General features: G+C 40.0%; 2 long non-coding RNA genes across 2 annotated transcripts; one reads left to right on the top strand and one right to left on the bottom strand.

The window, feature by feature from the left end:
• Positions 1–20232: 20232 nt before the first annotated feature.
• Positions 20233–38740, top strand: LOC148145113 (uncharacterized). Its single transcript, XR_015750932.1, has 4 exons — positions 20233–20355; positions 25357–25556; positions 25826–25897; positions 38510–38740. It is a non-coding gene; the product is annotated as an uncharacterized LOC148145113 (long non-coding RNA).
• On the bottom strand, positions 38351–54001 carry LOC148145114 (uncharacterized). The gene is made up of 2 exons (XR_015750933.1): positions 53864–54001; positions 38351–38622 (listed from the first exon to the last, which is right to left on the bottom strand). It is a non-coding gene; the product is annotated as an uncharacterized LOC148145114 (long non-coding RNA).
• Positions 54002–72089: the final 18088 nt, after the last annotated feature.

Consider the following 72089-nt stretch of genomic DNA (forward strand, 5'->3'; position numbering starts at 1 on the left):
ATCAGGCAATGCATCTGCTGATTTGCCCCTGCCAGAGCCATTTTTGAGAATGCCTTCTCTCATACCTTCTCTTGATAACAAACAACCAAACATGGAATCAACAGCAGGGTGGACTGCCCATCCCCACGAGTTCCCCACTTTACATTGTATGGACTGACCCCCAATAAACCTTCCTGATATTTACTGCCTAAAATTCCCAGAATTGAGTATGCATCCCTGTGGCATTCACCAACATGTGCATACCCCTGACTATTTAGTGCAAACAACCATGACGAGCTGCTTGGCTTTCTTTCCATGTTGAAAATCAAGTCAAACCTGAGAAGCTGTGAGTCTGCAAGTATTTATTGAAGCAATAACGTGCTAAAAGGTAAGACAAGGCAGAGGTGCTGAGAGCATTCAAGTAGGTGCAAAGCAAGTAAGCACTAAGAAAGCAAGCTAAAAGCCATAAAATGCGCCCTCTGCTGATGTATGAAATGGGTTTGTGTCCCTGTGTGTAGAACAACCTGACAGGAGCACTGCAACGTAAGGAATTTATGAGCTCCAAAGCACAATCATGGATTGCTGAAGTATGTTATCAATTAATCGAAGATTTGCCATGCATGTGCTGACTCCCATCAATTAAGGCTGGAGAAAGGGCTGATGCAGTTGCACTGTAGTTAGCACTGCTGTATCACAGTGCCAGGGACCCAGGTTCAATTCCTGCCTTGGATGACTATTTGCATGGGCTTCCTCCACCCCCATAACCCAAAAAAGTGCAAGTTAAGTTATGGCCATGTTAAATTGTGCATAGTGTGCAGGCCAGGTGGATTAACTACTGTATGTGCAAGGTTACTAGAATAGGGTGAGGGGCTAGGGATGGACCTGGATGGGATGCTCTTCAAAAGGTGAATACAGACAAATGGCCTCTTTCAGAACTGTAGGGATTCTATTCTGTGGTTGCAGCCCATGGAGAGTGCAATGAGACAATAGTGAGAGGACCTTAAAGTGAAGGCCTAGATAAGCAGCCAATGAGCTGCAAATTTGGTTTGCTTTATTTTATCCTGTATGTGCATTCCTCCAATCAGTCTGCAACAAAAATATCCAGCTCTTGTTATTATGTTAAGCACATAGTTTTCACCTTTAAGTCAAGAACTGGGTGCTTGTATTTAACAGCAAATGTATACAGATAACATCAGATTTCTTGATAAGAAAATGCACGTTATGGAAATAAGGTAATGACCACTATTGACAAGATTCTGATCTAACTGTTTAAATAATTGGATTTGAGATTGAGTTTTTCATTCTTGCCTTGCTTTCGCACATTTCTCCTCATTAGCCACACCACTGAAGGGCTAGGAAAGTTCTGCCATGCTTTGAGGAATATCAGGCCTTTGCGATCTGTACCTAAGCATTCAGAAATAAAAATCCGTTCAATGCATGTTCTGGATTCTGGTACCAATTACATGTAGAATTCTATTATCACATCCAGTGCTGCATGACAACACACTGCTGATGATACAATCATGTATATTCCAATGTGCTTCCAAAAGGGTGTAACATTAGTTAATTAATAGCTGTATTTTGCTGAGTTATACAAGCTAAACTGTGAACTAGTTTACAGATAAATGCAGAGTAAACATTTACAGAATTCCATTCATTGGCTATCTTTTTAACATTCTGGTAGTGTGGTGGATAGTATTGTGGAGATATCACTGCTTTCATGACAGTAGCAACAATGCAATCATTTTATCAAGTGGCCATTCTGACAGTCACATTTTTCCAGCTGCTGTTAAAACATGGCTTACACCTGACCAATGTTATGTTCCCTGTTCATGTAATTTAAGGGAAGACCAAGCTACCAACCAAGAACTGACTTGGTTCTTAGGTCAAAGTGCAACTCGATTCTCAGTTATACAGAAAAATTTGTAAAGAATTTAATAGCAAACTACCTTTGCTATTAAACAAAAAGTCATCCATTGACTAGGAAGTGATAGTATAGTGGCAGGCTACGTAAGGCTGTTGTACGTATTCAATCCTTAAAAAACTCCATTGATCTCTACACAAAACTGGACAGAAGCAGCTATTTATAAACGCCGAATGGAGACAGTCAGTATCTGTGAGTCACCTTGGTGTTCACTTTTTTCTGCAATCAATAACAAATGCAAATTGTGAATTTAGGTAATATTTTAAAGAGATTTCCACATGAATCTAGCTGTTTTCTTGATGATATAATGAAAACAAATGTGAACTACATATGTGTATAGTTGTTTTCAGTTTGGATCATAAACAAGGTTTGAAGAAGTAAAGAAAAAGAAAAGGCCATTTAACTCATGTAGCTTATTTTGTAATAATCCAGCCTTTTGATCAATATCTTTGACATTTTTTTTCTTTTTAGTGCTTTACTTCATTCAAGCTGAACCAGTATTCCAATTACCGTGTAATTCCATTTGAAAGTAAATCTTAAATTTGATTTACTTTATTTTATCTTATATGTGCATTCCTTTAATCCATTGTGCAACAAAAATGTCCAGCTCTTGTTAATGTGATAAGTACAAAATCATTTAACTATATCCTTAACAGATCATTCTTTTTACAAACCTCGTCAGGAGAATTTTCTCAGCTCAATTCTTTATCCTAGATCTTGAAACACTGCTTCTTATATTACATTTTACATTTGTTAGAAATAAGCTATTAAGCATCAATTTTATCAATTGCCACCCATTATTTGAAATACCTCCCTAATTTTATACCTCTTTCTTTTTTCAAATAAAAATATTCATTGTTACTCAACTTCTTCATATGTATTTAGTTGGTGAATTATTACATTGTTTCTGAAGAATCCATTAGGTAACATAGATTCAGATTCTTGTGACATAATAGTAGTATCGCCATTTCTGAGACAGAAGGATGCCAGATCAAAACCCATCTGCTCCAGAGGTGTGTCATCACAAGCCTGAATGGGTTGACTTAGAAACATTTATGATATTATAAGGAATTGATTCCTGTTTATTGTCTTGTTGAAATAATTCTAAAAGTCATTAGCTTTTTAATGCCGGTCCAATATTTAAGTGCGGGAATTGTTAGGGATAGTCATGGTTTTGTGAAGGGTGGGTCATCCCTCACAAACCTTATCGAGTTCTTTGAGAAGGTGACCAAGCAGGTGGATGAGGGTAAAGCAGTTGATGTGGTGTATATGTATTTCAGTAAGGCATTTATTAAGGTTCCCCGTGGTAGGCTATTGCAGAAAATACGGAGACATAGATTGACTGTGATTTAGCGGTTTGGATCGGAAATTGGCTAGCTGAAAGAAGACAGAGGGTGGTGGCTGATGGAAAATATTCATCCTGGAGTCAGTTACTGATGGTGTACCACGAGGATCTGTTTTGGGGTACTGCTGTTTGTCATTTTTATAAATGATCTGGTTGAGGGTGTAGAAGGATGCATTAGTACTCTTGTGTATGACAGTAAGATTGGTGGAATTGTGGATAATGCCAAAGGATGTTGCAGGTTACAGTGGGACATAGATAAACTGCAGAACTGGTCTGAGAGGTGGCAATTGGAGTTTAATGCGGAAAAGTGTGAGGTGATTCACTTTGGAAGGAGCAACAGCAATAAAGAGTACTGGGCTAATGGTAAGATTCTTGGTAGTGTAGATAAGCAGAGAAATCTCAGCATCCATATACATAGATCCCTGAAAGTTGCCACCCAGGTTGATAGGGTTGTTAAGAAGGCATACAGTGTGTTAGCTTTTATAGGTAGAGAGATTGAATTTTGGAGCCACAAGGTCATGCCGCAAATGTACAAAACTCTGGTGCAGCTGCACTTAGAGTATTGCATACAGTTCTGGTCACTGCATGATAGGAAGAATGTGGAAGCTTTGGAAAGGGATCAGAGGAGATTTACTAGGACGTTGCCTGGTATGGAGGGAAGGTCTTATGAGGAAAGGCTGAGGGACTTGAGGCTGTTTTTATTAGAGAGAAGAAGGTTGAGAGGTTTCTTAATTGAGACATAGAAGAATATCAGAGGGTTAAATAGGGTGGACAGGGAGAGCCTTTTTCCTTGGATGGTAATGGTTAGTACGAGAGTACATAGTTTTAAATTGAGGGGTGATAGATATAAGACAGATGTCAGAGGTAGTTTCTTTACTCAGAGAGTATTAGGGGCGTGGAAAGTCTTGCCTGCAACAGTAGTAGACTCACCAACATTAAGGGCATTTAAATGGCCATAGGATAAACATATGGATGAAAATGGAATAAGATAGGTTAGATGGGCTTCAGACTGGTTCCACAGGTCGGCACAACATCGAGGACCAAAGAACCTGTACTGCGCTGTACTGTTCTATGTTCTATTGATGTAAATATCAGGTGCCAACTTGGTTCAGTGAATGAATGAAATTTATTTATTGTCATTTGCATTTTACTGTGAATAAGACAGTGAAAAGTTTCAACATTCACCATCATCTGGCACAATTTTGAATAGTTTAAGAATAAAAAGGATAAAAGATATAATTGAAAGAGAGTTCTGAGACCTTGGCTGGCTAACCAATGACATCTACGCTGCCACTTCTCTCCACTACCTCATTGCCACCTTCGCTGGACCCACCAACGTAGGAGTCCCTCTCTTCACTGCTGAGTCCACCTTGCTGCAAATGCTGATGCCAGATCCTGTACTGAACCCACATTCGCCCAGCAATCTGAAGTCTTTGGCTCCATTGTCGCCTCGATGATGCCAAGAGTCCTAGCTCTGACATATATCACATTGCTGCTGCTGCTGTCACCACCTTGCCAACACCAGGAGTCCCTGGCTGCATCATCTCACCAAGGGTCACTACCTGCAGTTGTCATGAGGAGCCATACTTGCCGCCGCCACTGCCGTGGACTGCCGGGAGAAGCTGCCATTCTGTGCATGGCCTACACCAACTGCCATGCCAATGTCGCCGACTAACCCACTGCAAAAAACTCCAAATAAAAGAAAAACAAAAAAAGAGAAAAGGAGCAGAAGTAAAAGCAAGGAAACAAAGAAAGAAAGCATGTGGGAGCAGATGAGCCCTGGAATTGACAATGCACTTGAACCTACAGGACTACAGCCCAGGAACTTGAAATATGGGACAAGGTTGAATAGTTTGCTATGAAAGTGAGACTTTATGAGATGGTCATGTTTTAAACTGCCTCTTTCAATTTAATGTAAAACATAATCTTTTGGAATGGAAGATGGTGAAATTGTACACTGCTCAGAGCAAGGCCAATGTGATTTGATTGCCTTGGGGGTAGGAAATTCAGGCCAAGACCTACAGAAAATAAAAGGTTTGTTTTTACACCTTAGTATAAAAAGGACAAGCTGTTCTCTCAAATCACTGACTGTCAAACTGAGTCAGAGAGCAAGAAACCATATTAGTGAAGAAGCCAAGACACCTATAGCTGTGAGCTGCAGAGACAAATAAGAGGATATGTTAGCCCCGTGCAGAATGCTGATGGGTAATGGTCTCCTGACCAAAAAGACCACGATGAACAGATTGAACCTTGAACTATGGAATCATCAGAGTGAGCCTTGATGCTGGAAGTTGGTTTAAGGATACTCATAATGTGCTATGATGGAAGTTTTGAAAGAAAGAAAACAAAATAAAATGCAAAGGAAATAAAAATTGGTGGAAGTTTCAAAAAGACACTGAAAGATTGTCCCTGGTACAATGAGGAAAATTGGATCTGCTGGAAGACCAGGAGAAATGAAAGACTTAAGCAAAATGCTACAAGAGGAGCACGGTATAACAAATAAATGACTTGAGAGATGTATTGATGATGTCAATTAGTTTATGGGAAGAACAATTTCTGTACCTTACATTAGTTGCTTGTTAAAGTAATTAAGTCTCTGCTGATATGTGTCGATTACAGTAAAAGCATAAACTCTGAAATCTTTTTGTGCCATGTTTTCCATCAGTCACTGGAAAGTTCATGCTCCTTTTTAAAAATCTTTGGTCTGTACAGAGCTTGTAGCACCCTTTTTGACACTCATTCAATGGTCTGTTCTTTGCCACAATTTTCTTCCTTTTCTGATTTTCAGAACTCAACAGATGGTACGAAGGGATGGGATTTACATAATGGTGATGAATGTCAGCATATTTAAAAACAGGTGTTGTTTTTGTTTTATTAAAATAAGCAATGAACTCTTTAAATTTCAGACTTTAGCAGTAACTAAGTCCCTTTACCCATTACGAACATACTTATATGCAAAGTCAACATATCTCAATATGCCAAATAAAAATCTGAATGATAGAAAATATAATATGTTGAGGTATCATGTTGCCAAAGTTATTGAATTATGTTGATATCCAGTAATAGTGTCTTAATTGGGAAGGATAATAAAAAAAACTAATTGAGCAGAGACTACAAAATAAAATGACAATGATAAAGTTTGCTTAAACGTTTGTTCTTACCTAGCATTTCGACTGCTGTGGTGGCCATTATGATTTCACACAATATTAATGCCTTTGGCTCCACACTATAAATCATCTGTGAGAACTTGATGAGGACACAGATTCCAAAATAAAAAGGATGACTTCACCCTGCTCCAACACTGACAATCCTCTCCTTGATAAATTAAAACTAAAATAATCCAATTGTGATTGATTATTACTGAGTGCATTTGTAATGAGATCCGGGTAGATGTGACATTAGTCAGCATGTGACATTCAAACTAAGACTGTAGTGACATGTGAAGCTGTGGAATTAATGGGAGTAAGTGTTCTGAAAAGCACACCATCCTGATTCTGGGTTTTCCTTCATGGATATTTTCTGTGTTGCTATGGGAGCATTGGGTTGAAGTCTTCTGTACTGCTTTCTGAGTTCTCTGCTTCGGTGCCTCAGAGCACTGCTTAAGAACTTTGACAGCTCATTTAAAATAGTCTTGCAGTAGCACAACCGCATATGACATCAAAGTCGTGCTGATGATAATCGTAGCCAGCATGTTATCCAACGGGTCTAAAGATCTCAGCCATGGCAGTACAGAGACATTACTTCCCTGGGTTCACACTAACATGCCTTCCAATAAACCTTATTAGAGTTATTAGCTACTAAATTACCCTGCCAAAGTAGTTTCAATCAATGATCAAATATCATCATTTGAAAAGCAACCTTTGCGAGAGTCATTTGTCCTATTTTTTTAAACTATATGTGACACTGTCAGATCTCGTCTCTCTTAAGCTTTGACCCTATTATTTGAGACCATTTAGTTGCCCACACTCCCCCACCACACGACATATTTTCAAAAACTGTCAGATAGATGTTTCAGGCTGTGGTCTTTTTTGGTGCATAATTCATGTTTATGCATTTACTGGGTATTGAGATGTTTAAAAGTGACAAGTAGAACTTTGAACTAAAGGTATAAAAGAAAATGGAAAGAGGAGGGAGGGTAATTTGAATTTAGGTATAAAGGACTAAAAATGTGACGAAGCTCATGATTAGCAATTTGCTTTAACTGCCCATTTCTGGGAGTGTGTTGTGTTGTTCAATTCAGATTACACTGCTGGCTAACTGCATGCTCAACAGAGACTCCAGCTGCATGTACTGCCTAGCATAAATTGAAGATAACCTATATTGCTTGCTAAGAGAAGTGGGATGCACTCAGGTTGTAATGGAAGTGTTTCAAAGATGAAACTATACTAATGGAACAACAGGCCAGAGAGAGGATGTCCAGGTTCATGTTATGGCACTGGAGACCTTAGTCAACGGCATGGATAGGAGAGAGAGGAGACCAGGCGATGATCCACATACATACTGCCAAAGAAATGGAAACTCAGAGACCATTTCAAGGATTCTGGCTTCAAGAGTAAGTTTGCAATGTTGCAAAAAGTTCAAAGACCTTATATGACTGGTCAAAACTCAATGAATGCATCTTTGAATGCCACCTGCTACCTATTGCACAACCAACATAACACATTGATGAAAGTACATATCCCCATCATTCAATCAGCATTCAAGCCTAATGTTGAAATTCTCCACCTCATTCTCACATAATTAGCTCTCAGTCTAATACCCAATCTTTCAGGTTCCAACAATTCCATCCACTCAAATATAGTAGCACATTACTAAACATTTTGCACTATGTTCATCAATTCTCTTCCTCTGTCTTTACAGGACAGTGAGGGGCAGACAGATCTGTATTTCTGAGCAATGTGATAGAGAATTGCAAGTTTGGCTGTAACTGAGGAAGATACAACTGACATTGCCAAGAACGCCCAGGATGATTTTGTCTTTTGCACATTCTTACATCCTGTTTTACCATCACACCTCACATGAAGTGCAAACTACTGACGGAGTGATCATGGACCTAGAATCATAGAATCCCTACAATTTGGAAACAGGCCTTTCGGCTCAACAAGTCCACACTGACCCTCCGAAAAGTAACCCACCCAGACCCATTCCCCGACCTTATTTCCTATACTTATGCCTGACTAATGCACTTAACCTAAACATCCATGAACACTATGGGCAATTTCCTATGGCCAATTCACCTAACCTGCACATGTTTGGATTGTGGGAGGAAATCGGAGCACTCAGAGAAAACCCGCGGAGACACAGGGAGAACATGCAAACTCCATACAGCCAGTCGCTCGAGGCTGGAATGGAACCCAGGTTCTGGCGCTGTGAGGCAGCATTGCTAACCACTAAGTCACTGTCCCACCCGCTTTCCACTCACTTCAAACCTAACCCACTCCAATCTCAGTTGCCACTTCCACCTGATAAAGCATTGTGGTCTCAACACAAAGTGTACAGTTTCACACTAAGCTTGAAGCCCATCCTTGCAGTGTGGCCGACTCCATGACAGCTGATGTGATGACTCTGCTGGCCAATTTCTCATGATTTGGAGATGCCGGTGTTGGACTGGGGTGTACAAAGTTAAAAATCACACAACACCAGGTTATAGTCCAACAGGTTTAATTGGAAGCACACTAGCTTTCGGAGTGACGCTCCTTTATCAGGTGATTGTCACAATCACCTGATGAAGGAGCGTCGCTCCGAAAGCTAGAGTGCTTCCAATTAAACCTGTTGGACTATAACCTGGTGTTGTGTGATTTTTAACTTTGGCCAATTTCTCAGCATCCATTGATACACACACAGAAGTGACAGCACTTTGCAGTGAAAGCTCAGCTGACGATTATGCTTAGAGCTATGGAAACCAAGATTGCTGACTTGCGGGCACAGTCAGATTGTTGTCTTCCGAGCTGTGGATACCATGGTGGGGGACGGAGATGGGGGGTGACGGGGGAGGGGGGGATGTTATACATGCAATGGCTCAGGAATCTGTGCTCTGGCAGATTATTAAGATTGCTGAAGTGCAGCCCAGGGAGCAGAAATGCCTCCATAATGCACCATCCTTTTGTCCTCTCTGAGGATGACAACCTTCAACCCCAACCACCCCCACTCCATTGGCACTGCACCCAGAGCTTTTGCTACTACCTTACTATTATTCCTGTTGTACAAGTAGATTTGTTGCAGCTCCAAGTCAGACCTGAAAGGACCCATAGCTGTTCAAGATTACTTCCAAGGCCATTTGGTGATTTCCCCACTGAAGATCAGCAGTTTCCATCAGTTTTACTATAAGCATTGTTGCATTACTGAATTAGAGAATGCAGCAAGGCAAAAATGCCACTACACTAGCCAAGGTCAATGCAGAAGACTGAGTAGCTCTGTTTTGTGTGTAACATTGGAAGTTTTGTCAGACAATGTTGTAATAGAATTTTTTTTTCTGAAGCTCTTTTACTTCAGGACTTTGACAAAGCAGGTTGCGATGCTTTTTATCAAAGAATTGGAGAGTTGTTGAGTAGTATGCTTCCCTTGAAACATCTAATGGAAAGTCTCAGTAAGCATCCATAGACAGTCGGTCTGAAACAATGGGGATCCAGAAGGCTTCTCCCTCCTCCTCCTCCCAGAGCCTTTTACAAAAGGCTGGTGGTAAGGACTATACAATCAGAATCAGATTGTGTAGCATCCAGCAGCCCATCGTGAATTTAGAATCTTGCTCCAGTGAGTATTGTCGGACACCACCCTCTGAGCTGTCTAGGCAGTGGAACATTTGTTTCAGAATGTTCCACACTAAACAAGAAAAGAATCTGCGAAATCAGAAACAAAAACAGAATTTGCTGAAAAAACACTGGCAGCATCTGTGGAGAGAAAGCAGAGTTAAAGTTTTGGTTCCTTGTTCAGAACTATTTTAACGAGGAAAAAGTTGGCAAAAATGCTGATGGTGGGGTGAGGGGGTGTAAGAGGTAAACGATAGGTGGAGATGGAGCCCACAGAGAGAAAAAAACAGTTGAGCAGACAAAGGAATGGATAATGGTTAGCTTAGGAGAATGAATAGCTCCTAATACAGACCATTAGTCGTTGATAATGGGTTTTTAGTGGTGGCAACACATGTGATGAAAAGGCCAGAAGTGTTCAGGTCGGGTAAGGATATGGAAGAAGGTGCTCAGGCCCTAAAATTATGAACTTCGTATTCAGTCCTGAAGACAGCAGAGTTCCCAAGTGGAAAATGAGGTGCTGTTCTTTCAGCTCACTTTCTTGTCTGGAATTGGAAAAGTTTATCAATTTTGCTTCCAATTTCTACTCTGCTCTCCATTCTCTCAGTTTTTGCAGCTCTAATTTAGATAAATTTGAGGTGCTGCATTTTGGAAAGGCAAATCAGTGCAGGACTTATACATCTAATAGTAAGGTCTTGGGGAGTGTTGCTGAACAAAGAGGCCTTAGAGTGCAGGTTTATAGTTCCTTGAAATTGGAGTCACAGGTAGATAGGATAGTGAAGAAGGTGTTTGATATGCTTTCCTTTATTGTTCAGAGCATTGAGTGCAGAAAAGATTTACAAAGCTGTTGCCAAGGTTGGAAGATTTGAACTATAGGGAGAGGCTGAATAGGCTGGTGTTGCTTTCTATGTAACATTGGAGGCTGAGGGGTGACGTTATAGAGGTTTATAAAATCATGAGGGGCATAGATAGGGTAAAGTAGACAAGATCTTTTCACTGGGGTATGGGAGTCCATAACTAGGTTTAGGGTGAAAGGGGAAAGATATAAAGGGACCTAAGTGGCAACTTTATCACACAAAATGTGGTGCGTTTATGGAATGAGCTGCCAGAGGAAGTGGTGGAGACTGTACCATTACAGCATTTAAAAGGCATCTGGATGGGTATATGCATAGGAGATGTTTAGAGTGATATGGGCCAAGTTCTGTCAAATGGGTTTCGATGAGGTTAGAATATCTGTCATCATGAACAAGTTGAACCAAAAGGGTCTGTTTCCACTCTGTACATCTCTATGCCTAGGACTCTATCTGTTCTAACAGTTCCAGCTTCGGCAAGGGGGCCTCCAAAATGTCCACCTTCTTCTTCAATGGTAGATTTCCCACCACCATGGTTGACAGAGCCCTGACACTTTATCTTCCCAGCGACAGGGACCCCCAGGTCCTCGTATACCACCCCACCATCCTCTGCATCAAAATACATTAGCCACTATTTCTACCACATCCAGCAAGATGCCACCATTAGACACATATTCCCCATCTTTCGCTTGTCAGTCTTCCATTAGGACTGTTCCCTGGGAAACCTTGGTCTAATACTCCTCCGCACCCAACACCTCCCCAAATCTCCACGGCACCTTCCCTTGAGGTCGTAGAAGGTGTAAGACCTGTGCATTTATTTGCTCATTCCTGATTGTCCAAGGCCCCAGACACACCTTCCAGGTGAAGCAGTGATTTACCTGCACTTCACTTAATCTGTTCTACAGTACTCGCTGCTCACAATGTGGTCTCCTCTACATTGGGGAAATGAAGTGCAGACTGGGTGATTGCATTGCAGAACCCCTAGGTTCTGTCTGCAAAAATGACCTGGAGCTCCCAATTGCCTGCCATTTCAACTAGCTACTGTGTTCCCTGGCCAACATCTCTACCTCAGGCTTGCTGCAGTGCTCCAGTGAAGCTCAGCATAAGCTGGAAGAACAACACTTAAGTGGTAACTTTCAGTAGCTACTTACAGTTATTGAGTATAAATACTCAAAATAAAGGCCTATATTTATATAGCACCTTTCTCATTTATGTTGTGCCAATGCGGCTCACAACCAATAAATTATTTTCAAACGCGTCTGTTTTATAAACAAACACAGTAGCCAGTTTACACACAGCTAGGCTGCATAATTACCTATTACATAATCTCTCAGTGGTACTGCCTGATGGAACAGTGTTAACTGAGATACCAGGCCAACTCAGTGATTGTCTTTGAAAATCTTTCACATCCTTCGGTACAGGCAGACACATTCCCAAATTTTATTGCTGTAGGTGTGTCAATAATGCCGATGAGGTCTCATTCAGTGCCCGTCCTTGCTCCCACTGTGATAATGGTGGCGTGCCTGCTTGAAGAGCTGCTGTTCTCATGATGCTGGGACTCCCATAGTGGGACCAGATAGCGGTTCCAGGATTCCAGCCTTGTCAACGATGAAGGAACAACATGATGAAGGATCATTGATGTGTGTCCAATTAAGGATATTGTGCAAAGGGGAAGGAAAAATAGTGGTGATTGCATTCCCACAATATTCATGTTTTTGTTCCTTGTGAAATGCTACGTTTCCTCTAATTTAGTTTTTCTTCTTCACAGATGCAGCAACAAATGGAAATCAATATGTCGGCCTGCCAATTGGCACATGTGGGGCCTTGGAATGGCTGTGCAGACATCTAGCTGAGAGGAAACCTAGATGGTAAAGTAAGGGAGGCTCTATCAAAGTAACCTTGGTGTGTTGTTGCAGAGCATTGTCTGGACTGTATGATTTCCAGGGATAGTGGTTGAAAGGTAAACATTGAGAACAATTGTAACAAGTAAGACAGGTGGAGTGCTCTGTCTTGAATGGTACTAAGTTTCTCATGTGTAATATGCCACTCCCAATCCGCTTTGTTGCTGATGGACATACATTGAGAGATTGAAGATAAAGTCATCACTTCTTGAGTGTCGAGCTCCTCACAGTAGAACAACTACCTAATGCAGCTTTGTGGTAATTCTTGATCAGATTAACAACCAGAGAAAAAGAATAAAACTCCTGTATCTATAAATTATTCATGAAAATACTCACTACACAGATTATCCAAATAATTTTTTTCCTCTCATTTATGAAGTGGCACAGCTTGATATAAATCCACAAGAAAATTGAAGATATTAGATTAGATTAGATTACTTACAGTGTGGAAACAGGCCCTTCGGCCCAACCAGTCCACACCGACCCGCCGAAGCGCACCCACCCATACCCATACCCCTACCCCTACCCCTACATTTACCCCTGCATCTAACACTACGGGCAATTTAGCATGGCCAATTCACCTAACCTATTCACCTATATTAATAAAAGGACTGAATATATAACCATTTAAGTATTGTTTTAGGATTCAGTAACAAAGAGCCAAAAACAAGATGTACAAAAGGTACATTTTTTTATGATTTATTTGACACAGACATAGCACTGGTAAAGTCATAGAGTCATTTAGCACAGAAACAGGCCTTTCGGCCCAACTTGTGCATGCCGACCGGGTTTCCTAAACTGAACTAGTGCCATTTGCCTGTGTTTGCCCCGTATCCCTCTAAACCTTGCCTATCCATGAGCCTATCCAAAAGTCTTTTAAAAGTTGTAGTTGCCACCACCTCAACACTTCCTCTGGCACTTGTCCCATACACACACCGTCCTCTGTGTGAAAACGTTGCCGCTTAGATCACTTTCAAATCTTTCCTCTTTCACCTTAAACCTATGCCCTCTCATTGTGGGCTCCCCGACCCTGGGGAAAGAGACCTTGGCAATTCACCCTATGTACCTCATAATTTTATAAAATTCTGAAAGTCATCCCTCAACCTCCAATGCTCAAGCAAAAAAGTCCCAGTCCACCGTGGGGCAGAATGGTGGCCCAGCCAGGGACCTGGGCTCAATTCCAGCTTCAAGCAACTGTCTGTGTGGAGTTTGCACATTCTGTCTGTATTTGCATGGGTTTCCTCCAGATGCTCCTGTTTCCTCCCACAGTCCAAAGATGTGTGGGTTAGGTAGATTGGCCATGCTAAATTCCCACAGTGTCCTGGGATGGGCAGGCTAAATGGATTAGCCATGGGAGATGCAGGGCTACAGGGATGGGCTAGGATGGCCTTTAGAAGTTCAGTGTGGACTTGATGAGGCAAATGACCTGCTTCCACGCTGTAGAGATTCTATGATGGGCAGAAGTTTAATTGATCGGTTCCAGATTGTAGCGAGATGCCTATAATACATAGTATTTAACAATTGATCTTGATAACAGGATTGAAACTAAAACACAGGTTTCTCATTCTTCCAGAGTGTGTTGCTGGAAAAGCACAGCAGGTCAGGCAGCATCTGAGGAGCAGGACAATTGACGTTTCAGGCATAAGCCCTTAAAACGACGATTCTCCTGCTCCTCAGATGCTGCCTGACCTGCTGTGCTTTTCCAGCACCACACTCTCGACTCTGATCACCAGCATCCGCAGTCTTCACTTTCTCCCAAGTTTCTCATTCCTATCAAGTTATGTATAAAAGTGATTCTTTTAAAGAAATGGAAAGATTTTTAAAAATATTAACTGGAGCAGAACAACATCAAACGATGATTGTCCATAATTTTGCATTCCCTGTCTCCACCTAAGGACAGTCAAACCAGTCTACCTCAAGTTCAATATTTTTTTCTAAATAAACCAGATTGGCATTCCTGAGGGGGGAACCTGAACCTTGAAGTTGGAAATGAAGGTGGAAATAATCTGGCGGGTGATGACTCTTGACATTGATCTTTTTGTCCTGCAGCCCAAAATTGGTAGCCTCAAGTTGTTTGTCCTCCTGGCCTTCAAGAAGAAAGCTTTTTCCAGTTGATCACAAGCTTGCAGCCAGGAATTGAGTGCAGCTGGCTTCAGCACTTAAAGGCCATTTCTTTTGCGCATTCCGTGAAATGCTCAAATTTGAAATAAGACACTCCTTATAAGGAGTTAAGACACCTTTAGCTCTTGCTTATTTTATTTGCAAAAGAAGTTGCTGCTGCAAATTCACATTTAATGTCCTCAAGAAATCTCATTGCAATATGGAAATGAGGGTGAGGGATACATTCCCTATTCCCATTATTTTGTGTCTAAGAAATGATTAATCCAGCAGCATAAACTAATGAGAATCTCCTGGTAGCAAACATCAGGGACAAAATGGCAAATGCAGTTAAAAATAATGAATATTGTGTTACTTATCTGCATTTCCAAAAATCTCATGACAATTGACTTACTATCAGTGTAACTTTTAGTTACAAGAGGAAATTATAAATGTATATGATGGAATGAACTAAGTTACACTTGTAAAAGATAGCATTGAATTTATGGGCTGAATGGCTCTATTCCATTATGTAATTAATCTATATGATTATGTCCCTCCATAATATATTAAGATTTTAATCTTGAATTATTTGTTCAATTTTACAACGTTTTTTGTATCACAGCTGTCACATAGAAAAATAATAATCCAAGTTACAAAATAAAAATGCTGGACATTAAGCAAAAAAGTTCAGATGGGGAACAAAATTTTCCAAAAAGGTGAGTTTTAAGAAGATCTGAAAAGAAAGTAGAAGAGGTCCAGAAGCAGTTGGACTTATCACAGAATCATGGAAATATTATCGAACAGTGGAAGGCCATTTGGTCCATCTTGTCTGAAAAACCTCTTGAATGAGCAATATGACTTGGCACTCTTTCCCTGAAACTTGCCGTACTATATAAATAAAGCTATCATTTGATGCTCTCTTGAATTCTCCAATTGAACCTTCCTCCACCACACGTCCCTCTGCCCCTTATTTTATATTGTCTTACCATGTTCTTTGTACCAAAGTACATTACCTCACATTTCTCTGCTTGGAACTTAATTTGCCAACTACCTGCCCACTCCACCAATTTGTGTAAACCCCGTTTGAGTTCTACATTATCCTTCTCACTTTTTACAACACTTCCATTGCTTTAGGATTTACCAAGATAGTTGCCTGGTATGGGGGATTTTACTTATGAAGAGAGATTGGATAGACTTTTTTTTTCTGCTGGAACGCAAGAGGTTGAGGGGCGACCTGATAGAATTTTATAAGATTGTGAATGGCATGGATAGAGGGGAAAATATGAGGCTTTTTCCCAGCATGGAGGGTCTATTACTAGAAGACACAGGTTCAATGTGCGAGGGAGGAATTGTAAAAGCGATGTGTGAGGCAGGTTTTTCACACAAAGGGTGGTGAGTGCCTGGAACATACTGCCAGAGGAGATGGTGGAAGGAGGCACAATAGCAGCATTCCAGAAATATCTGGGCGGATATGTGAATAGGAAGGGAATAGAGGGATACATATCTTGTAAGTGAAGACAGTAGTAGTATGGAAGGGCAAAATATGCTGCTGCAAGGTTGGAAGGCCGAAGAGCCTGTTCCTATGCTGTAATATCCTTTGTTCATTGTTCCAAGTTTAGTATCATCCAACAACATTGAAATTGTCTCCCTTCTCACCCAGATCTAGATCATTAATATACGTCTGGAAAAGCAAAAATATAAATAGCAACCCCTGGCAAGCTCCACTATAAACATTCCTCCAGCTAAAGGAATATCCACTGACCTTTACTCTGTTTCTTATCCCTCAGTCAATTTTGTATGCAGATTGCTACGATCCCTTTTATTTTATGACCTATAACTTTTCTGACAATTTTTATGGATCAAATACCATTTAGCTCACATACATCACATCAATGGCATTACCCTTATCAACTCCTTCTGTAACCTCTTCAAAATCAATATGCTCAAAAGTTTATTTGTACATGATTTCCCCTTTTAAAATTCATGCTGGCTTTTCCCAAACAACTCACATTTTTACACGTGACTATTAATTCTGTCACAAATAATTGGTTAAAGAAGTCTCTGCAACATGGAAAGTGACTGGCCAGTAATTGCTGAGCTTGTACTTACACCTTGTTTGAACAAGGATTTTTTCAGTCCTCTAGCACCCCCACCTCCCACCCCATCCCCAGTCGAGAGAAGACTGAAAGGGTTTATGGCCAGTGCTCCTGCAATTTCCCCTCTTTCAATATTTTTGGATGCATTTCATCAGTCTCAGTGCCTCACCATCTTTAAATACCAACAGCATATTCAATACTTCTTGCCCATTACTTTTGAATCCTTCCAGAGACAGAATTTCCTTCTCTGTCACCTTGCCCTGGATTGCATTCACCTCCTTGGTATAGATGCAAAGTATTTGTTTCACACCTCACTATGCCCCTGACTCTCTGTGGAAATGCCTTTATTTTTCCCTAATCACCCCTACACCTTCTTTTACTACTTGTCGAGCAAGACACAGGCAGGTGAAAGCACAGCCTTTCACAAAAGGTGCAAAGAAGCAATGCACCAAAGCTAGAGTCACATTCCCTACAAATGACAAGCGGATGAGCTGGAAATAAAAAAGAATCAATGAGAGACAAGATCTTGGATGGACTTTGATAGAGAAGCAAGGACTCTAAGTTTGGTACACTGTGGAAAGGTGAACTAGACTTGGTGCAGCATACATTATGTCCAATGAAACTTTGGAGGTTGTTTGTCTAATCTGATGAATTTTGTAGGTGCATATACTAGATAAGTAGATTGGGCTTCCAAAAATTCAGCACAAAACCTGGGTGATTTTGCTTTTGTTTTTAATAAGGTTATTCATGGGATGTGAAGATCACATGATTCATTTCCCATCTTGAATTGTACCCCACCCCTCAGGGAATAAAATGTCTGAAATAGAGCCACAGAGCCCGGCATCCTGTCACCACTTATCGTTTACTTACACATGGACAGCACTTAACACTGATCCATCTCCCTCAGAGCAAGCTTTCAGAATGAACAGAATCTCTGACACACCTGTTCTTTTTTAACTCAACATAGGCTGGTATCCTGTCACCAAGTCACCATTGATTGACACATGGAAAGTCCTTGACACTGATCCAGCTCCCTCAGAGCCAGCTGTCAGAGTGAACAGGATGTCTGACACTCCTTTTTTTTTAACACTCCAGTTTATCTTTTTTTTCCAATTTTTAAAATTACCCTCACACTACCGCCTAACTGTGGTAGTGCAATTTTTTTTCCCCCAGCACCCATGTTGTGTGTGTGCAGGTGTGGGACACAGTGAAAGACACAAGGTGCACAAATCTTTATTCAATTTCCACCACCAGGAAGAAAAGAAACACCCAAGTGACCAGTGACAAGCAGTGCCCTTCACATCAACGGGCAATGCTGTATGATCAAACAGTGAAGGGGAGGGGACACACATGTTTATATCTGTCAGCCAGGACTTTGATTGGACCAGGTTAACAGCCACAATCTAGGAACTCATTTTCTATGATGTCTACCTGGCTGATCTCATTACAATCACTACATTGTCTTCTTAAACTGCTGCAGTCCATGCGATGAAGATAGTCCTACAATGTTGTTAGGAAGGAAGTTCCAGAATTTTGATCCAGGCACAATGACAAATGGTAATATATTTCCAAGTTAGGATGGTATGTGGCTTGAAGGGCTGAGATAATGGTATTTCTACCCATTTGCTATCACTTTACTTCTAGGAGTCACAAGTTTTAGGAGGTGCTAGAGACTGTTTCTCCAGAGGATAATATACAGTTGAACAGAGATAGTATGATGTGGAAGGGCAACAGATACAAAGAGGTGGTTATAACAGCGTGAAGAGTGCACATAGACTGCTCCATGAAGATTCTGTCTAATCAGGACTTGCTGAATTTGCAGGATCCTAGCTTCTCCAAGCAAATTATGACGATCCACATTCAGAACAGAAAATGTGTGCCAACAGTAGGATTTCAGCCAGGCAACTGTCAATGGCTCTGCACCCACTAAAGACTTGACTGGCCAAAGGCCAAAGTACACTAACCACTCCAAACGTTTTGGAAGGGATAAAAATCAGAGAGAGTCAGTCTATAAAATCACATGAAAATCAAAATATGTACAGAATATGTATGATAAAAATGGAAGACTAAAAACAGGAATTTGCATCAACATCTTAATATGGACTTATGCAATGATTCAGGGTAAATATTACACATTCCAGTATTTCTCGCACACTGATTAGGTGATACTGTGATCATTCAGGTCTCCTACACTTATTTCCAATTGTATGATTTGCTAGAAAGTGCTCACGTGTGGAAATGAGGGCTTGTTTGTGGTGCGCTTTCTCTGCAAGTAATCCTCCTTGGATTGTTCACAAAGGAGAAGTGCTTTAGATACTGAAGGCTTGTCAATGCTTCTGGGAACTGTACTTCAGTAGAAGAGAAATTATATAAAATTGGAAAATAGGTCTGTTCTGAATGAAGATCGAAAAGGAGAAAGGATTGAAATGAACATCAATAGCTGTAGAAATAGGAGACTTTTTGTAAAAAGAACATCGACACTAGTTCATAAGTAGAACCTCTGAAAAATCAATTGAAAGTTTCAATGCTGAGACAACTGAACTTGTCATTAAATAGCTGCGTGAGAAGCTGCGATGTTTTTAAATGGCAGTAAAGGGCTTAATGGTATTTCTAACTTAAACTGCAAAGGAAATTATATTTATGTTGCAAAGTGTAGCAGATACTAAAAGTAACAGGTTTTAATTGTAACATCAAAGTAGGAAACGCCATTGCATTTTGGCCCTGAGGTGAATTTGGTAAATCATTGTCTGAAATACAAAGTGGTTCATCAATATCATGGTGGGTAGAGGCTTCCCCTGCAATATCACTTTGATATATAAGTCTATCATTCTATTTTTAAAGGATACAATATTGAATAGGTTGATTTTTTAAAATTTCTTACATTGTTCGGTGCTTTTTTTTGTGATGCAGTCACCTGCATAATAATATAAAATATACATACAACCCTTAAATATTGTGTAGCTTTTCATCTGAACAAAATTCAAAGAACATTAACATAATCTCAATAATCTGAATATATGAACCTGATGAAAAGCATTTAGTCATCTGCCATGAAGTCTGGAAACATCAATAGCACCATCTTGTGGCAGCATTTAACTGAGTCACACATCTGGTAACCCAAAGGAGATGATCATGCTATTTTAAGAAACTAATAGCTCTCCTTGGCATTTTTCCCTGTACATTGAATGCTTGTTATAACTGGAGCAATATCTCACTGAATGCACAATGTTTTTTTTGGCATTGCATGTTAAGTAGTGGTGTGTCCTTTCCTCATATTCTGCTTGCTTTTATGTTGGAGATGTACTGACTACAACCTATTCTTCCAACAGTAAAATGTCTAACTGGACTACAGCAAAAAATGTAGCTCTTCTACCTGCTCGGAATAGGAAAATTGACAAAAGCTGTTCTTCAGAGAGGTTTGTGTTTGGAGAAATGCAATTCTACTTCGTGCATTGGCTAGCTTGTTGTAGTGATATGATCTCTATCTGTTTTGCATGGACTTTTGAGTGCAGTTGAAGGATAGTCATCAAACACACAACACTTGAAACATGGACTCAGAGTGGTACAGATGAAGTGTAGTGTCTTCAGAGTTGTAAGAGAGCCAGATGCTGAAAGAAACAGAAAGTTGTAAAAAAAAAAGCTTTCAATGTTGCATTACTGACAAGTCAAAATATTACACTTTCTATTCTCTGCTATTGTGGAAATGAAAGGTGATGCATGGCAAAATTAGTTTTGTTTTTCCCCACTCTGTGGTAAGACTACAAAAATAGCAACAGAATTAATTTAGAGTTCTGAGCATAAGAATTAGTGGTATCAGTGCTGGGGAAAGAATGCTACAAACGATATTGCAGCCTAGACCTTACTGACCAGAAAAAATAAACAGACAGGAGAGATTTTGCAAGCTTTGAAAACACATTTAAGTGACATTAAAAAGAGTTCAAAGAATTTAGTCGAGATCACAGGCAGCATGGGCGACACGGTGGCTCAGTGGTTAGCACTGCTGCCTCACAGCACCAGGGTCCCAGGTTCGATTCCAGCCTCGGGTGACTGTTTGTGTGGAGTTTGCACATTCTCCCCGTGTCTGCGTGCGTTTGCTCCAGTTTCCTCCCACAGTCCAAAGATGTGCAGGTCAGGTGAATTGGCCATTCTGAATTGCCCATAGTGTCAGGAGCTTTAGTCAGAAGGAAATGGGTCTGGGTGGGTTTCTCTTCAGAGGGTCAGTGTGGACTTGCTGGGCCAAACGGCCTGTTTCCAACTATAGGTATTCTAATCTAATCAGTGCTTTGAGGGAGACTAATGAGAAATATTTAACTACACTGATATATCTGGTTAAATTCTAAGATTTTGGACAAATGAAAGATGATATAATTGTAAATAGAATTAAATTTAAAAAGATGCTGCTGTGAAAATATGTCAGCTGAGAGAGGAGACAACTACTCTCAATGGAACTATTTATATTTGCTGGATTGTCATTTATTAGCTGGAGTGGATAAATAGAAGGGCAAGCTTTTGCATTACTCAGACACATATTCCAGGCCAAATAGGAATTCCTTACTGGGAGAAAGGTAGAAATATTTGTTTGAATGAAGATTTGACATTACAGATAATAGACATTAAGCAAGATCCACTCATCTCAGCTGAAGAAAATCTGAACCTTGGACTATTAAATCTAAACTTGGCAGAAGAGATTTGCAGCAATTCACAATCTGCTGAATCACTGACTGCCAAACAGACCTTAGAAGATTAGAAAAATCTTTTCTGGTGTGAGATATTTTTAGTGAATACCATCTTGAAGTAAATGAAAATACAACACTAATACAGCATCTGTCAAGGGGAGTTCCTGCTTTGAAAGTCCTCATCTCAACAGTGCCACTGAAAGAGCAGCATCTTGTTCAAATCAAGTAAACCAGGCAAGATGCCACATTCCAAGTGCTGTGGGACGGAATAGCATAGGGCTGGCCTGAAAGCATCAATAACACATTTGTTGCTATTAGGGAGTATTGGGCATATGAAGATGAAACAATAGGCCAAAATGGCACTCATTCAAAGGAAATAAAGTCACTATCCTAAGGAGATGAGGAAAGATATGCTAAACTACACCTGTGTCAAACACTGAAAAACTAGTCAAGTCTGAGGAAGGCAAGAGAAGTGCTCTGCTTAACAAACATGTACCATTGGAGTAAAGTAAGGGAAAGGCACCATAGTCCAATTATCTCCTCAGAGAGTGAGACAACTGGTGGTAGCTTAACTTAAGGGTTAGGCAAGGGGAGAAGTTGAGAGGAAAGTCTTTCATGATAACCTCAGCCTGTTCAGGAACTGAACCACTGTTGGCATTACTCTGCATTACAAACAAGCCAGCTAGCCAACTGAGCTAAACAATTAGATTAAAGACTATATCATCCAGTGCAGTGCTTGGTCATGAATACCAAACTAGGCAAGGTAAAGAATTGCTGTTGACAGATGACATCCCAGACAGAGAATAGAGTTTTGAGCAGACCTTCAAACTTACAGGAATGGATTTATCTTCAACTGCTATTCTGACTGCTGAGAGTTAGATTAGCTAACATCAATGACTACCTGAGATTATAGGATGTCTGAATGCATAATTCAGTTGCTGTAACATTCCAGACATGGTAATGAGTGACAATTGTCCCCAATTCAGTGAATAGTTCAGCCATTTTATAAAGGGCTGAGGAATTCAATACCATAAAACATCTCCACATTATCTCTAGTTGAACAGACAGCTTGAGTTAGCAATGATGCTCACCAAAGCAATCATAAAGAAACTGAATAAACACAGAACAGCCTTGTTTAAGTAATATTGGAGTCTAGCAATACATCTACTGCTCAGTCCAAAGACTAATGTCACTGGCTGTAAGTTGCTCGCTGAGCTGAAAGGTTCGTTTTCAGATGTTTCAACACCATACTAGGTAACATTATCAGTGAGCCTCCAGTGAAGCACTGATGGTATGGCCCACTTTTTATTTGTGTTTAGGTTTCCTTGGGTTGGTGATGTCATTGCCTGTGGCGATATCATTTCCCAGGATGGATGTGTTGCCCTAGTTGAAGTGGTGACAAAAAAGATATGACCCACTCTCACTAGTTTTTACGTACAGATGAGGAAGAACACCACTTTGACTGGGACAATACATCCATCCTGGGACAAACCAAACAGAGACATGCGTGAGAATTCCTAGAAGGATGGCACTCCAACCGGAACTCTGTCAACAAACACATTGACTTTGATCCCACTTACCACCCCCTGAGGAAAAGAACAGGAAATGACATCACTAGAGGAAATGACATCACCAATCCAAGGAAACACAAATAAAAAGTCACCGGAGGCTCGCTGATGATGTTACTAGTATGGTGTCAAAATGTCTAAAAATGAATCTTCTAGCTCCGCGAGCAAACTTACATTCAGAACCACAACCTGAGCCTCAAATCTTGTCAAAATTTGCTTATTAATGTCAATCCACTACACAAACTACACTCCCATTTGTGAAAAGAATGACTGAAACCAGAAATGGTAACGTGTTAATGACAATAATCAAGGTGAAAGGACAGAGACCCAATTTACATTTTGATAAAGCTAACAAGGGCATTGGAGAACCATTCAAATTACAAATGTTCAATGTTCTCTACAAATGTCAGTCCACATACAATTTGGGACCGATGTCTCAATCATATGCACTAAACGTGAATGACCAGTTATGCCACAAACACAGAAATATACAGACAACTTGAGAAGCCATTCCTTTGCAAAGATCAGGAAGATGTGATCTCACTACCACAGAATGAACATCAGTCCCTGAGGTGTACTACTCCCAACAATGGAAATGGACCAGCAGTTGAGTCTGCAACAGACCTCACCATGAAGTGACACCCCCTGGAGAAGGAACATCACGTAGGGAACAGCCAAATAGCGCTCCACCTGCTAGTGACATTGCAGAAGTATATCATTAGGGAATTTGCATAATTTAAAGACAATGTATGTAATATACACATAGAGACCAATGGAAATGGCATTTAGTGGAGGTCACATTCGCTCCTGTTCATGCGTGACAATTTTGTTTGTGACCATGCAGATTGGGCAATTCATGAACTTGTAACTGAAAATAATAGTGCATGGTAATTTTCTTTGTGAAAAGGGGAATTTTTGGAGAAGTGTAATTGTACACTGTTTTGCCTGGCGTGCTGCAGACATGTGACCTCTATCTCAGCTACAAAGGCATTTGGGTGCTATTAGTAATAGCTAGTAAATAATCAGTTTCAAAAGATGTGAACGCAAAAAGGGAGGAAAATCTTTTTTTGAAGGAGTTACGTATTCAATATTGTCTTCTTGTTCAGTTATGATTAATTGTTATTTTATGAATAAAAAAGATATTTCTGCCAATCAAACACAAATGTAATGGGTGGAAATGAGAGATGATGATTTGGGATGAAGCCTAAAACATCTGCAGGTCCATCTGCACTCTAAGTAAGGGTAGTGCTGCCTTCTCTTCTTTTTAAGAGCAATGGCACTTGCTTGCATCACAAAGCTGTACATCACTTAAGACAATATACAGTCATGCTTCCTGTAAAGTTGTCTTCAAGCCACCTGCCAGCAAATGTATAAAAATGAACTCAGGCATGAATCTCCTTCTCATCATTCATTACTCCTTCCTTATGAGAAACTGATGTATGCTCATCCCTTCTCCAGTATAATTTGATTGAAGTTTTGTATTGGGAAAACAATATCTCAGGCAGAACTTGCTTCTTACTCTGCTGTTGCTTGCACTGGTGCTACAAAGTAGCACAATGTTGTGCTACCCGTCTCATGAGTGATTTTAAACAGTGCAAAAAGTTAAAAAGGTAATTTGATTAAATTAGCTCCCACTGGAAGGAGAGCATATTGGGAATCTCAACATTTTCTCCTTCGAAAATTCCATTCAGTAAAATGAATTTGCAAGCACACACATATTCCAGTAATGAGTACTAAGCAAAAGAAGTGTCACTCCACAAGTGTGATTTTGTAAAATTACTCATTTTATACCTTCATTTGATCTCAGCTCCCAAATCCTCCCCTTTCTTGATATTATATCACATAGAACAGTTATTTTCTAAATATGTATCCTAATACCATAGTAAGAAACAATCTTTCTTGAATATAATCAATGAACTTGGATATCTATTTCAGATTTGAAAATCTTTATTATGTGAAATTTATGTTAAGACCAAACAATTCAAAACATTGAGAAAGCTTTCTTAAACTATCAGAAAACATAAATGGCATTTTCTTCCGCTATTCTCCCTCTAACTCAAACTGTAAATACATTTCCATGAACTGAATCTCTTTTAATGAAGAACTCAAACATGTATTCAAGCTTATTTCATAGTCAAGTATGAGACTGATTCTCTTTTGCTTTCCTCTCTAGACAACAAAGACTGAAATGATTCTCACACACAAAAGGAAACCTGTTTTTGTGCTGTTCCTCCAGACGTAGATACCATATGCCCACGCAGGGCTGCCAGCTGCCATAATGACAGGAAATTTGTGCTGGGATACGAAAAGCAGTTACTGTGTGTACACAGAGGGATACCATCAAATTCAAGCTAAACTCAGTTTGTGAAGGAGGTAAAATCTTAATGCTTGTATTCAACAATTTTGTGTCCTTTCATTGGCGTATTTAACACTTTACCTGTCAGATTTCATCAGTAACCTGCAATATACACAAATTACTTTTAAAAATAAAGGTTTCATACCAGCAGGAATAAAACTAAGATAGTTTTATTTTATTTTTGTGGTGCATGTAACTCTGCTTCCAATTGTTAGTACTGTACAACTTAAGTTCAATAATAATACTTAAATATCATTTCAAACAAGACTTTTTTTGCTTTCTGTAGGCAGGAAAACGAAGAACTTAGATCTCAAATGTTTTCATAACCTAATACTTTATTGCCTTATCAACAAACTCAGTAAGTTCATCTGATTATTCTCACTAAACTGACTCTGCAATCTGAATCTTAATGTTGTTTTCCCACTGTGTATAATAATTATCTTACCAACAATCACTTATAACCTCTTGACTTGTCAAACTCATTTTATATTAGTGTCAAACTATTCTCATCTGTATCAGCATATGAAAGCTTTTAATATGGTTACTTATTGTATATATAGCTAGATTATTGACTCATGTTTTTAAAATAATCTGCTTTATAAAATGAATTAACTATCAAGGATTTGTCTGTGCTGAGAATGTTTATAAAAAATAAGACATTATTAGTTTTTAAAAATGATACCAAATTACCTAAGGTGTCTGCTTAATGGTACAACCTTTTCTTGTCCTTCTCTCCAGTGGACAATTTCCACTAATTCAAATCATTTAATTTTTGATACAGCAGTCATTTCTTGTAATACATCTATTTTTTTAATTTCAAAGAAAGGATGAAATCTTTACTTTTTCTGTTGCTCTGTTATACAAATACTGGCCAGTTTGTTTTCACTTGAAGTGATATATGCACTGTAAAGACACCATAATTCAGTATGCAATATAACTGACTATGCAGCAACCTTTCACCATGTCAGATCTCCGATGAATATACTCATTATGTTGTCTCAGTCTTTAAATAGAAACCAAAGCTCTAAAATCAATCAACATGTGGTGTTCTCAAAGAGAAATGTCAGACACTCATTGCTTTAAGCAAAAATAAACTATGACTCTGTCATGCCTGCATAATTTACTCACCCTTTGGGGTTCCTTTTGTTCAACATGACCCAATGAATTGTCTTTCAGTAAACTACTGCTTCTAAGTTTCAACTTTCAACTATTATGCTCTAGGTCTAACTACTGCTGAATTTTCAAACTGTTGTAATATGGATTATATAATGTTTCCTTAAATCACCAGAAGAAACTTCAATGAAATGAAATATTTAATGTACTGTTCCCAAGAATGTCAGAGAGTGATACAGAACCATGCCAGGACTTATCCAAGATCATAGCACACATAACACACTGGGTAGTTCTCATGCTTCTGATAACATGTGCATCCCAAGAGGGTTAATGATCTGAAAGCAAAAGAAACAAAAGGTCCTGCATTCTGGGTCCTACTCCCTTATGGGACAACCTGTCCCATATAATAAATGATCTGCAGGTTGAGAATTGGCTTATTTAATCAAACAAAGACCCACTGCAGAATCTTACAACTTGAGAAGACATTCACAAATTGAGGGACAGCTGATGAGTGGTCTGCACATTCTATGGAAGCCTTAAGAACAGTGATGTAGAACTGTTTGAGCCTTTTCCAGCTTTAATTTAGATCCCTCTTTTGGTCCATTTCTTTTCCTACCCTCAAATAACAAATACCTTTCACCTATAACACTGTCAACTTGAAATTCCTGACACCTGTAACATGCTTGGCGTATTTTTCAGCTCAAGATATTTTTCAATAGGGAAAGTAACAAATGATGTACTCATTAAAATCTAGGGCTTTGTGGTTTGCTGATGCTTCTCTGGACAGTTGACAAATAATGCAAGGGGAACTAGCATCTATATCTACTAGCCCAATATTCTTGTACACTCAGGAACTTCTATTTGTTTTTCAAATCTTAGAGCATTATATGTCCTGAAGAAATTCTCATTCTGCCTACCTTGGTCACTAAAAGCAAATTAGCAGGCCTCAGAAATATAATTTGAGATAAAAGTCAAACAATGTATAAGCTCCATGTTCTCGTAGCTTGACATAAAAAAAAAACAAGAAAAATGTAGATAAAGCAATTTATTAAATGGAAAAAGTTTCCAAACAAAAATTTTTAAAACGTTGACTTTTAAGTCATTGATTTGTATGTCAGTGTAGGCACAGAATCCCAAAAATATAAAAAGCGGCCTCTCTGACTGTTAATGCATGTTTTCTTAATGTTGTAAGAAATAATCGTTTTTATAGTCGTGCAACTTTCAGGAAATGAATCCCTCATTTGTGTCATAATAGAGTGATCACTAATTGTGAAACAATTCCCCTAGTTCTGAATTCCTCCACAACAGCAAACATCTTTTCATGTCCAACATGTAAAGAACTTTCAGGTTCTTATAAGCTTCAATCAAATCACCCCTCACACTTTTAAACTCCAGTGAAAACAAAGACAGCCTGCCCAATCTTTCATCATAAGACAACTTGCACGATCTAGGTATCACTTTAGTGAAATGCTTCTGAACAGTCTCCAAAACATTTATATCCATCCTTAATGAAGGAGACCAAAACTGCAAACAATATTGAGATGTGATCTCATCAATTCCTGTAAAACTGAAGCATAACATTAGATTACTTAGTGTGGAAACAGGCCCACACCAAACCAATTCCCCTACACCTAACACAACAGGCAATTTAGCATGGCCAATTCACCTAATCTGCACATTTTTGGACTGTGGGTGGAAACCAGAGCACACCCACACAGACATGGGGAGAAAGTGCAAATTCCACACAGGCCATCACCTGAGGTGGGAATTGAATCTGGGTCCCTGGCACTGTGAGGCACCAGTGCTAACCACTGTGCCACCATTTCCACACTGTAAGTAATCTAATCTAATCTAACATTCTTACTTTCATGTTCAATTCCTATCATAATAAAGGACAGCACTCCCTTAGCCTTGTTAAATCACATGCTGTATTGCTTACTGACTTCTCCTGATTCATTCATGATAACCATGGTTCCTCACGGTCCCATTTAAGGAGGAGTCTTTCACACCCTGACATCACATGCTACCATATAAAGTGATGATGTCAAGAGCATGTCTCTTCATAGAATACTGACATACTAGCTGTAAAAAATAACATAAGATCCCTCTTTTTCCAAAGTAAATATTCATCCCAAACAGATATGAATGGTTTCTCCACAATGTAATTATTGAATTGATAACACATGCCTAACAGATAAAATAGAGTTTACGAGATTAACAATTAAAGCCTCAATGTAATTTCTGTAATGTTCTGATCTGGTGATCACATACCTGTCTGGAGAGGTATGTTTTGTTTTCACTTGCATTTGCTTGACAACTTGGTTGTCTTGTTCCCAGTTGCTGTCACTCAACATCACTGCACAAGCACTGTCATCAGAATTCTCTTCCTCACTCTGTTTGTGTATGATTGGCATGCCATTACATTGGACTGAGCTGGGATTCCATTCCTTTTCAAAGTAGCATCATGATCAATCATGCTATTAGACAACTTAGACTAATCACCTACCTTAAGAATGTTTTCAACCTGGATTGATCCCAATTGTAAAATACACCTGGTCTGTTTCACCATAGTGGGCACAATTTGTACCTCCTGAACTGTGACAATACGGAGATTCTGTGCAAACTGGTAGTCCTGACACTACTGGGCCATTGGTATCTACCAGGTAGATGTGAACTTGTGTATTGGCACTGCATTGTGATTGTACCAATGCAAGATAACTGTACTATGGAGTGCCACTTACTGGGATCCATATCTTTCAAGTTGTGTAATGGCAACATGTTAACACAAGCTCCTCTGATTATTTTAGTATGTTGTGCTCTGTCTTTTCAGGACATATGTTGTTAACATTTGCAAAAGTCTTTGAACTCTTCATGTTGTCAACAGGGCGTCTCAGGTTAACAATATGGAAAGTTTGCTTTTCTTCCAAAATATGTCTTTTGTGCAGTAAAATACACAATCATTGATGTGTTCTGAATTTGGGTACATTCTTCCTTGATGCCAGTAATATGGCGTGGCACTTTTTCGTGATCACTTGAATTTTGTTCTTGGCTTTTGGAATCATATCTCCTGTACCTTTGTACCCAATGACATTTGGTACCACATTCTTTGCAGATGAGAAGTTGGTCAACATTTGTGCATGCGTGTGTGTGCGTACGTGCACGTGTGTGTGAGACAAATTATATGTTTTGCAGTTTTTATTGGTTTTCTCCTCTCTAGTGACTGCAGCAAATGTTGTCTGTACCTACTGTAGTTGTTTTAGTCTGTCACTATGGATTCATACTGACATTATAAGTAATACGTCAATGGTATGGACAATTCCAGAAGATCCTTCCTGAAGACTTTAGATCAAGGTAAGAGGTGGATATTAATTGGATGAATCTTTCAGGATTCTTCCTTGGAGAAGTCATACTTACATCTTTTGCTACAGCATCTGGTGGTATGCTATCTTTACGGTAGGAACAGGTATCAAACTTGAAATTAATTCTTACCTTACGACAATCTTTGAGTAACCTTTCAAATTCTGGATCTTTCTTTTTGCTATTGGAATGGCTGTGGGTATTAAAACTCTTATCTTGCCAATGACATTGTTAGGCTGGCCTATAACAGCATTTTTCAGTCACTCGATGGGTTTCATGCTCAAGGAAGACTTGTAACATTGAAAAGTTACCTTTTGTTTTGCACTGAATTGAAGAGACAAAATGGCAGAATCAGCAGACCTCTGCACACATGTAAACTTGGCTAGTAAAGAAAAACGCTATTTAGTGTTATATTTCATTCAGGAGGGTTCTGTAGTGAAAGTGAAAGAAACATATATTGACTTGTTTATTTCTAACTCTGAATGAAACCTTTGAGTTTGTTTTTAGTTTTAAATCTGAAAGCTTTTCATTGAAGAGAGGCAGTTCTTAGAGTCATAGAGATGTACAGCATGGAAACAGACCCTTCGGTCCAACCCGTCCATGCCAACCAGATATCCCAACCCAATCTAGTCCAACCTGCCAGCACCCGGCCCATATTCCTCCAAACCCTTCCTATTCATATACCCATCCAAATGCCTTTGAAATGTTGCAATTGTACCAGCCTCTACCACTTCTTCTGGCAGCTCATTCCATACATGTATCACCTTCTGTGTGAAAAGGTTGCCACTTAGGTCTCCTTTATATCTTTCCCCTCTCACCCTAAACCTATGCCCTCTAGTTCTGGACGCCCTGACCTCAGGGAAAAGACTTTGTCTATTTATCCTATCCATGCCCCTCATGACTTTGTAAACCTCTATAAGGTCACCCCTCAACCTCCGACACTCCAGGGAAAACAGCCCCAGTCTGTTCAGCCTCTCTCGATAGCTCATATCCTCCAACTCTGGCAACATCCTTGTAAATATTTTCTGAGCCCTTTCAAATTTCACAACATCTTTCCAATAGGAAGGAGACCAGAATTGCACGCAATATTCCAACAGTGGCCAAACCAATGTCCTGTACAGCTGCAACATGACCTCCCAACTCCTGTACAAAATACTCGGACCAATCAAGGAAAGCATACCAAACGCCTTCTTCATTATCCTCTCTACCTGTGACTCCACTTTCATGGAGCTATGAACCTGCACTCCAAGGTCTCTTTGTTCAATAACACTCCATTAAGACCTCACCATTAAGTGTATAAGTCCTGCTAAGATTTGCTTTCCCAAAATGCAACACCTTGCATTTATCTGAATTAAACTCCATCTGCCACTTCTCAGCCCATTGGACCATCTGGTCAAGATCCTGTTGTTATCTTAGGTAACCTTCTTCGCTGTCCACTACATCTCCAATTTTGGTGTCATCTGCAAACTTATTAACTGTATCTCTTATGCTCACACCCAAATCATTTATGTAAATGACAAAAAGTAGAGGACCCAGCACCGATCCTTGTGGCACTCCACTGGTCACAGGCCTCCAGTCTGAAAAACAACCCTCTCCCACCACCCTGTCTTCTACCTTTGAGCCAGTTCTGTGTCCAAATGGCTAATTCTCCCTGTATTCCGTGAGATCTAACCTTTCTAACCAGTCCCCCACAGGGAACTTGTCGAACACCTTACTTAAGTCCATATAGATCGCATCTACTGCTCTGCCCTCATCAATCCTCTTTGTTACTTCTTCAAAAACTCAATCAACTTTGTGAGACATGATGTCCCACGCACAAAGCAATGTTGACTATCCCTAATCAGTCCTTGCCTTTCCAAATACATCTACATCCTGTCCCTCAGGATTCCCTCCAACAACTTGCCCATCACCGACGTCAGACTCACTGATCTATAGTTCCCTGGCTTGTCCTTACCACCCTTCTTGAACAATGGCCCCATGTTAGCCAATCTCCAGTCTTCTGACACCTCACCTGTGACTATCAATGATACAAATATCTCAGCAAGAGGTCCATCAATCACTTCTCTAGCTTCCCACAGAGTTCTAGGGTACACCTGATTGGTTCCTGGGGATTTATCCACCTTAATGCGTTTCAAGACATCCAGCACTTCCTCCTCTGTAATATGGACATTTTGCAAGGTTTTATCATCTATTTCCCCACATTCTATGTCTTTCATATTCTTTTCTACAGTAAATACTGATGCAAAATACTCATTTAGTATCTCCCCCATTTTCTACGGCTCCACAAAGGCTGCCGTGCTGATCTTTGAGGAGCCCTAATCTCTCCCTAGTTTCCCTTTTGTCCTTAATGCATTTATAAAAACCCTTTGGATTCTCCTTAATTCAATTTGCCAAAGCTATTTCATGTCCCCGTTTTGCCCTCCTGATTTTGGTCTTAAGTATACTCCTACTGCCTTTATATTCTTCTGAGGATTCACTTGATCTATCCTGTCTATAACTTGCATATGTTTCCTTCTTTTTCTTAACCAAACCCTCAATTTCTTTAGTCATCCAGCATTCCCTGTACCTACCAGCCTTTCCTTTCACCCTAACAGGAATATACTTCCTCTGAACTCTCGTTATCTCATTCCTGAAGGCTTCCCATTTCCAGCCGTCCCTTTACCTGCGAACATCTGCCCTCACATCAGCTTTTGAAAGTTCTTGCCTAATACCGTCAAAATTAGCCTTTCTCCAATTTAGAACTTCAACTTTTAGATCTGGTCTATCCTTTTCCATCACTATCTTAAATCCAATGGAATTATGGTCGCTGGCCCCAAAGTGCCCCAAACTGACACCTCAGTCACCTGTCCTGCCTTATTTCCCAAGAGTAGGTCAAGTTTTGAACCTTCTGTAGTAGATACATCCACATACTGAATCAGAACATTTTCTTGTACACATTTAACAAATTCCTCTCCATCTAAAACTTTAACACTATGGCAGTCCCAGTCTATGTTTGGACAGTTAATATCCCCTACCATAACTACCCTATTATTCTTACAAATAGCTGAGATCTCCTTACAAGTTTGTTTCTCAATTTCTCTCTGACTATTAGGGGGTCTATAATACAATCTCAGTAAGGTGATCATCCCTTTATTATTTCTCAGTTCTACCCAAATAACTTCCCTGGATGTATTTCTGGGAATATCCTCCCTCAGCACAGCTATGATATCCCAGTCCTATGTTTATAACCATGCCCTGAGTTCATCTGCCTTCCCCGTTAGACCCCTTGCGTTGAAATACATGCAGTTTAATTTAATAGTCCTACCTTGTCCCTGCTTGCCCTGACTGTTTGACTCGCTTCTGTTCTCAAACGTACCAGTATCAGATTGATCTCTTTCCTCACCATCTCGCTGTGTCCCACCACCCCCACCTTACCAGTTTAGATCCTCCTGACCAGCTCTAGCAAACCTCCCTGCCAGTGTATTAGTCCTCTTCCAATTTAGGTGCAATCCGTCCTTCTTGTACAGGTCACTTCTACCCCAAAAGAGATTCCAATGATCCAAAAATGTGAATCCTTTTCCCATACACCAGCTCCTCAGCCATGCATTCATCTGCTCTATCCTCCTATTCCTGCCCTCACTAGTTTGTAGCACCGGGAGTAATCCAGATATTACTACTCTCGAGGACCTTTTTTTTAAATTCCTGCCTAACTCTTTGTAATCATCCTTCAGAATCTCAACCTTTTTCCTTCCTATGTCATTGGTTCCAATGCGGACAATGACCTCTTGCTGGCCCCTCTCCCCCTTGAGAACATTCTGCACATTCTCTGAGACATCCTTGATCCTGGCACCAGGGAAGCAACACACCATTCTGATTTTTCGCTGCTGGCCACAGAAACGTCTGTCTGTACCTGAAACTAGAGAATCCCGTAACAAAATTGATCTCTTAGAACCTGACGTACCCCTTGTTGCATTAGAGCCAGTCTCAATACCAGAAACTTGGCTGTTCATGCTACGTTCCCCTGAGAATCCATCATCCCCTACATGTTCCAAAGCAGCATACTTGTTTGTAATGGATACAGCCACAGAACACACCTGCACTAGGTGCCTACCTCTCTTACCTTTCCTGGAATTAACCCATCTATGTGACTGTATCTGAAACTTTCCTCCCTTCCTATAACTGCCATTCATCACGTACTGTTGCTGTTGCAAATTCCTCATTGCTTCTAACTGTCTCTCCAACCGATCCATTCGATATGATATGATTTGCAACCAACAGCATTTATTGCAGATATAATCCACAGTTACCCTTAAACTCTCTTTAAACTTCCACATCTGACAAGAAACACATATCGCTCTACTAAAGGCCATCTTTGCTCCTTCACAATCTACAGACCCAGAAAATAACACCATCTTATTTCTCTGTAAAACACTGCTCCAGGTTAGATTAATAGTTACGACTTATATTTTAAGTTAATCAAGAGACATATCTCAAAAAACATATAATCAAGAAAGAACCCACTCTTCTTACTACTGCAGACTTTCTGTAGGCCACTTAAAACAATTTACTTTTCTAATTCTGTTCTGTGAACTTTGCCCAAATAGGTCCTCCAAGATCAATTGTGAATTTCACTGTTTGATAATATTCCCAGACACACTCCGATGTCCAGTGATACACGAATTCAAACAGCAAAGGCAGTACTGTGCAGGTTCACTCTGGTGTCAGTTTCTTTCTCCGTCTCTCTCTCTCTCTCTCCTGCACTGACCTCATTCTGTGCTTCCTTTGTCTGTCCTTCTCCCTTTTAAAACTGCTGTTGTTTTGACTTTTTTTTCCCAAAGTTCCAAAACAATGCAACAGCATATAAAACAGTGATTGCTGCTCCTGGAATTCGAGGAAATCTCTTCCAGCACCTAAAATACCTCAACAAAAGGAACAGCTGTTACAGCCAGAATGGTTGACCTTAAATTTTGTATCTACTCAGAAAGTGGTGCTGTTATTTCTCTGAATGCTTTTAAGTCCAAGTCTGGCATCCAACTGTTTTTATTTGAGATTTATAAATGTTTCTCTCCAAGAACATGGACTGCTTACCACAGTGTTGCCACCATGACCACTCCCACGATTTGGGCTATCTTCTCCAACAGAGTATCTGACCCTGATGAGGCAATATGTATGTTAGCTCCTGTAATAAAAATTCGATAGTAATGAAATACTGTAAGGTATAAAAGGTGTTTATTACAACTGTCATTATATCTACATATTAGTAATAGACACTTCAATATCTTGACTAATAATAAGCTATTTGGTTCCATAGAGTTGTAGCATGCTTTCACCAGTGTGTCATGCTTCAAGTGACCCCAGTTAAGATGGAGACTGAGATCTTTATACCCTAAAATCACAAGCTCTGATATGGTGATGATATGATGAGCATGTCATTTAAAGGTATACAGGGTACTGCACACTAGTTACCAGACATAACAATTCATTGATTCCTAGAGCATCAAATGTAAACATACATTAAAAATCAGTGAGCCTCAAAGATGACGGAGTTTTCTTTCATACACACATGCACGCGCACACACTCACATTTGGCAAAATGACAATTGATCGAAAATATTGCATAATTTGCATCAGTGACAAATTTTGTGACTTTTGAACAAGAAAGTGAAACATGCTAACATGTTGAAATCATTGGGAGGATAATTTACATAGAATGTAGAACAATACAGCACAGAACAGGCTCTTCAGCCCTCAATGTTGCGCCGAACTGTGAACTATTCTCAGCTCGTCTCCCTACACTATCCCAAAATCATCCATGTGTTTATCTCAGGATTGTTTAAATCTCCCTAATGCGGCTGAGTTGACTACATTAGCAGGTATGGCATTCCATGCCCTTAACACTCTCTGTGTAAAGTTAATTCAAGACTAAAATGAGAAGAAATTATTCTGGGCCTGAGCGGGTTGGGGGGGGTTGGGTGTTGCTAAGGATGGTCACGAAACTGAGTCTCAGGTGCCATTTCATAGACATGCCATGACCTGCATGCACTGGATCTTAGCAGCTTAGCCCTTGAGCAAAATGATATTTGGATTCTCTAAAATCAGGTATGACAGAAAATGAGTGAATTAACTAGTTAAAGATTACTGGTGGGGGTGGTGGGGGTGGGGGGTAAAGGTGAATTAACCAGTTGAAGGTTACTGGTTGTGGGGTAGGGTGTGCGCGAAGGTGGTTAACATTGAGGAGGTTTGTGAAGTTAGGGATACCATTCCTGCTTCATCTTGCTCGAAATAAAGCATTTTATGTTTAAAACGTGAATCTGACCTGAATAATTCTGATGCATGTTGAACTCTCGGGTCCTTAAATAGACATTAGACCAGTCATTAACCTAATTATTTATGATATTTAATTAGTAGTTGGACACCTAAACCACGATCACCATGAATTACCAATGTGATGAATGCCTGCACACATTAGGCATACGGTCACCCATTACTAAATTTTCATCATTGCTTTTGCTTGAGGAAACAGTAAACCAATATCATTTTTTACACTTGCAGCTTTAAAATGATATACACACACTGCTGTTGTCACAGCTATTTCAAGATGATGCCAAAGCTGGCAGGAAATGCCTAGTATTGTGTAGTCAAACAAATTAAGGGCCCTTCTGGATTTACAGTGCTGATGCACATCAAAAGCACTGAACAAGTGTTTCTGGAGTCCTATTAAGCTTGAACATTAGCTATGCCACTCAAGTGTTTTAAGCTCGTCACCCTGATCTACATAAAATGTTTACAATAAGCCAGTAACTTTGAAAATCTGTTAAAAAGCCGTTCAGTTTGTAGATGATGAGCAGGTAATTGCTACAATAATGATGTACTGCCTAGTTCCATCTTCTCAGGTGTCTAACTATAAATAGGTAGCTTTGTGGCAAGTATAACCAAACCAGATCAATCCACCATATCCCCATTGATGTTTGAAGACATACATAGCCAATGCTATGATTTTGACCACTCATATATATATATATATATATATATGTTAAACTTGGCATTGCATTCGAAACTTAGATAACTGGGGAACATGAAACCAGAACTGAAAATGTGTTGCTGGAAAAGCGCAGCAGGTCAGGCAACATCCTGATCTCCAGCATCTGCAGTCCTCACTTTCTCCTATAACATGAAACCATAATATTACATAAAGAACAAGATGGTTGCTTCACTCCGTATCATTAGGCAGAGTCAATTAATCATAAGAAATGCTAAAAAGCAGAGCAATTGAATCAAGTTCACAAGAATTTTTTAAAACTAGAATACGTAGTCAAATAAATATAGGAAGCTATAATTTTGTGTAGCTTATTTGAACAACCTCAAATATTATTCATACTTATATCCATTGGTGATGGAACTGTATATTTTTATTTATCAAATACACCTATTTTAAAAGGACAATTTTGTTAAAATAAACCATGTAGCAATTATTTTGCAAATTAGCAATTTATGTCACATCTCAGCAATAGTATGTTGAACTCACCTGCAAAGAGGTTGAAGAAGGAAACATGAGAGACACTATAACGCAGCCTAGGTTACAAGAAAATAATATTGGCACATCATGCTCTCATGTGCAGGTGATGGATATGGAATAACACAAGTTAATTCCCATAGAAGTAAGAAGCTGGTGAGTGAGAATCACATGATTGGACTGGAGAAGTTACCTCAGGTAGAGCCAGACTTATAACATCTGTTGGCAAATAACACTGGCAATGAGTGTGAATTAAAATTTAAAAAGAAAACAAAAACAATCACCCCTTAAATTGAAAAGAGACTGAAATTCAGTCAGTTTGATTGGCAGCCAAGGGGCTCCAGCATGAGGCAACAGGAAAAACAAAGAGATTTTTAACAAAAGCAGTGTGCATTCAAATTAGACCTTGAGCACCTCAAAACAAATACAGTTGTAAGAAACCAAGACCAATCACAAGGGAATCAATGCTGCATTGAGGGTGTGGGAAGGAGGTTATGCAGAACCAGGGGAAACAAACAATCACTATCTTGCCCCAGTTGAGAAACATATCAGCAGAAAAAGTCTCGTACATTATGACTCATGATTTTATTAAAACTAAAAACTTATTCTAAATCTGAAGGAGGGCTATATGAGATGTTAGGTTTATCACACTGTTAACACACAAATGGCAAAAAAGTGACCTGGCTAACACAACATCACTACAAAGGAATATATTTATCAGACTTTTGTGCATCAATCCTATAAATTACAATATTTCAAAGTGTGTCATTCTTAGAGTTTATGATTTAATGCCTGAATGAGAGACAGAATTTAAAGAAACTGACTGAATCCAGAGAGAAATTATTAATGTATAATTGAAGCTGTTTATTATTCAGAGACATATTTCTGGAAATATGTCCAGATGATTTAAGAATCCGGTTACTTGATCAGAGTGTCAATATCTTGAGCAGTTAGGTATATGCACTGATCATCTTGAGGCCTCATGAGCATACCTATGTTGTTTTACAGTTGGAAGACCAGATGTCTCAGGATGTGTCACAGAAGACTGAGCAGCAAGCCAGCTGTTCAGCCCATCCCAGTTGAGTCTGAAGCACATAAAAATCCAAGTCGAAGCCAGAGATCTGAAGGGAATGAGATCAGGTGTGTTAAATCTAGTCAGGCAAGCCTCAAGAAGAACAACTCTTTCAGAAACTGTACAACACAATCAGGAGGCCAACTGAGACCCCAAAATATGAAATTATCAGTGGAAATAGTATTTATACATTGTTTTTGGCTGGCCTTTGTGAAGAGGACCACAGTAAAGGGTGCTGGCTGTTCCTTCATGATTGTATATGATGGATTCATAGTGAAGGATTCATGTGATGCAAATTGAAAAGCTGACTAATATCAGAATTGTGGATGACCAGAAGTATCCATCGCCTCGGTTCTATCAATAGGATTTGGTCCCATCGGAATTCAGCAGTTTTCCTGACAGACTAAACGACATGGTAACCATTGTCAATTATCTTTTAAAAAAAACCCATATGCTTCAGTGTCAGAGAAGAAAATGTACTATTCTTGACATTGTCTGGCCTACATATGACTCTTAGACCCACAACACAGTGGTCAACTTTCAGCTAAAATCTGGGAAATAAACGCAGGCCTAGCCAGCAATGTCCATGTTTCACAAATATATAAAAAGAATTATGACTACTTGCCCACAAGAAAAAATTGGCCAAATAATTACCTAACATACATTTTAAGCACAGAATTGCTGACAAGTTACAAAATAGGTCTTCATTGATAGGTAGTTAGCAAGTTAATTAGATTCTTTTGATGTTGCTTCCACAAACAAAATAATAAAGTAATCTGTTTTTATATATCTAAAGCAATCTGTTTGTTTGTTCTGGTAATTGATAATCACTTCGCGTTCATTGTATTGGAATATCTTTGATCTCTTTTCATGTCTGTGAATAGCGAGAAATGCAAGTCAAAGGCAGGAATATAAACAACATAAGCTTTTGAAACATATAGTGCAGAGACAGGGTTTATTAAACTGAAAGACAAAGCAATGGTGCCTGGGGATAAAGCTAAAAAGGATGCATTACTGGTGAAGTTAAAAATAAGTATGTTCAAGATAAGTCAGACAACGTATAGGGACACCAAAAACAGCTTGAGCAATCACTTTACTTAATATCACCATTCAGTCTGGAAGTGTAATTCCAAGCTTCTAGCTACTTGTGATTTAACAGTCTGCTTAAAAATGTGTTGCTGGAAAACGCAGCAGGTCAGGCAGCATCAAAGGAACAGGAGAATCGACTTTTCAGGCATAAGCCCTTCTTCAGGAATCTTTATGTAGTCCAGAGTCCATGCGGGGTCAGTCGGTTCCGCAGACAGGTGCTGAGGAAGGAGATGTGGCTGTGGTAGCAAGTCTGTTTGAGGACGTGACTGAAGAGCTTCAGGGCAGAGGAGATGACCTGGGGGGGTGCAGTGAGAGAGGGACTCACTGAGATCCTTGTAGAGGGAGGAGGAGAGCTTCTTCAAAGAAGGCATCCTTGCAAGACGATTCGCAGTAGGTTAAAATTAACTAGGAGAAAGTGAGGTCTGCAGATGCTGGAGATCAGAGCTTAAAAATGTGTTGCTGGAAAAGCGCAGCAGGTCAGGTAGCATTAAAGGAACAAAAGAATCGACGTTTCGGGCATAAGCCCTTCTAACATCGATTCTCCTGTTCCTTTGATGCTGCCTGACCTGCTGCGCTTTTCCAGCAACACATTTTTAAGCTCTGATCTCCAGCACCTGCAGTCCTCACTTTCTCCTATTTAACAGTCTGCCCCTTTTCCCTTCTGTTGTCCCTGCTCTGGTACTACTCTCCTGTTCCACTTAAACTCAAGGACCTCATCTTTTAACAAGAGTCTTTACAGGCTTCCAGGCTTGATATTGGATTCCAGAATTTCAGATCACAACACCAGCCATCACTTATAGCAACGCCTGGTGATGATTCTGCTTTGCCATTTACACTTCCTCTCGACACATTATTTGTTTCTTTATTCATCCCGTGGCCACTAATACCTTGCATCACCATTTATTTGGTCATTTAATCATCATTACCTTCCGCTGTTTCACAGACCTTCTCTTATGTTCTTCTTATGCTCTGTCAACACTTTGTGCTTCCGGTCTTGCTTCACGCCTGTTACACCTCATTTTTTTTCCAGTTTGTCGAAAAGTTATTGACCTGAAATGAACTCTCATTCTCTTTGCACAGATGTTGTCCAATCAGCTGAGTATTTAATTTTTTTTTCATTTACATGTTAGGTGACCTTCACTAGGTGTGTGGAAGCATTGCATATTGGTTATTTTTGGACTATGGGGGAAAACATTGCAGCAATTCTATTGGCATCTGATCACAACTGTTGCTGGATCACTTGAAAGAAAACAGATAAAGAATTATTGTCAAGTCTTCTTTCACCAAGGCTTCATTTGATCCATCTTTAGAAAGATTGATGAAGCAAGTATGTAAAATACACCACTATCCAGATCATGAAGACATGTTGTCAAGTCTTGGGGTTACAATATAACACAAGACATAGGGCGCTGTAAGTGTACCCCTGGAGAATAAGACACTTTTATGAGAGTGATTAATAGAAACAAAGTGGAGAAAGAATCAAGTTTGTAAAAAGCCCACCATCTTGAATGTAGTTTTCATGATATAAAACCATGAAATCATGGGAATATTCAGATTTTTTGAATTAGACTTTATTGTCATCTGCACTCAAGTACAAAAGTACAGGAGTATAGTGAAAGGTTTTCAATATCGCTCCACATGGCACCATCTTAGGTACAAGTACCTGGGTACAAAAACTTAAGAACAAGCTAGAAAGAAATAAAGAACAAACTGAAAATATAAACATTACAGTCACTCTTGATGTACGAGTGTAGAATCCCTACAATCTAGAAACATTAGGCCCAACAAAACCACATTGACCCATCGAAGACTATCCCATGCAGACCCATTTCTCCTGACTAATGTACCTAACCTGCACATCCCTGAACACTATGGGCAATTTACCATGGCCAACTCACCTGACCTGCACATCTTTGGACTGTGGGAGGAAACCGGAGCACCCGGAGGAAACCCACAAAGACATAAGGAGAACATGCAAACTCCACAGAGACAGTCAGCTGAGGCTGGAATCAAACCCTCATCCCTGGCGCTGTGAGGCAGCAGTGCTCACCACTGAGACACCATCCCGCCCATAGTATAGCGTAAAGAAGTAAATAAATTTAGTTGAAAGTTAAATATTAAGGTCATTCTTAGTATTAAGCTGACAGGTAAAGAAATAAAGCTAAAAGTTCAACTATTGCAGTCTTTCTTATGTGATTAGCCATGCTGGGACCGCACTTCTTACAAGGGCTCGATCTGCTCCTCTTTGGCATGCTTTCCCTGAGCTGTCTCGATGCCCCCAGCTCTCAATGTTGCTGCAGATGTCGAAAGAATCTCCATCACTGTGTTGAGCTCGCTCCTGGGATCTCAGACCATCAAAGTTCCAATCCAGGCCTTCAGCCACTGCCACAGGATCGATCAGCAATGGGTCTCAGCCTCGCCTTCAGTCTACGCGCTGGGCATCAGGAATTCACCGAGTGTCCTGGGTCAGGTCCCCAGCCACTGCCTCGCATTGGACATCTAGCCGACTGCCAAATCCACCATCCCCCTCCAGAAGATAAATTAGGGGAAAGAAAAACTAAAACTTAAAACTAAAGAAATAAATGAGAAAAGAAAAAAAAGTAAGAAGAGCAGAATGGAGTATACGAGCTTACTCTGCCGCCATCGTGCAGAGATGCCAATCTGCCATATGTCTGCACTGGGCCTACTTGTCACTGTCAATGCCATTGCGGCAATCTTCAACAAGAGGTAAGTAAAATCAGATCATAAAGGAAAAGAAAGAACAAAAGCAAAGAAGAAAAGCAGACAGAATGGACGAGTCCCAGGCTCAGAAGCTCTACTCTGCCACTACCCTACCGGAAGATCAGGCAGTATTGGCGCAGAGAGAAACCAAAATTAATCTTTTCTGCTCATGACGTCTGTATTAAACTGTATTAAACTGAACCCTGCAGTTTCTCAGTGCACAGAAGCTGTCTGCCTGGCTAATTCCATCATATTTTTCTTTTTCTATCTTAAATTTTGCTGTTGTTGTCTTTTGAATGGGTACTTCATTTACATATTAACTTAATGGAATCGATGAAAGACATTCTAGGAGCTGCTTTTCCATGCTGAGTTGGATATGATTAATCATATATCCTGCTCTCAGGCCAGATAAATCTGGTAACAAAAGATTCAGAGTTGAAAAATTTGGTGCTGGAAAAACACAGAAGGCCAGGCAGCATCCGAGGAGCAGGAGAATCGACGTTTTGGGCATAAGCCCTTCTTAGGAATGACTGGCTGAAGAGCTTCAAGGGCAGAGGAAATGACCTAGGGGATGCAGTGAGAGAGGGACTCACTGAGATCCTTGTAGAGGGAGGAGGAGAGCTTCTTCAAGGTAGGCATCTTTGCAAGAGGATTCACAGTAGGTTAAGATCAACTAGGAGAAAGTGAGGACTGCAGATGCTGGAGTACCAGAGTTGAAAAATATGGTGCTGGAAAAACACAGCAGGCCAGGCAGCATCCGGGGAGCAGGAGAATCGACGTTTCGGGCATAAGCCCTTCTTCAGGAATTGAAGAAGGGCTTATGCCCGAAATGTCGATTCTCCTGCTCCTCGGACGCTGCCTGGCCTGCTGTGTTTTTCCAGCACCACATTTTTCAACTCTGGTACTCCAGCATCTGCAGTCCTCACTTTCTCCTGACCAAAGATTCAGCATGTGTCATGTCCAAACTCCACTCCAAAGAAAATGGCTGGAATTAAATGGGACAATTCTGTCACCTTATGTTAATAGTTTTTCTTACAAAAAAAAGATCCCCCCCATCTAAGAAAATAACAATGTGTAGGTACAGGAGTAGGTCATTTCAATAAGGCCACAATCAAATTAGTCATGACTTTAGCTCCACTAACTGCCTGACCCCAATAACTCTGAAATCTCCTGCAGATCAAGAAATCTATCTAACTCAGCTGGGAGTACGCTCATTGACTCAGCCTCCAGGGATCCCTGTGTAAAAGAATTCAGAATATCAACAATCCCCTGAGAGAAGAAATTCCTCCTTGTCTCTGTCTTAAATGGGAGATCCCTAAGGCTTTTGCATATCATCATTATCAGCAGTCCCTCACAGATGAGGATAACTCTCTTCCACCTTCAGGGTGGGTATGTGCAGACCAATGTGGCTACTACAGGCTCTGTTATACTTGGGGCAGGTAGTGCTTATGGGAAGGGGTGGATGGGGCATTGGTGTGGCAGTGCGCTTCTTCCACTGTTTTCACCTGGCTTCCATTTTTTTCCTGACAGCAAATCTCGAGGCACTCAATGCCTTCCCGGATACTCTTCCTCCACTTTGGATGATCTTGGGCTAGTGATTCCCAGCAGTCTGTGGGAATGCCACACTTCACCAGTGAGGTCTTGAGTGTATCCCTGAAGGGCTTCCTTTGTCCACCTGGGGCTCACCTGCTCTTTTGAAGCTGGGATTAGAGCATCTACTTGGGGAGTCCTATGTCAGTCATATGGACAACATGCCCAGGCCATCACAGCCAATCAAGGGTGGTCAGTGCTTTGATGCTGGGAATTGTGGCCTGGTGAAGGACACTGATCTTGGTGCGTCTTTCTTCTGATCAGATTCGCAGGATCTTGCGAAGGCAGCATTGGTGGTTCTGCTTTAGTACCTTGAGGTGTCTGTTGTAGACGGTCCATGTCTCAGAACCATATAGGAAAGAAGGCACCACCACAGCTCTATAAACCATGACCTTGGTGTCGGATCTGATAGTGCTGTTCTCGAACATGCTTTTCCTCAGGTGGATGAAGGTTGCACTAGCACACTAAAGGAGATGTTGGGTCTCTTCATGAATAGCTGCTTTAACTGACTGGACATGTTTGAGGTATTGGAAGTGGTCAACTTTCTGTAAGGCCTCCCCATGGACCTTGATCATTGTGGGTTTGCTCTACAATGCCAGGCGAGGTCGATGGAGGACCATCTTCTTGTGGATGTTCAGGGGGAGACTCATGCTCTCATATGGTTCCAGAAAGGTGCTGACAACAGTCTAGATTATATCCTCTGAGATTGTACATACACAAGCATCATCTGAGTACTGCAGCTTGATGACATTGGTTGGAGTGACATTAGTTTTGGTTTGAAGGCAATGGAAGATTGAATAATTTCCTGCTGGGTCTATAAGTTAGACCCACTCCAGTGGAGAGCTTGTTGATGGTGAGGTATAGTATTGCAGCGAGGTAGATGGAGGGCAGTACTCAGGCAATGATGCAGCCCTGCTCGTCACCAGTCCAAATGGGGATAGGGTCAGTGATGAAGCCATTTATCATTACCACGACTTTCATGTTGTCATGGTGCAGGCAAAGGATGGTGACAAATGATGCAGCCAAAGCGGAGAGGGATGCTTCATAATGCTTCCCAGTTGACCATCTCAAAGGCCTTTGTCAGGTTGAAGAAAGCCATGTACAGGAGTAGGTTCTTTTTACTGCTTTTCTCTTGCTGTAGTCGTGTGGTGAAAATCATACCTGTTGTGCCTCTCTGTGGCTGAAAGTCATACTGTGAATCCAGGAGGAGTTCCTCAGCCACATGGAGGCAATGGTTGAGGAGGACGTTTGCGAAGACTTTGCCAATAGTTGACAGCAGGGAGATTCCCCTGTAGTTACCACAGTCGGACTTGTTCCCTTTATGAAAATAGTCATGACTATGATATATCGGAGTTCTCCTGGGATGCTCTCCTCCTTCCAGGTAAGGCCGATGAGGGCATGTAGCTGCAGCAGGAGCTCTGTGCCTCCACATTTCAATGCCTTCATGGGAATACCACTTACTCCAGTCGTCTTGCTGTTCTTCAGCTGGCAGAAGGCCTTCTCTATTTCATGCAGGGCTGGCGTGTTGCTGAGGTCATGGCGTGTCGCGTGCTATGGATGTTCATGAACACTTGGATCAATGACAGAGCCCTGGTTGAAAAAGAATTCTGAAGTGCTCCCTCCAGCATTTTTGGATGGCTTCTTTATCTTTGATAAAAATATTCAATCCTTGGCCAGCAGGAGGGTAGGGCCTTGGCTGTTTTGTCCGTATGTGGACTTGACAGTACAGAGGAAACTCTGCATGTCGTGGTTGTCGGCCATTTGTTAGGCTTCCATTGTTTTCTGTACCCGCCGCCTGTTCTTTATGTCGCAGTTTTGTTGTTGGACCTCTGCCTTCAGTTACCTGTAGGTTTGCCTTATCTCTTCCAAGTGCGGTTATTGTTTTACATTCAGAAATGCCACGCACTTCCAACTTAATTGTTCTTGGATCTCATGATCATTCTTGTCAAATCTGCCTGGTGTTTCCTGGTTAAATGGCTGACTGAGATTTTGCAGGCATTGATGGTGGCAGTCTTAAGGATGGACCAGAGACTGTTGGGATCCTGAGAATCCATGTCGCCAAGGGTTACGAGGTTTGCGGAGAGGAGCTGGTTGTACGAGACTATTTTTCCAGGTTTTTAAGTGCCCTGATGTTGATCTTTTTGCAGCACTGTCTCTGCTGTGGTGGGACTATATTTATATTGATCATAGCTCGGGTCAAGCGGGATCTGTCCAGCAGTCATTGGCTCCTGTCATGGCGTCTGTGATATGAACATATTTCTGAGCCCTCGCTTTGACAATGACATAGTCAATGAGATGCCTGTGCTTGGAGCATGGGCGCTGCCACGTTGTTTTCTATTGTCCCTTTGGCAGAACAGTGTGTTGGTGATGGAGAGATTGTGTTCACAGCATTTGGTCAGGAGAAGATTACGGTTGGAAATGGACCATATGTGCATTTGGAGCACGGAGAGTAGTTCCATCATGATTGTGAGTGCAAAATAGTAACTGTAATTATTTTTTCTTTTCATTTGCAAGATTTCTATTAGCTCCTGGGCAGTAGCCAAGGTATATATGGGAAAATTATTGCATCAGATAATAGAGTAATTAAACAAAGACAGTAAGTGGTTAGAGCATAATAAACATTTTTGTCCCCATTATGCAAACTTGAAACAAATGACAGAAAACTGTTTAACAGTCTGATGTCCAAGTTCTGCTGTCCAAATAGTGAGAAGTGGAAATTAAAGCCATTACAGCTGTTTACTTCTAGCTGTTTCTACCAAGACAATGATGGGCCTAATTTTAACCCTCTGCACTTGGGTGAGCCTTTAATGAGTTTCAGCCTCACACAATATTTCAGTAAGTGAATCATAGAGTATTTTCCAAACACAAATAATGAGTGGGAGTGAGACCTAACAAAAATGATGTTTCACTTCAATTCAGTACCTATAAGAAGTGTTTCAAGTGAACTATTTGGAAAAATTGTCAAAAGAGTCAATTACTTTTTGAGGCCATTGCTGAAAAATACTGTGGCATGAAAATCATATTGTTCATTTAAATGCAAAGTTTACCCAGCAGCAGGCATGAAGAGTTCCAGAGTGCAACAGTTCATCTTAACAAAAGTCATCATTATATGTCAAACACATAGAAATAGAATTTACCAGAATGTACTCAGCCTTCAAATGAAATTTACATTAAGTGGCTGGTGGCAATAGAACTTGCCTAGACTTTTTCAGTCAGTGGCAAAACTATAGGTCTCAGCACTGACCTGAAAGAATGACTCATAGCACACAGAACAAAGAACAGTATAATACAGGAACAGTCCCTTCGGCCCACCAGGACTGCTCCACACATTTCTAAATTAAAATAAAATACTTTTGCCTCTATGCAGTTTATATTGCTCTATTCCCTCTCTATTCATATACCTCTTAAGATGCCTCTTAAATGTTGCGATTGTATCCGCCTCCATCAGCTCTGGTAGCACATTCCAAGTACCTACCATCCTCTGTGTAAAAAAGTTGTCTTTCACAAGTTCTCCCAGTTACCATGGAAAGAATTTTAACTCTCTCAAAATACAAGATTTTGCGATGTTATTTTCTGGGGCTTCCGAGCATTTGAGCTAGTGATATCACCAACTAATAAATGACACTTAAAATACTTTTGCAGAAAGTAAACTAGTAAATAAAAAGCAGTGAAATAAATTCACATTTTTAAAAATTTAAACACATCAAAATAAAGATTGGGACATCTCAAGAACAGGTAGAAGCTAAAGTATCATAAAATTAGTTTTTATATCTAGTTTAGAAACAACCTGGAAATTAATCATAATGGTGGACACATTTAATGACAATCTGACCCGGAAAAAATATTTGGAATGATTAACCAGCAGGAAATATTACTCAGGTTGCTTTTCAAAAGCCTAGTCTGAATAGGGCTCAACTTGTTATTGGATTGCTAACAGTGATCATAAGATGGAAAATGAAAATGTCTTGCCAGATCAATCCTTTTAGCTGATTATTGGTTCAATGATTTCATGGGGAGGGTCCAGGGTAGAGATCCATAGGTTGATTTCAGTGGAGCAGTCAATGACAGACTGTAGCTTCAAGATTTCTACATTAATCTGCTCTTTTGCTAAATTCTATGATCAGATTCAGAGGGGTACCAATGGTGAAAGCTGACCATTTAAATCCCTGCAAAGTCTGGATAACATTGCACTGTATTGCAAAATGGAGTTATTATGATGCACTTCAGAAGCAAAGGAAATATTAGCAACAATCTTCTCAAATTTTGCCCTTTACGTGTTCAAGTTGAATCCCTTGTGATACCACACTGTCATTGTGCTTTGCAACACCTGTCCAGCAGGTGGAGCTAAACTTCATTGCCATTACTGCTTTTGAACCACAACACCTTTCAATTATTATTTATCTTCTTGATTTTATTTCAAGAATTAATTGGACAGTTCTTTCAAAGAGTTAACACAGGTATAGTTGACTGAATGGTTTGCCTCTGAGCTTCATCATTCCATGATTTCTGGAGATGAAATATGTATCCCTTTAATTAATTATGTCCTCATTAGACTTCATGAAAGATTAAGATTGTTTCCTCAACTTATTCTAAAGCAGCATTCCTGATCTGAAGTGATATTTACACCATATTACACAATCACTAGCTTAACTTTCATGGAGTTTTTGACTTTTTACCTGCCAAACTATTTTGCTTCAGTGACAATGAGCATGTAATGTGTATGTGCATGTACAAGAGCACAACAGGTGTACATAGAGGCTAGAGAACAAAGAAAGGAAAGAATCTACCAAGTTCCAACACATCCAATGCATTCCAATGTTAGATCATGCAATGGGAGGATACCACTTAACTGTTTAAATACTTGGAAATTGCAGCTTTCCCTAGTAAATTTAAACAGTCAAGTAAATTACATTACATCCATTTCTTACCTTAACCTTTTGATTTTGCTCAGATACAGAAAATGACCTGATTGAGAAGGTCCGCTGAAAATATTTGCCGATGTTTCTTGATATTGGTCTAAACATTGAAATTGGAATTCAAAATCATGGGACATGCACTTGTAATGTACTGTCTGTCAGTCCACACAAAAATCAAAACTGCAAAACAATTCCCTGTATTCACAATTCTATTAGAAATGTTGTACAAGTGTCAGTAATGTATTAAGGAAGGGAAAAATACCCAGAGTAGGGCAAATAACAATAAACGTTAACGTGCTTCACACAGCAGATAGAGTCATAGAGTCATAGAGATGTACAGCATGGAGACAGAACCTTCAGTCCAACTCATCCATGCTGACCAGATATCCCAACCTAATCTAGTCCCATTTGCCAGCACTTGGCCCAAATCACACTAAACCCTTCCTATCCATATACCCATCCAGATGCCTTTCAAATGTTGCAATTGTACCAGCCTCCACCATTTCCTCTGGCAGCTCATTCCATACATGCACCACTCTCTGCATGAAAAAGTTGTCCCTCATGATTATATAAACCTCTGTGAGGTCACTCCTCAGCCTTCAATGCTCTAGGGAGAACAACCCCAGCGTATTCAGCCTTTCCCTATGGCTCAAATCCTCCAACCCTGGCAGCATCTTTGTAAATCTTTTCTGAACCTTTTCAAGTTTCACAACACCTTTCCAATTGGAAGGAGGCCAGACTTGCATGCAATATTCCAAAAGTGGCCTGACCAATGTCCTGTATAGCCGCAACAGGACCTCCCAACTCCTATATTCAATGCTCTAACCAATAAAGGAAAGCATACCAAACGCCTTCTTCACTATCCTATCTACCTGCGACTCCACTTTCAAGGAGCTACAAACTTGCACTCCAAGGTCTCTTTGTTCAGCAACACTTCCCAGGACCTTACCATTAAGTGTATATGTCTTGCTAAGATTTGTTTTCCCAAAATGCAGCACCTCACATTTATCTAAATTAAACTCCATCTGCCACTCCTCAGCCCATTGGCACATCTGATCAAGATTCCATTGTAATGTGAGGTAACCTTCTCCACTAACCACTACACTTCCAATTTTGGTGTCTTTCTCAAATTTACTAACTATACTTCCTATGTTCTATCCAAATCATTTATATAAATGATGAAAAGTAGTGGACCCAGCACCGATCCTTGTGGCACTCCACTGATCACAGATCTCCAGTCTGAAAAACAACCCTCCACCACCACCTTCGAGCCAGTTCTGTATCCAATTGGCTAGTTCTCTAACCTTGCTAACCAGTCTCCCATGGGGAATTTGTCAAACGCCTTACTGAAATCCATATAGATTATGTCCACCGCTATGCCCTCATCAATTCTCTTTGTTACTTTTTCAGAAAACACAATCAAGTTTGTGAGACATGATTTCCCATGCACAAAGCCATGTTGACTATCCCTAATCAGTCTTTGCCTTTCCAAATATGTGTACATCCTGTCCCTCAGGATTCCTTCCAACAACCTGCCCACTATCGCCAGGTCCACTTTGGCTTGTCCTTACCACCCTTCTTAAACAGTGGTACCATGTTAGCCAACCTCCAGTCTTCTGGCACCTCACCTGTGACTATTTATGATCCAAATATCTCAGCAAAGGGCCCAGCAATCACTTCCATAGCTTCCCATAGAGTTCTAGGGTACACTTGACCAGGTCCCGGGGACTTATCTAGCTTTATGCATTTCAAGACATCCAGCACTTCCTCCTCTGTAATAGGGTCATTTATCAAGGTGTCACCATCTATTTCTCTGTCCTTCTACTTCCATATCCTTCTCCAGGAATTACATTTTTAATAGGATCAAGCTGTAGAGACAGGTCAGTTTATTCCTAGTTAAATAGTAAAGACAATTATTTGTAGCACAAAATTCTGCCGTAGGTTACACTGCAAAGGCATCATCTACAGGTTTACCTATATTGCTGTCAGAAATGCAAAGAGCTCAATGTTTAATGGCGATGGAGTTGCAATAAAAAACAGATTGCTAGTTCACTATGGTCTACATAAATGGTTTGAAATGGGCTCAGTGTGTTTGTAAGTGTTCGTCTATCAACTATTTTATTACAAACACTTACTTAATTGATAATGTATCCACTAATATAACAAAGAGCACCCCACTTGCCAAGATACAATACCATAAACTCTCCACACACACTTGCGAAAATATGGTCTAAGTTTATAACTTTGAAATTAACCATTTTTCAAGAACAAAGATCATTCACCTTGGAATTCCCCTTTCCTTTTTTACAGCCTTGTATGATATTTCAGTGTCTTCTTTAACATGATGGACAGTTTTAGTTCCAGGAGGACAAATATCTCAATGAAAAGGCCAAAAAGAAAAATTGTTTTGGTGAATGTTACACAACTATTTTGTGAAAATAAGTGGAGGCAAAGATGAAAGGATTATACTTCAAAGAAATTGGCAATTGAACAGACAGGCGAAATTCAATCTGTTCACTCTAATGGGAATTGTCTGTATTCGAAGGGATCGTGTGTACTAAAGGTATGTCAATATTGGGAATGGTTGACAAACCTTCTCCACAGGCGATGAAATGCCATGCTGCATTTCCCTGTTAAGACACTATATTCCAAAATCTTGCCCATATTTATAAAATTACTTACTATCCTTATACTTTACCTATTGCAGTAACCCTAAAAGATAAAACCACACAACATTGTCTGAGTGTTGTGTTGCTTTATTAAGAATGATAAGTATTGGAGTTCTAACAAGAGGTGCGCAAAAAGATAACCAATTACTCAAAGTATTATTCTATGTAACCACATGCCAGCTCTGTGGTAATTCTTGGTCCTGGAACCTCTTTAGAAGTGAATTCAGTCTATTAATTCTCGCAATAGTCTGAGAATCAGATTTGAAACAACCACTGGGTGGGTGGGTAGGGGAGATGAGGGAGAGTGGGAGATAGGATAATGATCACATTGAGGTTCTTTTTTTAAGATAAGAATTCTTACTCTGCGCATTAAACATTTTGAATAAAAGTCAGCAAATAGTTCTGAAGAATGATATACACTCAAAGCTGTGACATGTCATCTGATCCATGACCTATAATTTTCAAAAGACTGCATGATCTCCTGAATTTCTCTAACGTTTTGTGAATTTTCACTTTGATGGAAATGTTTGTGATTTGCAAATATGGAACTGTTAACGCATAATGTACGGCAAAGTTTCTTGGTTAAAAGCATTTATTCTTAGGTTAGATTACTTACAGTGTGGAAACAGGCCCTTCGGCCCAACAAGTCCACACCGACCCGCCAAAGCGCACCCACCCAGACCCATTCCCCTACATTTACCTCTTTACCTAACACTACAGGCAATTTAGCATGGCCAATTCACCTAACCTGCACATTTTTGGACTGTGGGAGGAAACCCACGCAGACGGAGGGAGAATGTGCAAATTCCACACAGTCAGTCGCCTGAGGCCGGAATTGAATCCAGGTCTCTGGCGCTGTGAGGCAGCAGTGCTAACCACTGTGCCACCGTGCCGCCCCCATACTATAACTGTTTCTCTTTTTCTTTGCTCGCACCCATTCAAACTTGAATCAAATGATCATTCATCTGAATACTTGATTAAAGCATTTCAGCCAAACTTCAATAAACAGAGGCATTTGAAGAAAAGGGAAAGGACGTGTTTGATTTGTGTATAAAAAAACTCATAAATCATAACAAACCATAAAACAATACTCTGATGATATATTATCCATGTTTGTTCACTGGCTTTGATGACAATCATCCCTTTACAATTGCTGTCCACTGTACTGTAGTAGTGATAAATAATAAAAATTAACTTCATCAAGTGGGGCTCAGACACCAAGATGTCATACAGAGCAGATGGTCCGCATAATCTACTTTGATAAATTTCTATTTAAATTGTCTTTTTTTCAAAATACAAATTGGATCAATATGGTATACTATAACAGTACCACAAGAGACAAAATTAATTTTAAAATCATTAAATAAGGAGAAAAAAATAAATAATTAATCGTTTCGATTAGAAACCTATAAAGGACAAGAGAATCACAGTCTATCAAAACTGGGCAAATGTGTTCTGTAACAACTCATGTATTCTGGGCTCTTAAACAAATCTATAGAAAGGCTTCCATGCAACATAATTCAAAGCTCACTAACCGAAAGCTCTACATTAAGAGATCTTAAGTGGAGAGCTGTGTCAGTGAAACTTGTCAGAGAATCTATATGAAATTTATAGCAGAGGAGCATGATATTTTTAAGTGGGCTGCAGTTGATCAAAAGATGGACTATTAATATAATACTGCAGGTAAGGTTTTAATATAAGAATAAATTCAATGGTAGCAAAGTGTAGATCGCCTAGTTGTTAAAGAAATTATCATACCCCCGAAGCCTCATAGAGAGAAAATTAATCTATATTCCACCTTATCCTGTTATGGAAAATATAGAATGTAATAAAGAATGGAGATAAATTTAAAGTGGCAAAATCATGCAATGGAAAAAGTGGAAGCATATTTTAAGCATAAATTATGTATAAAACCTTGTATCAAAGTGTATGGTAGTGTAGTTGTTGTTACTCAGCAAGTAAACAGGAGATGCAAGTTCAAATACCTCCACCCCCTGTCCAAGTTTAGCATGTTGAAGTCAGTTTAAAAATACATAGCAGGTTGTCAACAAAAGAAGTCATGCAGTCATTTGATTTCTTTCCAGAAAGGAAACCTGATGACCTTAACTGGTGTGGCCTATATGTGTATCTAGTACATTCAACATCAACACAGTTGACTCTGATGTGATGAAGCAAACCATTCAATGTGATAAAGAACAGCAACTCAAGAAGGAAACCCCGCACTATCTGCTTGGGGCCACTAGAAATGTGCAATAATTCTAGATCTTGGAAATAATATTTTAAAAATTAATTCTAAGATACTAACCTGAACTGGAAAATCCCTTCTTCTAAAAAAATATCTTCAGGCTGTTTTTAAAAAATAATTGGTTTATTGTCGATCTCTAAATGTTGACGCCTTAATGAATATTGACCTCAAAGGTCTTACCTCAAAAACAGCATGAAGCTCGAGCAAAAGCATCACTATGTGGTCCTCCTGATTGTAATACCATGTAATTAATTCCCTGAAGCAGTAAAGTAGCATATGAGTACATATCCACGGCAACTAATTGGCAATCTCAAGGGTAATATTGGCATAGCAGGCTGATAGATAGACAGCTATCTGAGATCATTAAGCTCTGCTGTAGCTGTTAGAGTTAAAGTAGTATACAATTAAGTAGTCAAACTGGTTTGAAGCAGTACAGAGTCCTGGTTTTGTGTGGAGTATTTTTGTGTAACTTTGCGAAGAAATAAAACATAAAAAGCAAAAACCAAACTACTGAGCACTCTGAAAATCATTACAATCTTCTAAGCATTCTTAAAAACCTACTTGCTGTGTACTTCTACAAAGACAGTTGATAGAGATCCTGCATGTATACAAAAACCTCAAAAACCAAGTCAACCTAAAAAATAATTATTTCCTTTCTAGCTCTGTAGTACTAAGCAGCAGTGGATAAATAGCCCACCATTCTCTCAGCATGTTCAAAACCTTGTCCCAGCATCTTACTTATTCTCTGGTACAGCCAGCAAATTTCCTCTTGGTTAATACCAGCTCTACTTTTTGTTTTGATTAGATTAGATTGGATTAGATTACTGACAGTGTGGAAACAGGCCCTTCAGCCCAACAAGTCCACACCGCCTCGCCGAAGCGCAACCCACCCATGCCCCTACATTTACCCCTTACCTGACACTACGGGCAATTTAGCATGGCCAATTCACCTGACCTGCACATCTTTGGACTATGGGAGGAAACCGGAGCACCCGGAGGAAACCCACGCAGACATGGGGAGAACGTGCAAACTCCACACAGTCAGTCGCCTGAGGCGGGAATTGAACCCGGGTCTCTGGCGCTGCGAGGCAGCAGTGATAACCACTGTGCCACCGTGCCACCCATGGTGGAAAAGTCAAATAAAGGAAGCTTTCACTTGCCTGCGGCAAGAAGTATATAGAAGGATAGAAACTAGGAGAAGAAGTAGGCCATTCAGTTAGCCATTTAATACCACGGCTGACACTACACTCATTGCCATATTCCCACTTTCTCTCCACTTCCCCTGATCCCATTGATATTTAAAAATTAATCAATGTGTTTCTTGAATATATTCAGCACTCTGGTCTTTCCACCCTGCTGTGGTAGTGAGTTCCACAAGTTTGCCAGCCTCTAAGTGAAGCAATGACAGGCCATGACATGTTAAATTATATCTGCCTTCACACTCTTACAATGGCAACATATGGTAGACATGAACAATGTTCATGGAAGGGGAAAACATTTCTCGAGATAATTAGGGTAATGATTACTTTGGAGTGGGTGTATGATTCTACTGTTACAAACTTCCTCAACAGAATCAAGAGAAGTTCCAAGGAACTTTGAATGACCAATGGGTTTATTCGGTATAGCAATAATAAATCATAATATTTTCATCAGCAGATTTTAGTGCTTTGGTTGTAGGATTATTCTCATTGGTCCTTGACCAGCTTTCTCAATTGAATTGTTCCTTTAGGGCCGGCTGTAGCTATTAGGAGATACTGAGAACTGCAGATACTGGGGAGTCAGAGTCGATAAAGTGTGGTGCTGGAAAAAGCACAGCTGTCCTGCTGAAGAGTCCTGCCAGAAACATCGACTCTCCCTGCTCCTCGGATGCTGCCTGACCTGTTACACTACACTTTTTCGGCCGTATCTGTAGTCTACATTGTTGATTAGAGTTTGATCAGTGCCAAAAGTATGCCTGCTTTTAGAGAAATTAATTTCTGTTTAAAAGTGAAGTTGTTTGATTCTGATTTATAATAATTCTACTTATTGAAATAAAGGGTGTCTTGTGAAATTTGTTTTAAAGGTGTATTTGTTATGTGAGAGGAGCTTATGAAGATGTTAAAAATGTTATTGTGTAATCCCAGAAGGATTGCTTTGTGCACATTGTTTCACAGAATTTGTTAGACAAACTAATTATAGTTCCTTAGTTACAGTTGTTGAGGGGAATTTTAAAAAAGCTTGTAAATAATATTCCAAAACAGAGGAATTTTCTCTGCAGACTAGTTTTGTCCTGCAGTCATGATTGTGTGCATTGTTCCAGGCAGTAAAACCCATTTCATGTTCCATCCTGTTTGAATTCCAGTGGCTTAGGCAGATCACAGCAGCTGCAGGAAAATTCCAGCTCTTACAGAAGTTGCCAGATTGAAACCATGACTGCAAGTTGCCCATTTTACTGAGAACACTAAGAATTATAATCCCCCGTTAGTGAACAATACAAGCTACAATTTACAAGTAAGGGAACATTATTTTTTCCACAAACCCAAATCAACATTTCTCTTTCCTCATTTCCCACACATAAATGGGATTTAATTATTTGCAGTTTACAAGGAAAGAACTAAAAGTTGCAAAGCAGGACTTTGTATTGTATTCAATCTCAGAAAGAAGCAAAACCTTGTCAGTTTCTCAACTTTCAATAAGGTTAATCTTAATTTACATTATACCTGTACTTTATCGTTCTTTACAAATAGCACCATGTATGACTTTCATTTGCTGTTTTTTTTAGATGAGATTCCCTACAGTGTGGAAACAGGCCCTTCGGCCCAACAAGTCCACACCGACCCTCCGAAGAGCAACCCACCCCCCTCTGACTAATGCACCTAACACTATGGGCAATTTAAGATGGCCAATTCACCTGACCTGCACATCGTTGGACCGTGGGAGGAAACCGGAACATCAGGAGGAAACCAACACAACACGGGGAGAATATGCAAACTCCACACAGACAGTCACCCAAGGCTGGAATTGAACCTGGGACCCTGGTGCTGTGAGGCAGCAGTACTAACCACTGAGCCACAGGGTGGAGGCCTTTTTGATTGCCTTTAATCCTAATGTGCTTGCCCGTTTTCATAACTTAAAGAAAATAACTTTTTGGATTTGACTGATATACTTACTGATGCATTGATGAATTGATCTTTGGATGCAGAATTACACTTCAGAACGCCAGTAGCTTTGACTCTGTGGCATCGGTGCTACTCATGCACACTTTCAATGTGGCCCACAAGCATCACCTTCATAAGGATGTTAGGATAAATGTTATTTTCAAACACGGAAGCATACTAAAGGAACAGTTCAGAAGGTCAGACAGCAGAAATGCTGAATTGCTACTTCCAACCTTATTGCTCCCTTCCATGCGTTAACCTTACAAAGTACAATTACAGTGAGATAAAACATCGTTCAGGAGACAATTTAAAGGGTTTGCCAATAATGTGCATATTAGTTTCTGATTGCTTTCTACTGAATCTGAGTTTGTGCAAGTGTTGGCTGTTGTTAGAGTTGGTTAGAGTTGGTGAAGTTGAGTTGTGATGCATGTGGGAAAACCTTCATTTTGACTATGAAGGTCAGAGCATCATTCGCTCCCAGTCATGTTGTTATTGCAGTCCTTCTTAGTCTGTAGCATGAGAGAGAGGAAAGAATAGAATGACCATGTTCTACAAAATATGGAATGAACTGGTGGGAATATAGAGTGGACTGGTGGGCAGGTACCTTCTCCTTTCTGACAATGACAAAAGAATAAGTAGTCATCCACACAGATTGCAAATGACATCTGATTCCGAGACAACTATGTCAGACATCTTTCTTCCCAAAGGTAATCTCACAATAAGCTTCCAAAGGAAATAGTCAGAGGCCTCTCCTTAAAATCTTCAAGATCCATGCTTAGATTATTCCCATTTCAAACCTTTCAATATCAGGACTACCAAGCAGAACATATCTGCTGAGCTTATGGCACCCATACAAATATTGGCAGAATACAGACATCAGTTTTTGCTGCCAACACAACAATAGGAAAAGAAACAGATTGGGGAGCAATGGGGAAAAGGCAGGAGCAAACTTTTCATTCCAGATAGTCAGGTATTGAAATGTTAGGTCGGGAACCAAGTCTTATACACTTTTATATTTGTGTGCAGAGGTTCATACCACAAGAATCCAACTCCTAAGACAAAGAAAATAGTTTCAGTCTGTATCTTTGTATAAATTTTCAAATGACTTCACAGATAATTAAGCAGAGTAAATGCACACAGACAATCGTTGGCTGTACATGTGTGGTTTTACAGTTGCTGCATTTCACTTCTTACATTGTGCTGATCATTATCCACTTTCCTGGTAGCATTCGTTTTCAGCCATTTTGTGTCAGGTCCCTGTCTCCTCAATCCTTTTGGCATCATATGAAACCAGTGGTGACAAAGGTTATTTGCTGTACACATGGTTCAAGACTCACTCTGCAACCCAACCGTACATAGCCATTATTAATATAATGAAAACCGTGCTTCCACAAGGAACATTATCAAGTAAACTGAAGTGGTGAAGTACTTGATCATTCTGGAGCTCTTCAGAACTCACAGGATCAGGCTTCCTGATTCATGATGTCCAACATGAAGACATCTCTTAATGTCAGAGATTCATGAGCATGAGGGGAAGAAGAAAATAAATGAGAAAACCAGTATATCCAAATCCTTCTGGGCCACTGGTGAGCACCTCATTTATCTCCAGTTCCATGTATATGAACACAGATTGCCATTTTGAGATAGTTTTCAACTTCCCCTCACTCTATTATGGACAGTCACATTGTTCTCCAAATCACAGTCCTTAAATAAAGCACAAAACAATCATTTAATACTAATTCTGTCCATAAAAACTTCCAATATCCAAACAAAATTCAACTGACTACGCTTGTGCATTACTGAGGTGTCCTACTTATACATTGCCTTTGCTCGCCTGGAGCACCTACCTAGCACTACCCAGTAACTGTGGCCTGGCTGCTGGAAGGTAGCTGACTTTCACTGGCAGAGACTGCAGATGACCCTGCAGGATGCCCACAAACACCTTGAGATCTAATAGATCTGGCTACCCTTAATGGAACCGCTCTTCAATTCTTCCATTCCTGGCTGCACTCAGTCCCATGTTGTTTTGATCTCATTGTGGAGAGGGCAGGCTGGAGAACCTAATCGAAAGCCTGCTTTTGAGCTTGATCAAGGTGGCAATCCACAGATGGTAGAGTCAGCCAGACCTTTTGCTTCTCATCTGCAGTTAAGATCAGTTAAGGCACACAATATCCATTGTGGACTCAAATCCTCACACATCTGGTGGGCATTGAAAGGACTGGAGTGCTCATTATCGTCATGGAAAGAAATTTAAGTTTGATTTGTTAAGTTTCCTCTTCATGGTGTTTTAGTTCGTGTCTATTAATGGGGCAAGGAAAGGTTAGAGGATCCAGCTTCAGACTGCACCTCCTTGTCATGGGCAGCAGCCAATGGTAACAACCATCAGACCCTCTACATGGAGCTCTCTAAGCATTGCACCCAATTCCTTCAGGCAACACTATTCACATTGACACTTGTGGTATCTGCTCTTAATCCCTTCTATATGTTTATCTGAGGGCCTCATGGTCCACTGATGACAAAGGACCCCTCAACTCCTGCCCAAGGGCCTAAAGCAGTGTACTACAAACTCTCAGAACTTGCTCTCTGTCATGCTGCTATGCTGTTGGGTAGAATTCTTCCTCATCCACTTCCAATATCTACAGCAGCCACATTGTCCTTCCTTCAGTAAGGTGCAACCTGCCAGTTAAGAAGCACTATCAATTTCTTTAGGTTACTATCGTTTGAAGAAAACACCCCTAGATCAGTGCTTGAAGCATTAATGGTTGCTGTGAGACTCCACCACCTTCTTCTCATTCCCATAGCTATTCTCCCTATCCCTACCACCACGCTTTCAGTTTTCACCACAGTGTCCCAACTAATTTCAACCGTTGAAATGGCAAAAACTTTGGGAAGTGCTGTCATAGTGCCTTCTTTCCTGTTTGTATAGCAAACTTTACAACAATGTACAAATATGAGACATTTGTTTAGAAAAATCAACATAATTAAGTTAATTATGAGAAACTGAAAATAAATTCCAAAACAAATACGCAAGTGGTTAAAAGTCGAATGCAGAATCTGGAAATGTCACAGATGCATGGAGAATGTCTACAGTGGTGGTCAAGTCAGGTCTTAACATTTATGTAAAGACTCTAGAAGCCCATTATCACTGAGATATTTTGTATTATGTGGCCATGTAACTCGCAGTGAAACCTAAAAACGGATCTTTAAATACATTTTCAAAAACAGCTTAGTCAAGCTAACCATTATACATTTGAATTCTCACTTTTAAGCTTCGCATGAGGCCTGTAGACCATGAAATTGCCAATTATACCATGGAACATCCCATTAAAGGCTTAAGTAGTTTGTCCAGAAGTTTTACATTGGACCAACAATCACATAGACTGCTCATAAAAAATTACTAGCTGGAAGTACTTGGACACCAGCCTATTTAATCATTTCTATTGAAACTCAATCTACACTGAAACAACACCCAAACACTTTTTTTATTACTGCACATAAAACGATTAACCAAGGAAGATTATTTATAAGGCGTGAAAGATTAGTTGCTTAATATGTGCTGCTGTTTATTTGTAAAGTTAAGAGCTAACTTGCAAATAATTAGTCTGCATTGGGGCACATTGATAACATGAGCTCAGGCAACAACATATTGAAATAGGATTATGAATTTAGATTTCTATCTGGATAAAGCATCTTCTGTGATGTGATTAAGTGAGAAGTATCTATGCATATTGAAATTATATTCCTGGAACCACAGACATCATAAATTTACTATATTCTGCTGACAACTGTTCTTCCATTTCATTATTCATCGTCTATTTCCATTCAGTTTTATATTTTAGAACATCTATCAAACTTATATAATTTTTTTGGCCTATTCCTCTGTATACCATAGATATAGTCACCTGGTAATCCTTTTGTTTACTATTGTGATAGTGAAATTCTCCATTCTAGCTGATCTCTTACTTCAATATGACAGCTATATGACAAAGCTATATGACCCAAGTAAAGTGTTCCTACTTCTTCTTCTTCATCTTGAATTGTATCTAAGAGCTGAGTGAATGGATAAATGTGCTGATACCCAGTGCAGGACTCAAGAGATTGTTTTTGCATTTTGTCTGTCCCCATAATAGATGCAGTTACTGAAATGTTCAGTACCTAGGACTCAGCAGGACAAGAAACAAAAAGGGCAACTTTGTCTTGAGTTGACTGATCAAATACCAGGTAGTAAACAAAGATCTTGACCAAGATGGCTCAAGGTGTAGATGGCCGTAGTAATATAAAGTCTAACACGTGTGAGTGAACATTTCCAGACTTTATTAAACATCTCTATTCACAAAGTGTGATAAAGTTGTATGGCCATGCCAAATCACAATGATGTATGAGCTCATGCTTACAGTGAAGGTTGCTACCACTAGCATCTTTAAGTGCCTGAAACAAGACCTTTTTGACTTAGTGTGTCAGTGGAAAACCACTTCCTGATCTAATTAGATGAATTTCTTACAGTTAACAAGTTATTACAGGTTACAGTGATATGAAAAACATCATTATGGAAACTTTGAAAAGGATAAGATGTCAATGGGCCAAGGGTAGCAGATGGAGTTTAATTTAGATAAATATGAGATGCTGCATTTTGAAAAGGCAAATCAGGGCAGGACTTATACACTTAATGGTAAGGTCCTGGGGAGTGTTGCTGAACAAAGAGACCTTGGAGTGCAAGTTCATAGTTCCTTGAAAGTAGAGTCGCAGATAACTAGAACAGTAAGAGGGCATTTGGTATGTTCACCCTTATTGGTCAGAACATTGATTATAGGAGTTGTGAGATCATGTCGTGGTTATACAGTCCATTGGTTAGGCCACTATTGGATAACTGAATGCAATTCTGGTCTCCCTGCTATTGGAAGGATGTTATGAAACTTGAAGGGTTCAGAAAATATTTACAAGGATGTTGCCAGGGTTGGAGGGTTTGAGCAACAGGGAGAGGCTGAATAGACTGGGGGTATTTTCTCTGGCGCATCATAGACTGAGGGGTAACCTTATAGAGGTTTATAAAATCATGAGGGGCATGGATATGGTAAATAGACAAGGTATTTTCCCAATGCCGGGATGTCCAAAACTATAGGCCATTGGTTTAAGTGAGAGTGGAAGATATAAAAGGGAACTAAGAGGCAACTTTTTCACGCAGAGGGTGGTGTGTGTATGGAATGAGCTGCCAGAGGAAATGATGGAGGCTAGTACAATTGCAGCATTTAAATTTGCGTCTGGATGGGTATATGAATAGGAAGGGTTTAGATGGATATGGGCCAAATGCTGACAAATGGGACAGACATCTGGTCAGCATGGATGAGTTGGACCAAAGGGTATGTTTCCATGCTGTATATCTCTATGACTCTATTTTAGATCTCACTCCTTTAACATTCTAAGCTTTTCTATCCACAAGTTGACATGACAACATCATTGTGGGTGGTGCTTATGGGACTCCTCAGTATGTACAATTTCTAATCAATATCAAGCTTTTTTTTAGTATTATATATTTCTGCATATAATTATATTTACCACAAACCCACTTACCCCAAGTCTCTGGCTTTACACTTTCAGGCTGTCCAGAGGTTTCACTATTCTTCCAGAACATGTTATCTTCAGACTTTGAAGGTCAGGTTGAATAGAATTTCTGTTGATTGTTTTCCTGGTGGCCTGGGTCCTTTTCAGTTTGAGGATAGTTAATCTCTTATATTTCCTTTGCAGAAGATATTTTCCCTGCTGAAACAGGCAATTGTTTCTTTGCAGTATCCTGAGCCTCCAAATGACATTTATTACTTTCAGTACTTTGAATCATTGGATATTTAGCACGCCTTCTTGGTGGTGTCTTCCTTAGAGTTTTGTATGTACTGCATTTTAATCTGTTTCTGCAAAGTTTTATTCTCAATCTGTTTTTATGCTTGTGTTGACATATGTACTGTTTCACTTTAACATACTGATCTGTTTGGGATCTCTGATTCACCTTCAATGCTTGCATTATTGGTGAACCAATGTGTTCACTTGCTCAGTTCTGTTATTTGAGGATTACTTAAGGCTTGGCATGATCTCTGTTACGGTTACTGAGGATACCATGTGGGAATAAGGGAGGCAGCTATTTTACTTGAACTTGTCTCTTCCAAGTCACCTCTGCATTCATCATCAGATTTGAATCTACCATAAGTATTTACTTATCTAGCTATGTTACATCAGTTATCGAATGACCTTTCGGCTCAAGTAGTCATTGGTTGTCTCATTTCTTAATTTTCCTCACAGAGTTTGCTGGCTCTTGCAGGCTGAGCATTTTTCAATGTTGATGGCACTGGATGCCAATTTACACCAATCCAGTATAGTCACACGTTTCCAAGTCCTTGATGGCATGAAACAAATTTATTATCCCAACAAAAACAATCTCAATTGTTTCAATCTTTTGCATTAGTTCTGCCATGAGGCAAGGCAGCTTTATGAAATCTTCTACCAAAATGTCTTTTGATTGATCCTTCCTTGATCTGCATATGAAGAAGATTGAGGTCAAGTTATGCCTTCCTATTCAAGAGGAGAAGTCTTGGTCAGGAAGTATAGATAGGTTTCCTACTAATTTGCACTCCTATGTCAGAGAGTGGCTTATAGCATACGTATAATCTCAATTTATATGCTGCCACATTGTTGCACTGTAATCAGCTGTAGATGATATGCTCTTCAGCATAACATGATGTCTACATTTAAACTTGGGAGATGACCCACTAACACAAATATCAACTTGCCAAAATGTAATGACCAGATCACCTATTTCTCCTCGGAAAACCTTAGGTTTTTCTTTTGCTGTCGACTCTCCTGCCTCATTAGAACATTTTTTTCTGTGTAACTTTGTGATCTTTTGCTTTCCTGAAACCATGTCTCGCTTTTGCACATTTTCTGAAAATGTTTTGATAAAGCATTCATTTTTAATGACTGTATACAGTCTATGTTTAGGGTTCCTTTACTCCACAGTGTTGACAAGGACTTTTGGTGTCTGTTGCCAATCTGAATCACTGTAATCATATGTTTCTCACATGTCATTTGTATTTTAGTACCTTAAGAATTAAAAGGATTTTACTGATTGCCTAAGCCAAGATAGACTTTCTACTCTTAGGATTTATCTGTGTCATTTTTGAACTTCACTCACTCTCTGAAACTTATCTAACAAAAAATCACCAACAATTCCGACAACAATTCCATCATTAACGAATTACAATTGAATTCAACGTAATCTCATTTCTCCATTACTCTGTGCATATTATTAATGAAACCATCTATGAATTCCCAAAATACTGATATTTTCTACTAAATCTTACTCTTTCAAGAAGTTTATTAATTCTCAGATTAAGGTTTGTAAGCTATAGTGCCATCAAATATTCTTCCAATTGTGTAGAGAAGTGAACTTACTTGGTCTGCTTCTGGTTTATTATTTAATTTTTAAGCTATTCTTTATCTCAGAAATTGTTTTCTCCAAATTGTCTACTTCTTGTTCTATTTTGCCTATCTCTGAAATTAAGTCTACAGGACATTTTCATAGTGGTTGGTGTTTACATTCCCCCTTTGAACTCATAAACCACAGGAAAGAGAAGACATCCTGCTGAAATATTACAGACTGAGTTTCTAGCAGTGTTTGATTTGTCATCATTATGACATAGTTCTTTTGCTTTTACTTAGTAGCTATTCTTAGGGTAAATATATTAACCACTTTACTCTACAAATGGCATCTTATGATCCAGGGGTACTCTAGGGCGTTTATCCCTTGAGGCATGTACTAAACATGAACTGGTTGTCAGTAAAGTCCCTCAATAATGCCTCAGGTTGGACGTCTGACCACAGGTTCCTCAGAAGTGTCCTCTCAAGATAATCAATAGGTGATAGTGTCTTTCCATTTCCACCACCCTGCCAGCCACCATCAGCCTTGTGGGAGATCAAACCAAGGAAGGTACACATCAGCCTCTGGATAGGACACACTCATCATGTCTGGGCCTTCGAGACACAAATCTCGCCCCCCTCAACCCCACCCCAGGTCATTAAACCAGAATTCTAAGCTCAATAGGATCTGCTGTTGGACAGGCTCTTTCTGCTGAAAATGTGCCCCAACTACAGATGTTGGGACCTCACAGAGATATATAGGATGGAAATAAAGAAGATGACCTCTGAGGCTAGCACAGTTCACTGTCAATAACATTCTCACATTTTTAAATACCTTCACTTTTCTTCATCATTTATGTGAGTCAATGTCTGTCTAGCCACAACTGCAATACTGAAGGTACAGAGAATTGTCATCTCAAGCATCTCATTATGTCTAGTTATGAGATCAAAGGTAGGAACTGAGCATTTTGTGCACCATATGCAGGTTCAGGAGTAGGACCTTTGGTCCCTCAAGCCTGACCCACTATTCAATACAATCATGGCTGATCTGACACTGGCCTCAGGGAAGTCAGGAATGCGGTGAACATTGAAGTAGGTGAATAATGAGTGAGCAGGGAATGAGCGAGAATTCTTGAGATACATCCTGATCCAATTCTGCACACAAAGCATCATCCATTGCAGTAGCATTACAAAGTATTGGCAGTGAGTTCCTAGGTACAACAATGAAACCCAGAACCATTCTGTCAGTGGATTGAAGATGTGCCATGATGATTTGTTGGCATATGTTGTATGTCAATCACTACCAACTTGTGACTGGGGAGGTTTGTTACCACATCCTCTTTTCTTGACTGGGACTAAGGGCAAAAGTGACTTACTGTGGTAAAGGAAAACCATTAGTGTGTCTTAATGACAAGAGGCTCTTGCCTCAAACAATATGCATTTTATTGCATGATGGCAATCAGGTACAAGTGATATTCATAACTTAAATATTGTTACTAAATTATTAGGTTAAATATTAAACTTCGAATATAGGTCTTTACCTTACAAGGACTTCAGTCTTTTCCCTCCCATGTGCTTTATGATGTCATCAAGTTGAGTGGAGCTTAATGCAAACCCCAACAACAACTCTTTCAGAACTATTCCCCTCTAGAACAGCCCACTGTCTTCAATTTCACTGTACTTTCTAATGTTGTGAGGGGGTTCTTCAAAGTCTATCAATACTTTTACGTGGGCATATTTTGTGTCAGAAAAGATTCTTCTCAGTCTGGAAAATGAATTCTTCCATCTGGCTATGGGTAACATTGTTTTATGGGTTTTGAATATTATGCTCCATTGGTACCAAGTGAGCCTTCATTGTTTTATTGCTTCACGTACTTCCAACTGACTGTATTTTGGAACTTGGATTCCAGGGCACAAAGATTACACACTATTGAATCTTTACTGCTCAGAAAAAAAAACTTTTCTTTTATTGAATTCTGATCAGTATTTCACCTGTCCTGAAAATGATTTATTTTAAGATTGAGTATCCTAAATGTACCAGTAGTCCATTTCCTGTACCACTCATGGAACAAAAAAAATCACCTATGAGTATCTATATCAATTCAAGTTTTTGCTATTCTCCAGCAGCCTATCCAAATAACAAGTATTCATTTACAGGTCCCAAAATTTAAAAAGAAAAACCAAATAAGAGCAAATAAGGCTGGAGAATGCCAGAGCCTATTTTACTATAATATAAGATTATGGCTGGATCTTTACATTGACTCCACTTTCTTGCTGTATTCCCATATCCCTTGATTTCTTTGGTGTCCAAGAATCTATTGATCAGTCTGGAACATATGCATTGACTGAGCTTCCAAATCATGAAACTTTTGAAAAATCATAACACTGAGTGAAGAAATGATTGCACAACTCAGTCCTAACTGGCTGAACTATTAACTCAAGTCAAGGAGTTCAAGGCTGCCCATCTAAAGTATCGAGTTTGCGAGTACCTTGTCCATTCTTCTAATAATTTTATATACTTTACTGAGATAACCTCCAAAGAATATCAAGTCATTGGTATGGATGAGTGTCCACAACTGACAGCCACACATCTTCTCTTCCAACAGCAACAATACCTTGGCCGGTTTTCCCCTTCATAAACTAGGGACATAACACTCCTACCACTGCACCAGATAACATCCCTTGCTTGAGCAAGTACTGGAGAAGGGTTAATTCACTGATCAATCAGAAAAACCTGAACTAATTCTTGCTTAAATTGTAAGCAATTTATGGCTCTGCTCTGTAAGGCTTGGGGTTTATGGATGCCTCAATAACAGCCAACAAACAGTTTAATTACTGTGAAAACTGAACCTTACATTATTATTTATTGTAAACCTGATGTGTGTGGTGTACCTGTAATGTTTCTATAACAGACACAAAATGCGCAAGCAGTTCAAAATGATTATGTCAACAGGAATAGAAATGAATTATTAATTAATTATTTACTCAACTGTGTCTGATAAGCGCAATCATAAGAAATCTTGCCTCTGTAATTGGTCATTATAGATTGGTCATAGTTATCTCTGTGATGCAGAAGTAATCACAAGTGGCCTTAAAAGTGTTACATGCAAGTTACAATTCACAAAGACAATCAAAGCTCTCTTGTGTATGAAACTGATTTTTTTTTCCTCACCATGAACTGTATGTATTAGACAACATTCTCTTATATGCAGTTGTGCTTTTCTTGGGTGATGTTGGGGTAGTAGGGAGTGTGGGACAGGGGGCAGGTGTAGAATCAAAGTTTTAATGAGCCAACTGCACTTACGATCTCCTAGTTGCACTGCATGGCTTGGACTGCATACCTTGGAATAAGGTACCCGACGTCCCAGGTCTATATAAAGACATTGAATAGCCTTCCATGTTGAATTCCTTCATTTCTCGCTGTATGGAGGACAATGCTAAACTGGTATTTGTATGTGATAAAAATGCTGGCTGCTCACATTATTAAAAACCTTTTCTAATTCTGATAGTCTCCAACACCGGTTCTTTGGAATTATGATTAAGGGATAAAGCCACATTAGGGGTCATTGTCACTGCAGCCGCAATGAATGAAGGTGCAAAGATACTGAAGAGAAACACAGGCACCAGTAAGTCCAAGGCCCACAGCACCCATGACTGCTCAACAGCTTCCACCTGAAGGATTCCCAGTTAAGGGTCCCCTCCAGATACAGAGGAGGAACTGGAGGAGCAGCCATTATTGTCCTCAATGCCATTTTCTCCAGATGAGGAAGGTGAATTGCTACCACATACTGAGAGCGTACCAAGGGCTGAGTGGGAAAGAAAGGCAGTTGCAGACATAGAGAGATGGGTTGACTAGGGTCCTTAGGAGGACTTGGAGCCTGTTGGATTTATGGGAAGAGACACCAAGAAAGGGATTTGGACATTCAAGGACTCACCGACACATTTGAGTGGAGGTTGCAAACCACTGGCCAAGGGGACGCTGACTGTTACCTTCCATTGCACTGGAAATCAAAAATGTGCAAAAGGGATAAAAAAATGACTGTTCCTACATTTGGAAAGGCTGGGGTAAGTAACCTGACCTGTTAGGGTGGGAAATACAATATCCACCAAACATAGGGCTTTCAAAGGGAAGAAAATTGCATATCGACACGCGCACTGTACAGAATACAGATCTGTGAGGTCTCTAGTACATTGTCATGCTAATGCATTTCCGTCTTCTATGTGTTGCAAGTCCCTGCCATAGACATTACCTACAACTCATTGACAGCTAGAGCACTGTACACAGAGGCTGAGGAAGAATAGGAATATCGCATGAGGAGGATCAAAGGTATCAGCATGATACAAGCCACGTGTATGCAATATTCCTCTTGCTTCCAGATGATTTGCTAGGTTCCAGCACAGGCCTCCATTAATGGAAGTAGTATGTGGGCATGAAATGATGCCTAATACTGTCATCAAGCTTACAAAGAGAGGTTAACAGACATACAGTAAAAGCACTGATATGTATAAAAAGGCACAGAAAGATTTACAATTCATTGTTGCCTGTGGAGTGCACACGGTCGTGTCTTGGCTGGGGCTGAGCAGGTGCTTGGTTTCTGGCAGTCCTTCGAGTGTCACTGGCAGGAGTTATTTCCTCCTGGGCCAGCTGTCATTGTGAGATGCTCAATGAATAGTTTGCCCAAAACCTCTCAGCTTAACATTTCCTCCAGGCTGACAGTATTTGGCCTGTTTGGGGGATGCAGAATGCCTTGCCAATCCTTCCTCACTATTCTCACCCTCAGAGGTCAAGGAGGTGGCTTCTGGGGGAGTCGGACAATTCTCCACAAAGGTGGTGGAGATTGTGGCCAGTCATAATAAGTGGTGTGCAATGAATGAGACTCACGGCCAGGATAATATGAGAGTTGCAGTTGGAATGAAAAGTGGTACTTATTTGGTTCACAGGATATGGATGTTTCAGCATTCCATTGGGAGTAGCCCCAACTTTCTTCGGTGAGGCCCACAGAGGGTGAGGAGCATAATGTCAGGCAGCCCTCCCACTATGTAACCACACCCTGCCATGTTATAGGCTATATCTTTCCCTGATGAAATGGAGGAATTAAGTAAGGTGAAAGTGACCGGCATGGCTCTTAGTGCTAATGTAGGTGGTGGAAAGCTGATGAGGTGCTGTGAGGGAGTGAGGAGGCAGTGCAAAAGCCATGTGGGGTTAGCAGTGTGGGGGGTTGGGGTGGGTGAAAGCTAGTGAGGGACAATGTTGAAGGCTATTGTGAGAGTGGCAGAGCAAGAGCATAATAGAGTGAGTGTGAGCTGGCAGAGAGTTAATTGCGATGCCATCCTGGCATAGTGGAGAATGTGGTTGGCCTTCTTAGAGCACTGCTGGCTTAACCTCAGCACTGAAGAGGCAGTACGGTCGTAATCTATGACCAGGCTGCACTGCCTGTCTTCTGAGACTCACCTTCCCACTCCACCAAGGACATGCAATCCTGGGCCTCCTCCACCACCAAATCCTAGCCACCCGACAACTGGAGGAAGAACATCTCATCTTCCGCCTTGGGACCCTCCAAACATACGGCATCAACATTGATTTCACCAGTTTCCTCATCTCCCCTCCTCCACTTCATCCCAGATCCAAACCTCCAACTGGGCACCACCCTCTTGAAAAGCCACCCGTCTATCTTCCTTCCCACCTATCTGCTCCATCCTCCGCTCTGACCCATTACCACCACCTCCCATCTGCATCTACCTATTGCCTTCCCAGCTACCATCGCCCAGCCCCACTCCCACCCTCCATTTACCTCTCAGCCACCTTCTCCTCCCTCCTCCACATTCCTGATGGTTTATGCCCGAAATGTCAATTCTCCTGCCCCTTGGATGCTGTTTGACCTGCTGTGTTTTTCCAGCACCACACCTTTTGACTGAGAAGTAGACAGCCTTTGGCTAGAAGCATGAGGGTCCCTGCTGGAGAATTGCAGTACCATCTTCTCTTTCTCCAACACAGGAGCTTCGCAATGCCACTACTCATCCAGGTGCATAGCAACCTTCTGAAGAGGATATCAGTCTTTTGGTAGTTGTCCAGTGACTGCTTCTGGATTTGGTCCTTGATAAAATGATTTCAGAATAGGACATGAGGAATGTCATAGGGCCAGGTTAGGTAGTCATTGAGGTGAGTTTAATAAGAGACTGCAAAGTAACTTGTTATGTCTTGCAGCTAAAACTATTTTTAAGAAATCATCTCGCAAATCAGACATAGCCAAAATAATGGAAGATTGCAAGATATAACGGGACAACAATTTCTTCTCATTAGACCACCAAATGGTCTTCCTCTACCATACAGGACTAATCAGGTGCTGTCAACCCCTACCAAGAAAGGGGATGGTGTTAGTTAATCTACCAGATGGGTCTTACACCATGATGATCCTTATGAGAATTGAATAATTTTCTTATTTAAGCAATTCTAATGAGGAGCCATTGTAAAGTGAACAGAGTCTGGATCAATGCCTGGGGCCTGGGCTCTTTAAATAATCATTCTAATGAGAAAGGCTATTACCTTCTGCAATGATATTCCATCACACATATCTCCAATAAAATCACAGTTATTTATTTGAGAATGGAAGAAATGAAGAAACTATAAAAATGCTAGAAATATATCTGACTTACAAATGCAGTGAGGAGACTTTTTGTTTTGCTCGTCAGCACAGGCTGACTGACAAAATTAATAAGAATACAATGTGCATTACACCTCAAGGACATTCTGCACCTTCTCCACAAGTTTTCACATCGTCTTCTGCAAAGCTAACACTCGAGGTAATAAATGTAGTCTTTAAATTATTTTCTTTCACATAATTTGTACTGGTCAAGTTTTCTATGTATTTTTAGGTGTTTGCTGTGATTCAGTGGAATCATTCTTGCCTCTGCATCAGACAGTTGTAGGTTCAAGGCTCACACCACAAACAAGAATAAATAATCTGTGCTGACACTTGAGCATAATACTTAGAGAATGCTGGCTTTTGAATGAAACTTTAAGGCATGGTGGGTTGACTTCTCAGACTGAGGTAAAAGATCACTTGTCACATTTAGTAACAATGCAGGAGTGATGTCCTGGCCATCATTAATCCTTTAATCAATAAGAGAATGAAAAGATTGCCTGTTATTATCTCATTATTGTCTGTCAAAGCAAAATGTGAGCAAATTGATGCAAAATTATCATATAATTTAAGAATCAAACTGGAAGCCCTGAATTTCTTCCATTGGATTGACTAAGTCACTCTGGTCAGAGTGTGATACAACTCATTAAAAGCCTATAGTTTTTGGTTTTGTTTCCAAGGTCTGGATTGAGAGTATTCAAACCCATTTTACACTGAATCAAAGATACTGGTTCTGATGTCATATCACTCAAGACATGCTAATGAAGTGAAAGGGCAGTGAGCTGGTTTTAAACAGTGCATTAAATTGCTATATAAAAAAAAACAAAAGAAGATAATGGAATCACTATCACCTGTTTTACTGCTGACATTCTTTTTCATAAATACACTGCTAGATGGGAAAATGGTTTTCAACCTATAAGGTTATTTGTGAGGAGATTGACTGATTGTAATTGGGGGGGCACAATACTGAAGATGCAGGTATCTTAAGCAAACACTAATTTCAACTTCCCTGTCTCCATTTAGAGGTCAGTTGAATTACCTTTCAGATAAAATTTACAAGGTGTGTGGAAGAACTCACATGTCTATCATGAAAAGTGTACAAGCAAG

This window comes from Chiloscyllium plagiosum, unplaced genomic scaffold (assembly GCF_037043375.1).
Source record: "Chiloscyllium plagiosum isolate Xiang-an unplaced genomic scaffold, Cpla_swu_hap1 HiC_scaffold_26, whole genome shotgun sequence".
Taxonomy (NCBI): domain Eukaryota; kingdom Metazoa; phylum Chordata; class Chondrichthyes; order Orectolobiformes; family Hemiscylliidae; genus Chiloscyllium; species Chiloscyllium plagiosum.